At 35.0% G+C, this 72,089-nt stretch overlaps 4 protein-coding genes across 10 annotated transcripts in view; 3 read left to right on the forward strand and 1 right to left on the reverse strand.

The window, feature by feature from the left end:
* The first annotated feature begins 14,405 nt into the window (after positions 1–14,405).
* Positions 14,406–15,200, forward strand: LOC113704433 (probable disease resistance protein RXW24L). Its single transcript, XM_027226337.1, has one exon. The coding sequence runs from the start codon at positions 14,406–14,408 to the stop codon at positions 15,198–15,200; it is 795 nt and encodes a 264-aa protein (XP_027082138.1).
* A 5,914-nt stretch (positions 15,201–21,114) lies between these two features.
* LOC113702958 (pentatricopeptide repeat-containing protein At2g22410, mitochondrial-like) lies at positions 21,115–27,572 on the forward strand. Of its 6 annotated transcripts, none has more exons than XR_011820020.1 (5): positions 21,115–21,247; positions 21,767–24,187; positions 24,264–24,833; positions 24,928–25,022; positions 25,955–27,572. XR_011820020.1 is itself a non-coding variant. In XM_027224146.2 (2 exons), exons 1-2 carry the CDS (start codon positions 22,185–22,187, stop codon positions 24,277–24,279), a joined length of 2,019 nt encoding a protein of 672 aa, XP_027079947.1. In that variant the 5' UTR covers positions 21,207–22,184; the 3' UTR covers positions 24,280–25,913. The 6 variants fall into 6 exon arrangements, 1 of the variants encoding a protein (XP_027079947.1); XR_011820021.1 differs by having other exon boundaries at positions 21,142–21,247; positions 21,739–24,187; XR_011820022.1 differs by having other exon boundaries at positions 21,207–24,187; positions 24,925–25,022.
* Positions 26,190–30,260, reverse strand: LOC113702959 (uncharacterized). Its single transcript, XM_027224147.2, has 4 exons — positions 29,925–30,260; positions 28,805–29,001; positions 28,102–28,353; positions 26,190–27,454 (listed from the first exon to the last, which is right to left on the reverse strand). Exons 1-4 carry the CDS (start codon positions 30,086–30,088, stop codon positions 26,520–26,522), a joined length of 1,548 nt encoding a protein of 515 aa, XP_027079948.1. The 5' UTR covers positions 30,089–30,260; the 3' UTR covers positions 26,190–26,519.
* A 28,318-nt stretch (positions 30,261–58,578) lies between these two features.
* Positions 58,579–72,089, forward strand: part of LOC113704434 (putative DNA (cytosine-5)-methyltransferase CMT1) — a 14,717-nt gene continuing 1,206 nt past the window's right edge. The window contains exons 1-20 of one of the 2 annotated variants that reach the window (XM_027226338.2): positions 58,610–60,154; positions 61,396–61,430; positions 61,549–61,651; positions 64,049–64,153; positions 64,238–64,357; positions 64,543–64,636; positions 65,019–65,224; positions 65,325–65,390; positions 65,486–65,734; positions 66,697–66,755; positions 66,997–67,063; positions 67,149–67,478; positions 67,717–67,785; positions 67,897–67,983; positions 68,063–68,150; positions 70,436–70,557; positions 70,628–70,732; positions 71,619–71,662; positions 71,752–71,821; positions 71,942–72,045. In XM_027226338.2, coding sequence (XP_027082139.1) covers positions 58,664–60,154; positions 61,396–61,430; positions 61,549–61,651; positions 64,049–64,153; positions 64,238–64,357; positions 64,543–64,636; positions 65,019–65,224; positions 65,325–65,390; positions 65,486–65,734; positions 66,697–66,755; positions 66,997–67,063; positions 67,149–67,478; positions 67,717–67,785; positions 67,897–67,983; positions 68,063–68,150; positions 70,436–70,557; positions 70,628–70,732; positions 71,619–71,662; positions 71,752–71,821; positions 71,942–72,045 — 3,614 coding nt within the window. In that variant the 5' untranslated portion in view covers positions 58,610–58,663. Of the gene's footprint in view, positions 60,155–61,395; positions 61,431–61,548; positions 61,652–64,048; positions 64,154–64,237; positions 64,358–64,542; positions 64,637–65,018; positions 65,225–65,324; positions 65,391–65,485; positions 65,735–66,696; positions 66,756–66,996; positions 67,064–67,148; positions 67,479–67,716; positions 67,786–67,896; positions 67,984–68,062; positions 68,151–68,345; positions 68,392–70,435; positions 70,558–70,627; positions 70,733–71,618; positions 71,663–71,751; positions 71,822–71,941; positions 72,046–72,089 lie in introns of those variants that run through there. The other variant, XM_072062063.1, reaches the window with a different exon arrangement.

A 72,089-nucleotide genomic window follows, 5' to 3' on the forward strand; every position in this document is an offset into this window, starting at 1 on the left:
GTTATTCCATCTTTGATTTGGCATGTATATGATTAGTAGAAGCTATTTTAGTGTGAAGGTGGAATTTCTAGCTTTTAATCGCAATTAGTGATGGTTATATGCAAATTTTAGCTTAAGAAGTGTAATTTCAGTTCTGCCCTGTTTTTGGAACTGATCTGACTTGCACATTCGTCCATGATAACGTTCGAATCAGTCTTTGCTCAAAACATAAAAGTTGTAGGAAATGGAGTTAACTATTTTCCTGTAAAATTTCAGCTCAATCGGAGCACTGTATCTTGTTAAATGACTAAAATACCCCTGACTGCCCAAATACCCAATTTAACCGACAGTTTTGTGTTTTCTCTGAGATTTCAAATTTTGACCTTGAAAATGCACGAACTGGGTGTCGATGTCTTCATAGGAAATGTAGGTCTCTGTCTTAGCTTCGAAACACCATAAAACTTACTCCAATCTGATAAGCGTAGCTTCAAATGTGACCAAAACGCCAAAAGATGTCAAACCTGCTACTTAGCCATTCGTCTTTAACACTGGTTTCCAACTTTGATTTTGATTGTTACATTGCTAGAATTGCCTTGTATTTGTGTTAAGATTGTTTATGTGTGAATTTGGGCTGAGTTGAGGAAAATAATGAAGCTTTAAGTGGCTGAAAAATAGCTAAAAACAAAAGGCATGCCGCACAAATTTCTATTACTTGCTCTTATGAATATTAGTAAGATGTAAGGTTTGATTTTAGGGTTAGTTGGATCTTAAATTACATATGTTTCCTTGAATGCACTTCAATAGTAATATATGAGTTGTTTTGACCAATATTTGATATCAACTAAGATGAAAAGTGTTAGTTTTATTTCAAAAATTTTGAATTACATTTGCTCACTTCAATTTGGGATTGGTTATTCTTAGGGTTTGTCGGTGAGCAAGGGCATAATCCAGAAGGAAACTTTTGACGTTATTTTGGCTTAGACTGATGAGTGTTCCTTGTGTGTTTGTACAATAAGTGACTATGTGACTATTTGTGAATGTTTGCTTGAATGTTAAATGCTTTCTAAGGATTGCTAAATGGATTTTTGATGGGCGAGTGTGTACTTTATCACACTCGACCCAAGTCAAAGTGAATTTTCAATGATTGAATGCTACTTGTGCATGAATGTAAACCTTTTGGCTGAATTAGGCCCTTGCCCTTCGTTGCCAGGTGACTCGAGTCAGAAGCTGATTCGGTCGGGCAGCTGGTGACCCTGGGACATTGTTTTGGTATACTCGAGTATGACCACGAAGATTGGTAGAAACTGGCCAGTGAATTGGCTAGTGGCGGGAAATGAAATGAATGAATGAATGTGAAGAACATTGGAGGAGTTTACACTTGCCCAAGCAAATAAAAAATATGGCCCGATGGCCCAATTCCTTAAGTGATCTAGTGACAAATTTGCAGAACAGTCCCTATACTTTTGAGTAATTATATTGTGGCTCTAAATACTTTATGTTTCTTTCAATTAGATTCTTGATTTAATTACAAATAGGTCCCTAAACTTTACTTTTCTTTAATTTGGACCCTGTATTTTTATGATAATTATTATTTGACCCTAAAACTTTGTTAATCTTTGCAATTAGGTCCTTGGCAGATTTTATTTCTCAAATAGAAGTTGTTTTTCCTCTTTATTTATGAATTATATTCCATTTGAATGATTCAATTGATTGATTTCATGTTTATTTCTATTTTTATAATTTATTTGTTAAATAAATTGGTGTCTTGATGGTTTTTGTTAATTTTGGAATTAAATAGGCAAATCCAAACCCAATTAGCTACTATTTCGAGGGAGGTATCTTCTTGTTTTATTTTAAATTTTCTTATGTGCTTTTATGTGTTTTCATGTGTGAATTTGCATGTTTTGAGTGATTTTCTTTTAGTTATTTGGTTTTATTTGCTTTAAGTTTCATATATTTGATTTAATTTTGATGATTGTTTGAGAGGCAATTGAATGCGAAATTATAATAGTTAGATTATTATTTATTTCATTCTTTACCCCTTTAGATTGTAGTTAGGGTTCTCAAATGTAATAGTTAGGTCTCTATTTGTTTTTATTCGCTTATGTGCTTACATGCTTATGTGTTTACTCGTTTTTCTTAGGATCTTTGCATCTAGATATCATGCTTATGTGTTATGTATTATAAGTGATTTATGTGTTTATCTGATTTTATTATGCTTCATATAATTTATTTGATTATAATAAATGCATGACGTCACCACACTAGTCCAACGCTAGTTGTGGCTCTTTTTCCGTTTCTCACTAGTCCAACGCTAGTGGGAACTTATAGAAATGGACTAGTCCAATGCTAGACCCTTAGATTATTAGTGCGTTAGATTCATTTTGTGTGATATTTATATATTTCATGCATATTTTTATTCTAGGATCTTTTTCTCATTTGCATGATATTTCATATTGTATTATCCTCTATCCCCTATCCTCTATATGTGTTAATCATATCATTTAGAATTACATATCATTTAAGAAATTGTGGAATAAGTTAGTTCATTTGCTTGTTCATATTAGGAGAATTATTCTTTGAACATGGGAAATGGGTGATTATAACTTTTTAGTTTAAATACCCCATTAATCCATGTATAAGAAATTATATCACGAATTTTTGCCTTTCATACCCATTATGTTGCATTCCCTATTCTTTGGTCACTTATACCTATGTATATAATTTAATTTTCTTTTCTTTTGATTTCATCATTTGCATACTCGTGACCCTTTCAAGGAATTATTTTGGCATTCGCAACTAATGCGATTGGTATCAATTAAACCCTTGAATGGACATTTTGCCCCTCTCAATATTTTTATTTGCATCCTTATAGGAAACATTCAAATGTGATAAATTTAAGGGTTAGATTAAGAAAATTTTGACTAAAGCACGCAACTAGTTTAGACTAGGTTGAAAGGGTGCCTTAGGTTTGAGTCAATTGAACCTTTGTCTTCCCTTCCTCAACCGTGACTCTCGAACTCATTTTCTCTTGTTTTCAAAGATCTGGAGTTGTCTAAAAGGGTTTTATTTTATTTTATTTTTGTTAAAAAATATTTTTGGGTGACTTGGTACATCAAAACTCAATACCAAGTGGTGTCTCCTAATTTTTCTTAAAAACCTTTTTTAGACTAAATTTTGGACCTAAATTGTCGCATTTTTTTAAAGTCCCATTTTAGGTCCTCTTTTATTTTAAAATAAAATCACATCTTTTTATAAATACATTATATTTTATTTCCATCGCGAAAAATGGGGCGTGACACTTTCAATGAGTGTGTTTTCATTGCTTTTATCTGGTGAATATTTTCTCAATTAATTGTTCTTCAATGAATAATATTCTTGTTGAAATTGTTTGATTACTTGTTTGGGAACCTCACTGGATTTTTAACTCATTTCTTTAGTTTTGTTTTCCTTACAGAGGATACAAGCGATGGCGTGAGACTGGTACAGGCAAGCATAGTCTAGTTTTTGAAATTTTGCGATTGTACTCGCGCTAGTGCTCGGTTAGGGTTGAATGTATTTGGAATTCATAACTTTTGTTATATTTGGAATTGTATGAATGTTTGGGATAGATATGAATGTAAGTACACGTTCCAAGTTTGGAAACTGTTATTTCTTTTACTCTCGTGGGTGCAACCTATATTTTTTAAGTGAGTGAGTGAGTCCTGACGAGAGTTGGGTAGATGGTCCGCTAAACCTTGAGGTAAGCTCTAGGGGTAGGTGGGGTTGTCACAGTGAAACTTTAAAAAGATCTGGCGAAACTTTTTTTTTTTTTAATGTAAGTGGAAAGTCTCTAACTTGGGATCTCTCAATTACATTCCTTTCCCTACATATCACCCAACCCTGCGTGCAATTATTCCCACAATTTTTGTCCCTAAAAAAATGACAGTGGTTCAAATTTTAAATGATTGAAATATTGCAATGTAAGGATCCAAAATAATTGCTATTTCATCATTTAATGGTAAATTTAATTTGAGGGTGTGACGAAATGGACCCTTAAAATCTACCAAAAGATAACCAATTAATAATAGCTTCATCAAGTTTAAATGGACGCTAGATTTCAAGTCCAACAAAGACTCCTCCATAGCACCTGTATGGGTCTGCTTCCCGGGCCTTCTCTTACCACTCTTCACTATGAAGTACCTGATGAAACTGGGGTCGTTGTTGGGTCGCCCCTTGCAAGCAGATTCCGCGACTTCCTCCTTCAAACGGCCGTCGGTGGCTCGGGTTCTGGTTGAAGTAGATTTGGCCATGGAACCTGTCAAGCGTATATGGATAGGAGACGACACCTATGGGCACTGGCAGCAGGTCGACTACGAGAGCTGGCCTGCATTCTGTTCCTTTTGCCAGCGCGCCGGCCACACGGAAGCGGAATGCTTTAGGAAGAACCCTGCGCTCAAACCAGCAAAGGGGGCCGGAACTCATGGGCTGAAACCCACTGCTACGAGCAACAAGGAGGGTACGACAGCAGCTATCGAGGAGACAAACGGCAGTGAGGAGTCGGACAAGATAACTATGGGAGATGCGGTGACTCCCACGGAGAGGCCTGGGGCTCTTACTCTGACGCCGGAGGTGCAGCGACCTGGGGGTAATGCCTTAGAGGAAGCTCTGGAAAGCGCGCAGGAAGAGGGCGAGTTACGGGTTGAGCATACATCGGCAGGGACTGTCCCATCGCCTAGGGTGCAGCAGGTGATGGATGGTGGATACTCTCCAGCGGCGCCCCCCTCGCCCCAACCCCAGCAGCCTGGGTTGTCTGTCGCTGCGTTAGTAGAGGAGACCATTGTTTCTACCGCAGGTGAAATCATTCATAAGTTGGCTGATCAAGTGTTTCGGGAAACTGAAGAGATGCGTTCGGTAAAGCCCCAAGCTACGAACCAACTTGATGAGGGGGATTTCACTGATTCGGAGTCTGAGGATGGCCATTCACCAGCTAATAAAACATTCACAAAGGCTGCATCGAAAGAGAAGGCGATGGATACTAGCGACGCTTCACAGCAACGTAAGCAATTTACGTCTAAAGTGGGAAACGATGCACTTGAGAAGGTAGACAAAAGTCATAATCCACATAATGTGGTATTAGTTGGAGACACACCCCTTGTGGGTACAAGTACAAGAACAGAAACGGAAAAGCCCCGATTTGAAGATGTGCCACAGTTTAAAGATGTGTTCGAAGAGTTGCAATGGGAGAAATTACATGGTAAGATTCCTCTCGTTCATCTAAAACCTTTTCTTCATTCAAATGATAACAAAAATGAAGAGAGAAAGGATGATTCACAACGTGATAACGACAAATATCACGACCAGAAACTAGTTCTCGAGCAATTTACCCAAGTGATATCAAAGAAAACGAGGAAGCAACTCTCAAAAAAAGGTAAAACAATGCAAACACGTCAAGATGTTAAACCAAATTTCCATGCTCGCTCACAATCCCACAAATGTGGGGCACCCTCATGTGGATGATTTCGTTCGATTGATCTGTTATGTGTTTTAATCATATTGGTTCTTTTATATGTTTGATCCATAACTGTCTTTCTTTTTTACTTCAACAGAGGTCAGGTTTGGTCCCCCTCTATTTCGCTGTATTTCTTTTTTCGATATAAATAAATTAGGGGATGGCATCCCTACCCCAATTTGGGGCTTTGCCCAAAAAAAAAAAAAAAAAAAAAAAAGTTTAAATATTTTACCCTTCTTATTTATTCATGTACAAAGCACATGCTTCCAAACCAGTGTACTAAAACATGAATAAGCCAAATTGCAGCCCTAAAGGTTATTTGGCAGCAAATAAGAATATACCCGCAGAAGAAATGTTAAAAACAAATAGCAGAAGCTATATTTCAACCAAAAGATATGTCTGATGAAGAGAAAAGAAATTCAGCGCTTACTTTTGAATGAATGAGTACTCTGGCAAGAGCTGATCTGTAGAATTTGCAAAACAAATCCCTTCATATGGTGAATCACTCATAATTTTGTATAAGAAGAAGAGAACATTCAGAGAAAGATGATTAATTTCAACCAAAATACAAACCATAAGTTCAAGACTTTTTGCAAGGGAGACGGTCCATTATAACGGACAAAGTAGTCGTTGCAGGTAAGGGGTCACTATTTTTTTTTTTTTTGTCAAAGGTCAACTTCTATATATAAGGGGTCACTATTTGTTGTTGAATAAAAAAACGTAGAGTGAAATTGCTTATGAGTCTCCTGGCCGTGTTGCAGTATAATAATTGAACTTGTTGACTTATAGATTAGAATTTTGGGATAATTTCATAAATCTCCCCTGAGGTTTTTGATAATTTCACTGAACTCCCCTCAAGTTTGAAAAATTACGTTTACCTCCTTTAAAATTGATAGTTTAAGTAACAAAACTTTAAAATAATATTGATTTGGTCAAATTTTTAAATGAATACCCAAAATGCCCTTGTGTAATGAGTTTTAATTTATTTTTCTATACAATTATAGGATTATCTAGTATAACTATAAGGAAAAGATACCAAATTTTTCATTTCCATACCTACTATTTAATAAACAACTACAATGATAATTTTATCACTATGATAGGATACTTTTGATGGTATTTTATTATGGATTTAGATTTATAAGATAGAAAAGAAAATATTGAAATAATTCATTTAGAGTTTATGAATTTTTTGAATAGTAGGATTATTATAATTTAGTAGTGGTTTTGGGCCATTTTATTGATTTATTATTAATTTTAATACCAAAAAATAGAAAACAAAGATCAGCAATTGCATGTAAGTTAACTCATAAAAACAAATCATTAGTTCGACATTTGGTTATAATAAAAACTAGAGGCAATAGTGCAAGTTCTACAGTTTTATTAGCAAAAAATTAAAAAAAGGAATAAGAAGAAAAATAATAATAAATAATTTTAAAAGTCATTCTAAATATAAGCATATCAAACAAGGAAATTTCAATAAAATATTTAAGGGTAGTATTATCATTTTAAATGATAAGAAAGATACGTATAAATTTTAAAACCTCGAGGCAACAAAATGAAATTGTTAAAAACCTCAGGAGAGGTTTTTGAAGTTTTCCCTAGAATTTTTCCAAGCAATGGAATAAGAAAGTAGATCGAAATTACTACATGGCTACAAGATACTTAAAGTAAATTTTACTTTGAACCCTTAAATAGTAGATACATTCCACTCAATTTTTAAATTTATTTTTAGATGCTTTACATCCTAAAGTTTAAAATACATTGCACTCCAGTTTTGGACACTTTACTTTCTTAGATATGAAACCTACGGAAGTATCAAAACTAATGAAATAGTAAGCAAGTAATACTCAAAATTTATGAATTAAAACTACTAGATAAATTTCACACTTTAGACAGTTAAAATTTAAGAACTAAAAGTAGGGTGGATTTTATATTTTGAGGGTAAAGTATTCACAACTAAATTTTAATGAATAAAGTGAGAGTGAATCTATAACTTAAGGTCCAAAATGTAATTTGGCGAGTTAAAAATTCAAGGGTAAATAGTAATGAATATGTGATATTTCCTATTCTTTTTTTTTTTAAGGAAATATGTGATATTTCATATTCGCCACGTTGAATATAGAAAGTACTACAGTTGTTAGATGATAGACCAAGACTTTCTAGTTCCATATTTGTTTATAGCGGGTTTAATAACACTTTGGCCCTTAGAACTAAGAGGGTAGTCACACTCTACCCTTCAATCTCAAAAATATATATTTTACCCCCCACGAAGACTAGTCAAAATTAGATATACAAAAAAAAAAGTGAGTGCAATGATATCTTTATTCATGAACTTATCTATAACTAACAATCATTTCCTTTCATTGCTAAAGGATTTACATCTTCTCTATCGTATCAATTATACAAAAAAATATCAACTAAAAAGAGTTAAAAAATAGTTAATATTTAGTTTATGTCCTTTGAAATTATTTTTTTTTGCATTAGATTAATGTTCAGTTTTATATATGTTTTATTCAATTTATTAGATTTTGAGTCAAATAAAATGGATAAATAACACAATACTAAAAATAAAGGGTAATGTTATTTGCACTCTATTTACCCATTTTTATCTTGATGAGACTATATTACCCCTACTCTAATTTCTTTTCCTGCCCTATCTCGTGTTCACATGCAATGAAGTTAGGTACAATTGTCGTACGTGCTCAGAAGGTAAAGAAATTTAACTTTTGCTTTTCTTTTACCAAATCTACATAAATGTTTTTTAATTTATTTTTCATAGTATTATTTCTATTTCAATTTTGTAAATTTGAGGTTCCATTGCACCATCAAGATACTAGATGCTGTTATGCTTTTGTTGGAATATACTATAAAGCTTCACTCCCTCTATGGTGGCTATATGAGTTACTCTTAGTAGACTTTTTGAAATATTAGTATTTGATTTACGAGACATGTAGTTATAAACTTTTTTTTAGCTTTTTTTAGAAATTATTATATAGTTTATATGATAGAGAAGATGCATATTTTTTTAACAATAAAAGGAAATAACATTAAGTTATGGATAATTTCATGAATAAATAGACAATAATGTCATTGCACTCAACTTTTTTTTTATTTTTTGAGTAATTCTAACTTTGACTAATCCTTATAATGGGTGAAGTGTATATATTTAAGACTGAAGGGGGTAAAGTATAACTACTTACTAAGCTCTAGGGGGCAATGTTGTATTGACAGTCTATTTTGTGTAACATACTAACATGTCCCCAGGTGGACGCAGGTATACACGTTGCAGTCCACAAATCATGACACGGAGTCCTTCCAGATAGAGGGACAAAAAGAATGTCGTCAAGGCATGAAAATCACTAGCGTTTGCTTTCGGTGGGCTTATTCTGCAACGGCGATGGAGCAATGATTACATTTTCGGACTCGTTAACCAAAATTTAAATCTTAATCTAGCTAAATATGTGGTAAACATCAGATTTTCCTCTGATTCACTGTGCTATAGTTTTAGTCTGGTACTAAACTCTTGACTGTCCCATAGTTGACATTAGCTCTGATCCCACTGCTACTATCTTGATTCCCTCTATCTTCCGTTGCACCTATTTAACAGTTCAAATGAGAAAAGTGCCCTCATCAAAACCTATCTTTACACGGACTTGAGGATAATCCATCTTGTGTTAAAACGTATTTTGCTTTGAACTTTGAAGATGTACATCAGGGCATATCCAGATAGTCCCACAAAGCAAAATGTTAGAGGCATTGTTGCTCATGTTCAGTGGCAGTTTAAGTAGTACCATTCCCCTAGCCATTGTTTTTCTGCATGAATTGATACTTAAAAATCCATGGTGCCCCGCGGCATGGATTCCCTAGAGTATTATTAGAATATATATATATATATATATATATATATGAACCCCTCTCAACAATTCAAAGCAAATGAGAAAACTCTTCCATGCTACAAATATTTGCATAATTCTGTTCCATATTATGGCATATATCCCAATGCAGTGTTCTTCTAGTAATATTATCTCTTACTCTGCAGATGTATGAATTTTCCATTGTTAGCAGCGAGCTTAGAATCTTCTTCTGCAATTTGAAACTGATTTGCAGTCCACATTTATTAGCATGAAGAAATGGTTCCTGCACTATTTATCAGTTGTTGAGCTCGCTCACACCAAACTATACGTTTTCCAGAGTAATTTCCTCAGTTAAATGTTAAATCCAAACTTCCATTTTCCTTCATTCCCTCCCTTTTAACGGATCCAAGCTAAAAACTTTTGTAATTAGTTCTGCCAGCCAATAGAAAGTGTGGATGCATGACAAGCTGCATTGCATCAGGATGCACGAGATCTTGAGCCTTTAATTTTTAAGTGTATATATGCTCTTTTCTTTTAGTAATGTATAGCTTAAATCGGCTAAAAGACACTAGACCAGCGAAAGCTCCACCGTTCAAGGGAAGTTTTCACAGCCTAGTGACTGATTGTTCACTACATGCCCAACTCCAGTTCCCACATAGATTGTTTCTCAGAATCCTTCCTCAGACAAGTTAATTCTTCGACTGTGCGACTTTTGAAAGCTGTAACTCTGAAGTAAGGAACACCTGAATAGTGCTTAACGCATTAAACTAAGCTAAAGACAAACATATGAAGGCATAAAGCAAGCAGTGGCAGTGCGGGACAGCAACTAAAGTTTAAGGGTATAGATTAGACATAATGCATGTAAAGAGAGCTAGGGATAAACGCATAAAGAAGATAGCATCTACCTGCATCAACGTTCATTAGCCATCATTAAATTGATAGCTTTCTTTCAGTAATTTCATACGAATATGTTATTTGTTTAACATTTGATACAGTTGTATGGACAAATATAATACTGGATGCAAAATTGGAGAAGTAACTCCATTGTTAAAGCAGAGAAAGGAATGAAATCCATGAGAAAAATATTCGAAACCTAGTCTAGAAGAAGAATAGACATCCAAGAAAAAAAGGCTGTTGGTAATTTCATAAGCAAGGGATAAAGTCATGTTTTGTGATGATCACAAGACCAAGTATACGTAACCAGCCAAAACACAGATGGGCAGAGCAAATTCTTGCTATATCATATTACTCTCACATACTATATAGTAGTTCTTAATACTATTTTACACATATCTGATTTAAATGGCAGATGCAATTCTATCTTTTGCTGTGGAAAGCATTGGCAAACTATTGATTGAAGAAGCAAATTTTCTTCAAGGTGTCAGTGAGCAAGTTAGGTTACTCCATGAAGATCTGAAACAGATGGAATGGTTCTTAAAGTATGCAGATACAAAGCAGAGTGTAAGGGAGAGATTCCAACCATGGGTTGCTGAAGTTAACGCTATTGATTATGAAGCCAATGATTTGGTTGAAGATTATGCATTCAGAGTTTCATCCCAAGATTCGAAAAGTTTCCTTGAAAGGTATGCTTGCATCTTCAAAGAATGCTATACGCGTCATAATCTGGGCTCAGAAATTCAATGTCTCAGAAATAGGATCTCTAGTCTTACCCACCGTTTTGCTGAGTATGGTATAACTACTATTATAGAACAAGAAGCATCAAGTTCCATGCAACAAAAGTTAAGGCGGATGTACTTCTTTGTGGCTGACGATGATTTCATTGGATTGCAGACTGATGTGGAGATTTTAGTCAAGCGTTTGCTCGATGAAGGTCAAGTTGGCTCCCAGAAAGTCATTTCAATTTTTGGAATGGCAGGTTAGGGTAAGACGACTCTGGCTAGAACACTATATCACGATCCTAGGTTGAGGAAGTACTTCAGTGGTTTTGCATGGATTTGTGTGTCACAACATGGCAAGCAAGAGATCTTTTGCAAGAAATGCTTGTTAAACTTATCCCTGACTCTGAGCAAAGAACACTAACAATGAATAACACAGAGCAGGAGTTGGGAACAAAGCTTCGCCAGGTCTTGCAGCAGAGAAGATGCTTGATTGTTCTTGATGACATTTGGTCAATAGAGGCTTGGGATTCCATAAAACACGCTTTCCCGATGACAGAGGAAGGAAGCAAAATACTGCTAACAACTCGTAAAAGGGACGTGGCACTACACGTTGACTCGGTTACCTGACTAATATCCTTATCAGTTTTAAGTAACTCTCCATACACAATCTCAAATGTTAGTTATTCTAAATAATATGCACTTTTAGATATTTTTAGTGAGCTCTTAACGTGTTAATAAAGGTGGAGTGGAATTGAAACTATTTATAACTGTTATAACAGATGCAACGGAACAGAAGAACAAATAAGAGCAGACAAGAATAACTTGGGGGAAATCAGATTTTATTAGGGTTGTAATCGAAATAATTTACAAACTAAAATAAGGTGTATATATATACAACCAAACAAATTGGACCCAAAAATAGACCCAAAACAAGACTCGAAATAAAACAGACACAGTAACTAATATATACCGTAAGTTCAGCGAGACCCCCGTACAGCTCAGCGAAGGTCGAAGATTTAATTCAAGGCATCTCAACAATAACTATACTCAAATGTTATCTTCTGCAGTTGGTTCTATTAGTTTAGGTAACGTATCTAATTTGCTAGAAGTAGTCGCCACACCATGTTTTTTGGGTAGAGGCAAAGTTATAACCTATGTTTTGAAACTCAAATTGGTTAGTAACTTCAAACTTGGCTGAAGTCAGACGTCAAGAGTTAATGGGTTTGACTGATTAGACCAATATCCAATGCCTAGATAATATCATTCCGATCACATAAATATGCATCAATTTTTTATATATAAATAATATAGAAAATTGACTATAAATACATTAGTTATATTCATTTTCACCCTTATACTCCTTCTCTATCAAATTCATTTAAATTAGTTATATTCCTTATCCATCAAATTTGTAAAAGATCACTAAATTGCTAATTCAACAAGTGTCCAATCAACAACAATTACTTAATAAGAATTTTCAACAAAAATAATCAAGTTTTGAATTAATTTGTTAATGTTTCCAAAGTTCAAATACACATTGATAAGCCTAAATTGTTTAAAGGGGATAATAAGTCTTCAACAAATGAAGGCTTATTTGCAAAGAATACAAAAGCTAAAGTTGCACAATGAAATTATGAGAAAAGTTTGGGAACGTACTTATAATTATTCAAAACATCAGGGTCAGAACAAAGTACTAAAATATTTTTACACTTAAGAGGCAATATCTTGCTCAACTTCGTCTTCTTCAACATTCATCATCACCAACGTGACGCGAAGTTCCAGGCTTGCTCTGCATCTTTCCCTTTTTTTTTTTTTTTTTGACGATTTTCCCTTTCTTGTTGTTTCCTTCCTTCAAATTGGCACCCTTCAACCTTTCTTTTATTTCATTCTTTTTTACTTTTTTTTTATTTTCCCTACTTTTTATTTAGATCTATAGATCTTAGAAAAAGACATTCATAGATATAAAGTTCCATTATTTTTCTTCCTCTCTTGCTATTTGTTTGGAAGTTTTTCCTTGTGGTTTCAAATGTGTCATTGATTGTTGGGGAAATAAAATTAGGGCTTTAGAGATGAAGGGAATTTGGGATAAAATAAGAGAAATCAGTCACTTAAAAAAAAGAATGGTAACAAAAAAATGAATAAAACACGACTTTTTGCCAATTTTCACGGTTTTCGGTTAAATCCAATTTTTTATGGAGTTTTTGCTATGTATTTTTTTGAGTAGACTTAGACCAAATGCCTAAGTGATTCCCAATTCAACTATTTGAAATTGCCGATCTAGTTCGAATTTTAAAACACAGGTTACAAGTAATAGTGAAAAGTTATTTTACGACTATAAGTTTAAAAACTATGAACTATATATCATTTTTCTCTTTTCTTTTTTGTTTCTTTTTCTTAATGATTTAATCTTGATATTGAATTACAATTCAAAGCAAAATATTTTAAATCAAATATCTATATGAACAAGTTTTTTGGGACCTCATGATGACGTGAAAGATAGCAATAGTAAAAATTAAGTCATTATAAAATAATAACGAAGTTATATCCCAATTGATCAAAGATTCAAAATATGCTTTAATATATAAAATTAACATAACTACTTGTATCTCTGTCTTTTCTTTTTTTACCATCTTTCATGCAAAAATATATGTACATATATACCTACATGCATACATTCATGTATATATACAAACTTCCACACACTTTAATACCAAATTTTAGAGAATAAAAAAATTCCAAAATTTAAATTTTTTTGGTTAAAAAGGGAATTCCAAAGTTTAAGTTCAAAGTATACAAATGAATTATCCAATTAGCTATGAACTTTGACCTATACGTTCATAAAGAGATCTTTTTAGAGACCGTACATAAGATTTTGAGAAAACGATACTAAAGCTTTTAATAAAAAGCTAATTTTGCATATCAACTAACTAAGGCTGTCTAAAAATTTTAAAAAGCTAAAAGTTAATTTTTTCACGTGACAAAAGTCAGGTGGAAGGGTCAATGGAATTTTCCTAGTATTCTAGGGGTCAAACAGTGGTTCTCAATGAAAATTAGATAATTCTTAACATTTTTCAAGGGTCAAAGCCCCAAAAAGGTTTTGTGAAAACTTTTACTTTTTTCGGGGTGGAGTGCTGCTCCCACCGGCCGCCCTTGTGGATCCGCTCCTCCAAAATATAGTCAAACTCTTTTTGTTGTTCATGTTAATTCTATTAGAGTTACAAGTTTCCTGTTATTTTACTTTTTAAAGACAAATCATTTCTTTGTGGGATAAGAAGCTTTTAAAGTCATGTGAATAACCAACACTAAAAGTTATTCGCCATTTTTGTAGCTGTTGAAGATTACCATAAGTTGGAAAAGCAATGGTAAAATATTGTGGGGGTCTTCATTTCGCTGTGGTTGTTCTTGGAGGAATCCTTAAGACAAGGAAGAGCCTAAGTGAGTGGATGGTTGCGCATGAAAATGTTAAGTCCTATCTTGAAAAGGGTGGAGGCATTGGACAGGGTGAAGGAGCTGTCAAATATTTTAGCTTTTAGTTACTACAACTTGCCTTATCAACTAAAGCCCTGCTTCCTTTACTTGGGAAAATTCAAAGAAGATACTGCTATAGATGCAGAGACGCTATATGAGCTGTGGCTCGCTGAAGGCATGGTACTTGCAAATGATAGGGTAGGGCAAGAATCAATGATGGATGTTGCTGAGCGTTACTTAGAAGAATTAGCAAAACGGTGCATGGTTCGGGTAGAAATACATGAGGTGCTGCCCGTAGTCACAAAGTTCAAGTCATGTCGTGTGCATGATCTCATGAGAGATCTATGCTTGCTCAAGGCAAAAGAGGAGAAATTGTACAAGGTTATTGAGCTTGATCAAAATGCTGCTGTCAAGTTAGCACAATCTCCACCTCAAATAGGAGGACATTACATATTTTGCCTTCGTTTCCATGCAGTGGAATCCTTATACCCGAAAGTATATATTCCCCTGCACAAAGATCAAACAAAGCATCTTCATTCATTTGTGTGTGAACCAATGAATGGAGACAACAAAAACAAATTTCCAGGGAGGGGAATAATGTCCCAAGTTAACAATTTGAAGATGCTTAGAATTGTGGCAATTGAAAACTCCAATATGGCTTCCCAAAGCTTTTATTCAAGATCACTCATGCAATTTATAGGCAATCTTATCCACTTGAGATGCTTGAGTTTGAAAGGTTGTACTGATTTGACCTTGCCATATTCCTTGGGCAATCTAAAGTACTGATTGGAAAGGTTGTACCGATTTTACCAACTATCCCACTTGCTCCCTCCCCCTTGCCTCACTAAGTTAGAGCTGCATTGGTCTGGAATTGAGGAGGATCCGATGAGAACGCTTACCCTCCAACTTGCAAACACTAGGTTTGCATGAAGCCTCTTTTGAGGGGAAAGAAATGACATGCCACGCAATGGGATTTCCGCGACTCAAAGTTCTTGAACTTAATTCTTTGAGGAACTTAGAGAAGTGGAAGGTGGATGAAGGGGCCATGCCGAAGTTCTCAAGTTTACAGATTAGGCGTTGTGAGAAATTGGAATCTTTGACTACCCTAAAAGAATTAAAACTTCTCACCATGCCCAGAGAATTCATAAACAGAGTTGAAGTGGTTAATGGTGAACAAGTACCAGATTAATTATGATAAAATAAGTCATGTGCATTCAGTTGAAATCCGCTGAGTCATCCAACCTTCCACCGTGAATATAATCTGATTCTAATTCCAGAATTCAGGTACTCATTGCTCAACTTTTGCTTCTTCCTCCTCTAATTTTTGTTCTCTTGTAATTATTCAGCTGACCCTTCTCACATGTCCTTGTTTTTTCCACCATAATCTCAAATTGATCAATATGTTGGTTTGTTATTTGAAAATTTTCTCTTTCCGAAGCATAAACAGGTCATATATATAAATTCAACTAAAAGTGCACTTTTAAATCTTAGTTACATATTTAGGTGTGTAACCTTGTTTATGATGCCATCTGATGTATTGCATTTAATTCGTGAACACGACTCAAAAGGGCGTTTCTTTCCTCGACTAGCTAAATATTATTTATCAATGCAATTTCCATTTGTACCCGGATAAAAATTTTATTTAGGTAAGCTTGTTACAACAATTGCCTGGCACCTTCTCACAAGAGGGGAAAAAAGGGCAGAAAAAACGTCCCTCCTGCCTGGCATGTTGGTTAATGGTAAATTGGTAATAGTAAGAATCAAGCACTATGTTTCAGCACACTATTCCTAGTTCCTAGCCCTTAAACAACAAAGCTATTGTGTTAAAATTGAATGAATGGTTATCTATTCTTGTAAAACCTATTCCTGAATTTTATAGGATAAATATTTAAATAATTTGGGCAGAAGAGACATAGGATATTCTTGCTCTAGTCTCGCTGAAGTACTCTTTTTTTTTTTCGCTGAAGTACTTCCTTAGCCCTTTTAGAGTATTAGTTTTTCTATTTAATCATTATTTTTTTCTACTTAGCATGGTTTTAATAGTCACCTCTAATCAAATTAGTGTTCATAATTGTTTTGTGCAAAGTTCAGTGCTCTCATGAAAGAAGGTCCATCCGCAATAAAAGACAGATGGCTTGCCGGATTGCAACGCTGAAGTAATTGAGAACAGTTACATTCAAGAGAATGCTCTTGTTGCCTTGCCTACTCAAAACTGGTGTTCCTATTATTGTAATTTGCAGAGTTGCCACGTTTCAATTGAGTGTTTTTTTTTTTTGTTCTGTCCTTTCGTGTGGTTTGATGTGTGACAATACTTGTGTCGTTTTGTTGTTGCGTTGAACTCTTACATCTTTGATGTCTGACAAGATTTGTGCTGTTTTGTTGTTGTATTTTTACTTAGTGTCAGGACTGTTGTGACAGTAGGGAAATATACCGTAATATGCTTTTTCCTTCTTCTGTTCCCAAATTATTGATGTCACTGGTCAAGACAAATGTTTCCCTAAACTTCCCTCGGCCGCATACCACAGAAAAACAAGGATGATGAAATTTATGAAGAGAGAGAGAGAGAGAGAAAATTTCTAGCAATTTTGGAATTATCTTTTTCTTTTAGAGGAATGCATAAATTTTTAACTTGTAAGTTGTAACGTACCACTCAATGCATGAATCAGGTTTTACTTCAGCCTACAGCTCCAATTGCACCATTTTGTGAAACTTAATGACGGACCATTAATTCATGCCTTTGGAAGCAAAATAAGCTACTCTAATCCGTCCAATCCTTCACAGAGTAGCTACTTTCATCAGTCATGCTTCCCTTGGCTGGGCCAAAAATTAAATTGAATTAAATTAAATAGAAAACAGAAATCACCATCCACAAATATCGGGGGGATAAAAATATTGAGTTGTACCATGTTAGACTCGAGTACCAGAGTCCTGTGGATATGGGTGAAATGAAGACTGAAGAGTGGCGGGAGTACGGTAAGACAAAATGAAGAGTCGGAATGGCAGTAAAATTTGCAAAAGTCTTGCTTTGCCTATCAAATTTTCATTTCCGGAAAAGTGGAAGCCCAGAGAAGGAAGAAAGGCATTCCATTGTCTTCTACTCGTTCACCAGTTCTCTGATTCACTGCAAGTGCAAGGATAGGCTCAAGTAGCAAAACTTCTTGGCAATTTCTTGGAATCAAACAATCAGTCGCAAGTTCAATTGGTGTATAAGAAGTTGCCCCCAAAAAAGGGATAATTTTAGAAACCTCCCGTAGAGTTTCTAATAATTGTAGAAAGCTCCCTTCAAGTTTATTAAATTAACACTTACCGCCCTTACTTTTAGTGTTCATGTAACAATATGAACCCAAAATTCTATTAATCAAGTTTAAGAGAAACCTTAGGGAAGATTTAGACATGGACGGGATTAATCAAGTTTAAGAGAAGGAAAGGTATCATTATGACTATAGAAATTATCAAAATATTCATCTGGTCAAAAATCAAAATTCTATTCACAACTAAACATGCCTCAAACTTCAAACCCAATGCCGTCACCATCTCAAATCAAAATAATCTAACATACCATTAAATCCCCAAACATGTTAATATCTTAAATACAAAGAAGAAGCTCTACCTCCATCAACCAACAATTGCTAAGCATAAAAAGAAACCTAAATGCAGTTATGCAATTATTAATATCTTACAAAAGTTTTATGAATAGCTGTAGACAAATTAGCAAATTCACCAACTTTAGTCCCTCTTCCTCTTTTGGCCAATGATTGCATTATATGTTCCAATATTATTGTGAGTCTTTTCATCTCCTTTTAATTTGACAATGAAATCAGATTTTACTTTAACAATGAAATCTAATCCATCAATTGAACTTGTGATTTGGCAATTTCAAAGAGAAGACAAAAAAGATGGGAATATACAGCAAAGTTTGGAAGGATCACTTGTGGTGTATTTGGTAATAGTTCTAAGTAATGGTTGGTGGGGAATTTGAGTGTGTATTATGAGAGGAAGAGGTTAATAGATGAGAACACAATAACGATAAGTGAAAGAGAATTGTCATTGTTGGTTGTGATTTGTGAGTAAGAGAGCCGAAGAGGTAGGGTTTCTTTTTTATTTTTTTAATCTCATTTTATTAGACTATGAATTATCTATTAAGTGAAGATTATTAGAGTTATTTTACTATGACAAAGGGGGTCAATATAATTTGTAAAATTTAAGAGAGCTAAGTCAAATTGTCATAAACCTCTAGAGAGATTTGTGAAAGTATCACCAAATAAAAATGTTGGATAGAGAAAAAGCAAAACCGGAATTAATTGGTGTATGATTCTCATTCTCCCAGAGTCAAAATTCTTACTTAAAATCAAATAGAAAAAGACCTTTCAAGTTTTCTACTTTTGGACGTCTTGAAACTATTTCAAAATTTTCATTTCTTTTTTTTTAAAATATTGTCACTTCATTATCATTCTTCTACTGCATCATTTTACTTTTTTTTTTAAAGGTTTCATTGATGGACCATTTTATGGTAATTTGAATATAGTTGTTTACTTGACAGCCCATTGGGTAGACATTTAAAAATGACTTTGTTGATAGGTGATCTAAAACTCCACGGAATTGAGTATGCCTAACTAGGCCTTGAAGTTCAAAATTTTAAACGCAATTGTATACTCTGCTTTGCGAACTTTTATTTTCCTTTTAAAGTTTGCTGAGGTTATCAGTTCGTAAGTATATGATTTGGATGGCACACTTACTCATTTGGGAACTTTAATCGAATCAATTGCTTTACCAATAGATTGGCAGCATTAATAGCCACATTTTACTTGAAGAAACCAAAAAAGCTTCAATTTTTAAAGGTAAACCACGTAATCATGTTTCAATATGTTAATTTTAATATGTTAATTGTCCTTTTGTTCTTGGTTGAGCCAAGCTATGAAAAATGAAACAAAATCATGCAACAAAGGACATTAAAGTTAAGCAGGATTCTCAACTATCAAATTTAGGGAGTGAGCAATTTAATTTAGTATTTTAAGGGTCCGTTTGTTTCGGGTGAAAATGTTTTCCAGGAAAATATTTTCCTAATTTCCCGTGTTTGGTTGCACAAAAGTTACTGAAAACATTTTCCTATGTAAAATATTTTCACTCATCTTATGGAAAACAACTTCCCTTCCCAACTTCCTGAAGTTGTTTTCCGAAATGCACGCATCTTGCCTGTAGTATGTTCCAAACTTACTGAAATTATCTTGCAGTATGTTCTTTTTTTTTTTTTTTAGTGTAAACAGAAAGACTCGAACCCAAGATCTCTTCCTTACACTCCCTCCCCCGTACCACCCAACCCTCCCCCTAGTATATTCAAAATAAAAAAAAACCTCATCCTGCTCATCCTATGCTAGTAATTAATTATGTATAATAGGGACATTCTTTTCTAGAGAAACTTTCAGCAGTGAGAGTGCAAGATATATGTCACAATAAGCATTGCATGTGATTGATATTTGACACTAAATGGCCAGCAATTTATTTATTTGCTTAAGGAGATATTTTTTATTCATATATACATTTCTCCAAGATTTTTTAAAGTTAAACAATGAGATAAATTTTATTATTTTGCATGGGAAGAAGTATGTAGTTATAATGTGTAGAAAGTAAAGATAGAGATAAAAGTGAAAATATTTCAAAAGTTAAACAAACACCAGAAAAATGAAGTAAGAAAATATTTTTAATAAGCTAACCAAACACCTGAAAATGATGAAAGGGAAATGATTTTCATGGAAAATTACTTCCACGGAAAATATTTTCCCAAGGAAAACATTTTACTTCCAACCAAACAGACCCTAAATATTCATCTGATTCTTGCCTTTTCATTTTCTAATGAATTACAAATCCAGGTACAAAAAGAGTTTCACCGAAGAAGACAATACTATTTAGAGAACTAATTTCCCTAATCCATGCTTTCAAACAAGGGATAATTTTGGAAACTTCCCTTGAGGTTTTTAACTATTTCATCTAGTTTTCTTAAGATTTCAAAAGTTATACATACCTCCCTTCAAGATCAAGTTACCATTTTGGTAACAAAAACTATTCAATGGTCAAAATTTTGAATAAATAACCCAAAATGCCCTCAAAAAATTTTGAAGTTCATTTTATTTCTCCATAAAATTCTTTAAAAATGTTGGAACATATATAACATCACAAATCTACTTTTAACCCTCATCTCTACTATTTAAACCTTCTATATGCCCACATCCCAAACCAGTACCACTATCTTCATGACTACCACTACCATGTCCTTAAATTTTAGAAACTCAATCCTAAAAAAAAAAAAAATCAATACTATTTGAAAATTTTTTACCAATTGCATTAATATAACACCTTATCTCTCAAATATTGGACTACTAACACTAGCCTCGTTTTACTTAAACCTTTAACTTCGTATCTTCTTCTATTTATCTCTAAATCCTTCATGTAAAACTAAAATTAATTTGCAACATGTTAAAACATCATTTAGGACATAATTAGTTATTTCATAAGTGAACCTTGTTTTTGTTTATGTTTAATGTCTAATTAGGTGAAACGCATTCGTATGCGCAAAATTAGGGGTGGATTGTTTGATTGCATGAAAAATATTGATATGTTAAGGTTATTAGAGTCATTTTATAAGACTAAGGGAGATAAATGTTATATTGAGAAGTTTAAGGGTACGAAGTACATTGTTAGAAACCTTGAGGAAAGTTACAGAAATTATCCATTGAAATTATCATTTTCACTTGGGCCCTGTTTGATTTCATTATGCATATTGGCCTAATCTCCAAAGTCCAAACACCAGCGGAATAAACTACTTCAGCAGAAAGCAGGTATCCGGTTAATAAATGCTACGCCCTCTCTAACGTCAGTCAGTCGGTAGTATTCGTGACCCACCACACGTTTGATAAATTGACTCAACGAGTTTTTCATGGCTTGCCAAATGAGTTTGCTCTCTAGTTTACTCCATTCTTCCAAGCAGAACGCCCGCTAGTTTTTTGCCAACGCTCTGCCTTCTTTTCTTGAAACCAGTTTAATAAACTGATCTTGAGTTGAATGGAGTTATGTTTCTCTCTGGATGTTTTTGTTTGAACATGCATTTTGTGTTTGAGGTATTTAGCTATTTTTGTCTCAGACCGTTGCCTGATGGAGCAGTGGCTTGGCAACTCTTTGTTATGTCATATTATCGTCTGTTCACCAAGTATTTATGCGGACTGAAGACAAAATATGATTTTTTTTTTAAAGTTGTTTCTTGCCTTTTAAAAGTCTGGAAACTCTCAGTCTCACTTCACTTAGGAAACCCCATTGTCTGCTTTTAATTCAGATGCTGATCAAAGATTTGGATATTACAGTTTCAAGAATGAGGACAAAAAGATGTTGCTTTTAGAAAAGCACAAACAAGCTTCTACTGTTTGGTGTCGAGCTGATGCTTTAAGAAGTCAAAGACGTATTTTGTCGGACAGCAATTTGGGTGTGCAAAGAAGATGATCAAATGTTGATTCATATTTGATCGGAGGATGTCTTAGCACTGTACTTCCGTGATTATTGCTCTCGGTCAGCTATCCCCTTGGTCGGAAAAACACAATAAGTGGCAGGTATAGAAAATTAAGCTGGAGCAACACAGGTGGATAGAAATCTGTAGAGCATGGCCATATCTGCTTAAAATCCTGATTTTGGCAGGTTTTACCTTGTCTCCATGTTCCTGAATCTGAAAAGGGTATCACTACCAATATATTTACACTCGGCCAAACTGAGTTAACTTCCTCTCACATGAAATTGCATCCCTTTCCCTTGAAATATATTTTATCCCCCCAAGTACTTTTAAAATCCATTCGCTATGTCTCTTCGAAACCCCAGTGGAATTCAAACCCGAACCCCAACCTCATCATCAGCCACCCAACTCTAGTCCTCATTGAGTCATGCAACTCAATGCCTGAACTGAAGCAACTTCAAGCCCACATGACCCGTACTGGTCTCATATTCCACCTCTTCCCCATCAGCAGACTTCTATCCTTTTGTGCCTTAGATCCCAATGGAAACATCCATTATGCCAATCTGTTATTTTCCCAAATTTTGCATCCCAATACATATATTTGGAACACTATGATAAGGGGTTATGCGAATTCCCCATTTCCTGAAATGGCTTTGTTCTTTTTTAACAGAATGATTAGTGAAGATGTCGAAATGGATAATAAAAGTTATGTTTTTTCGCTGAAAGGATGTGGGTTTTTGAGTGGGATTGAAAGGGGACTATTGGTGCATTGTAGGATTTGGAAAGTGGGTTTTGTGGATGATTTGATTGTGAGGAACGCTCTGGTACATTTTTATAGTGAGAAACGGCAATTGTGCAATGCAAAAACAGTTTTCCATGAGAGTACTGTGAGAGATGTGGTGTCTTGGACCTCGATGATTGATGGCTTTCTCAGAAAGAGTATGGCTGATGAGGCCTTGAATTTCTTCCAGAAAATGTGCTCAAGTGGTTTTGAGCCTAATGAGGTTACAATGATAGCAGTGTGTTCTGCATGTTCCCTTAAGGGGGATTTGACTTTGGCAAGATCAGTTCATGAGCTTGTGGCAAGGAAAGGTGTGAAATGTAGTCTTAATCTGATGAACTCTATTCTAGATATGCACGTTAAATGTGGTGATTTGGATAAAGCTGAGAAGATTTTTCAGGAAATGGACGTAAAGGATGTGTTTTCATGGACAAGCATGATCAATGGCTATGCCAAAAATGGAGACATTGAGTTGGCAAGGAAGTGCTTCAATGAGATGCCCCAGAGGAATGCAGTTTCTTGGACTGCAATGGTTGCATGTTATTCCCAAAACAACAGGCCAAGAGAGGCCCTGGAGATTTTCTCTAAAATGGAAATGGAAGGATTTATTGCTACAGAGAGTAGTTTGGTCTGTGTGCTCTGTGCTTGTTCTCAATTGAGTTGTCTGCACACAGGAAAACGGATTCATGATTATTATGTCAAGCAAGAGCGTGTAACTCTTAGTCTGATCCTAGCTAATGCGTTAATAGACATGTACGCTAAATGTGGTTGCATTGATGCTGCTGCAGACATCTTTAATAAGATGCCAGAGAAAGATTTGGTTTCTTGGAATTCACTCATTGCAGGAAATGCTTCTCATGGGCATGCTGAAGAGGCTCTTGTCCTCTTTGAACAGATGATAAGTATCGGCTTCAAGCCTGATAGTATCACATTTGTTGGCATCCTTTCAGCTTGTGCTCATGGTGGATTAGTCAATCAAGGTTGGAATTATTTTAGAAACATGAAAGTCCATGGGTTAATACCAACAGTGGAACACTATGCGTGCTTGGTTGATTTGCTTAGTAGAGTTGGGCACCTTGAAGAAGCCCATGGGTTGATAAAACAAATGCCAATGCAACCAGATGCTGCTGTCTGGGGTGCCTTGCTAAATGGTTGCAAAATGCATGGAAATCTCAAGCTGGGTAACCTTGCAGCTGACAAACTCATCTTTTTGGATCCTAAAGATAGTGGCATTTACACACTTCTTGCTAGTTTATGTGCTAAGGAAAGGAAGTGGAGTGATGTAAAGATGGTTAGAAGCATGATGAAAGCGAAAGGCACCAAAAAGAATCCAGGATGTAGCTTTATAGAAGTGGATGGCAAGTTTCACGAATTTTTGGTTGCTGATGAAACACATCCTGAATCAAAAGCAATCTACCTACTGTTAGATGAGATTTTCCTGCTATCAGAACTGGAATTGTATAGTTCAGGTCACGAGTACACTTGTGATTTCTCTCCCGTGTAAGGAGTCCAACAAAATCTAGATAAGTTTTTACAAGCTTGTGTACCATAATATTCACTTAAAACATTTGTGCAGAAAATTCCATGAATAGAACTGGTCCTGCATCCTACCAAGGAGGATGTCACCGTTGTGTTAACAAAAGAGCTGACTATTTCAGAGCATGGTGTCTTGGTAAAGTTTGTGAAAGTGCATGAATTCTAAACAGGGTGTGATAGCAAGTGCTCAAGGTTTCACCAAGTTCTGTATCAAGGATTATTTGCAAAATGCCTCAGAATGGGAGAACACAGAAGCCAAACCATGGAAGCTTAAGTTATTTGACTAATCCCCAATGTATAGCAGAAATCAATGTGGAGTATATGAAGCTGCACTCTGCTCTGTAACATGTGCCAACCATGTCAATGCAATTCCAACTAGAAAATGTGGTTCACAAACAAAATGTCCTTATTTCAAGCGTCTGCTATTTCATCTGCCAGTTTCTTTAATAGTTTATGGTGGAAACTACAATTCACTGGTTCTTAGAAAAGTCACTGCTGATGCTAAACCTTTTTGTCCAGAGCTCACTGAGGCATTTCATGTGGAGTTTGACACTCTTGAGTCTTCACTACACAGGCTGCTGGCAACCGGTTCCTACTTTTAGTTTGATTGGTAAGTAAAGATTACTTGAGGGGAAGTAACTGATGTTGTGGTTGCTGCATCTTCCTGTAAATATGTGTTCTAATGTGTATCTAATGTGTAGCAGTGGCACTTCAGATGTATATTGGAACACAGCTATGTTGCGGTTGCTGCATCTTCCTTAAAATATGTGGCCTAGTGTGTAGCAGTGGCACTTAAAAGGTATACTAGAATACAGCTGCCTTAAGCATGTTTGTGTTTTAGAGCTTGAATCAGCTCCAGTGAAAAGATTATTCACATAGCAGCATTCTGTGATTTCAAGTAGTAGCAGTTTCGCTGCTAAGAGCATGTTATGCTCTGGTTACCGTCTTGCTTGTACCACATAGCTTTACAACCCCCCCCCCCCCCCCCCCCCAACACCCACACCCACACCCACAAAGCCATAAGGGAATGTGGGAGAAATTTTACTCACCTGGTTTAAACTTTGCCCATGTCCTTCTGACAAATAAACTGTAACTACATTCAGGGGAATACCTGTAGAAATGACAAAGACACTCTCATACACATTTTTGTATTAGAATATCCAATTTGATGCAATTTTGTGAGACGCATTTTTTTATGAGAATTTTGCTAGTATGCAGTAAGGTTTCTGGAGATTGAATCTTCATCAAGGAACAATGGTTTATTATTTTCAGAATAGACATATATATACAAACATTCAGGTAGCTGCAGTTAAGTGCGACTTTTCTAAGACGGCTACAACTGCAAACATTTTGCCACCCAGTCGAGCAATGGAACCAAAACAAGCAGCTCATTGAGGTCACAGACGGAATTTCTTGGTGCAAAATTTAATTTTTGAACTCCTAGAATTCCAATCAATCTGGCTCAAACTGAGCTGTAATGAAGGCTCTTATCCTTGTTTTTTTTTGGTTGAAATTTGTTATTGAAGAGTAGAGGTCTTTGGTGTTATACTCTGTGAAGAAGCTTCATCACTTAATTGGTTCATGAGATTATATGTTCCAAGAACTCACATGCAGGAAGCTGATTGTTAAGTACTTCATGCATTAACTGTTGCTCCTAAATAAAGGACCCTCTTCAAGGCTTCTGGACATATATCTGTTTTCCGTGCTTGATGAATTGAAACATTTTGTCAGGAATAATCTGGGATCTTAGGCAAGAGTGAAGAGTATCCTGATGCAACAAGAAGACAAACAGGAGCTAAGAGGCCTGGAAAACCTTAGGATTTAAACATCCCATGACTAAAGTGAAACGCAATGGTCTCCTTGTCGAGATCAATCACCAACGGCAAATTAACCAGCAATGGAACAACATGCCAATGACGTACTTTTCAATGTATAGCGAATGGTAAAAGAAGTTTCAGGACCCAAGTGGGACAATTCATGTTACCTTCCTATAAGTCAAATTTAAGAAGATAAGTCTATAGTAGTTACAAGAAGTTACTGTGTTCAAAATGCCTAACAGAATTTGGATCCCTAGGGATGGACATTACAAAGGATCAGTCTTGAGCTCCTTTCCACTTCCAAAATAGACAAAACACTTCTTGTAAGCAAAGATAATTACATCTGAAAAATGAGTAAATAGCCTATCGCTAAAGAGTGCAAATCCATTAGCCTACCATCTGTAGTTAAAAGGCTTTTGAGTTAGTCATAAAGATTTTCTGTTACCAACTGGAAAAGTCTACTAGGAAAAACTGTGATGTTATGTACCAACTGCAGAAAGCAACTTGGTAAATATGAATTCGACAGGAATGCATGTTGCTTCTCGCAGTAGACTGCCTCCTTGCTTGCCTAGGCTTACTTTTTCAGAATTTTGACGAGTAATTTGGAGATTGTCCCCATTCTGCTCCGACAAGTTACTCCTTTTTGGTGGATACAAAAAGAACTCCTCTGCCTGGGGAAAATTGGTTGTCTTTGCTTCAAGACCTGAGTCACCAAAAGTTTTGCTGGCTTGTTCACCTTTCTCATCTCTAGCAGGAGGGTGGGGGGTGGTGATGTAGCACACAGGAGTTCTAAACCTCCAAACTAGTTGATGGGCACTACTATCAGCATTACCATCCATCTGACTGGAACTATTCTTCCTAACAAGAAAAATTGCAGGAATGTCCTCCAATACTTCTACTTCAATAGGGTACCCTATGATGGCCTTCTTGTTTGATTTGCTCATTAGAGAAACAAGAGGGACATGCTCTTTCCGGTAGCTAGCTTGAACAGTTATATTGACATCGATCAACATTGTTTCCATCATAGCATGGACTGGCCTAAAGCAGAGGCTATCAGAGTCTTCCAAGTACTTGCCTCCAGTAAGAGAACAAAAGAGAGTTTTGTCCTCCAAAGCCAAGTGTTCAGCAGATTTGCTGTCAACTCTGTAATTTCTTTCTTCCTTACATGGAGTATCCAGCAGCACTATATCCTGTATGTTGCGTGATCGTTTTCTGGACACTGCAAAACTTGTTCCATTAGTTACAGTGCTTGGAGTTCCACCTGAATTGTGCGTGCAAGGCTGTTCATTTGAGTTCAAGTTCTGAGAACCTGCACCACTGGCAATCTTGGCGTCAGGAGAAGATTCGGATGTGTAACTCAGATGCTCCTCCAGCAAATTAATGCTTCGCTTTTTGCTTCTATTCTGAAAGCTGCCTGAATTCCTCAGTAAAGATGTATCAATTTGATATATACAAGAGTTGTTATGTCTAAGATGTCTCAAAATATTCAACTACTTCTGGAACTAAATGAAACAAAAATACTTTGAACATCATCATTTTTTTCAGGTGCTTTGCTCGCTGTTATTGTAAGACAGTTTCTTTAAAAACCATTTGCTCTATTTGGATCCTTGAGTTTTTCAAAAATTAGTTTTTCAGATACTATAAAATTTTTTAAAAAGTACCCTAAAAGATACTCTAAAAAGTAGTTTAAATTTTTTTTAATGTATAAAAAATATCCCAAAATATATTCTAAAAACTCTACTACTCTTGAATATTCCAAAATATATTCTAAAAATATTCCAAAATATACTCTAAAATCCTGCTAGAGTAAAATTTTTCAAAAAATCTCCAAAAACAGCTAATCCAAAAGGAAAGCACCGCACAAGGATCTAGGGGAAGTAGAAAATGATTCGTGAATGCATTAGGTGATCTTGGTGAATTAAAACCACCATGTACATGTGTCACTGGCGCCCGTGCAAGCAATGGCATTTCTTACTATGTTAAAGTGCCTTTCTTTGTTCATAGTTATATCCTCATTTTGTACATAAAGTAACAAGAGCACATTAAAGGTATTTTGTCAACCTGTGATTTGTTTGACTCTGCGTCCATTATCCTTGAAACAGCTCTCAGAGAAACCAGATACCCGTGACTCAGCAGAATCTTTTTCCTCTGCTAAACTGGACACTTGGTAATGGTCTTCTGTTACACATGCAGAGGGAATAACCTTGGATGACTGACAATGAAGAACTGAGTTCTCAGAAGAAGCTTTTTCAACTGGCAAGTAAACACATTTGCTTCTCTTAGCCCGGCAAAGAGGTCCTTGCTTCACATTATCTGTTGCAAAAGCAAAAACGATGGTTTTGGTTTAAACCAAATAGACAATTTGTGGACTTCATTAATGCATTAGCATAATTAGAAGATTATCTGATGCAAACAAAGTCTAAAACGATTTTCTGCACGTCAGACTTAAATAAATTGGGCATCTATTACAGACTCTTGAAAGGTTGGAAGAGAATCCTGTTCTAAAAGAAGCTCTATGAGCCTTAGATTTGGTAAGACTGTCATTTGAGGCTGTGCACTAGGACATCACCTCTCTATGTTGCTTCCATTGATCTTTCTACTTGTCTGAAACATTATTATTCTTACATCCTTAATTTGTGAATACGTATTCCAAAAGTTCATGCATGCAACATTCCGAGTATAACTCATCAGCCACTTTGAAGAAAGCAATCGTTCATATCTGGCTCTGATATGAAGGATTTCATCAACTAAGCAGTTCAAGTACCTGGAGTTTTATGACTTTTTTCCTGCTCTTGTTTTTCAAGTTGAAGGGCATGAAGAACAGCATCTTCTCGATGAGCATATTTTCCATTCTTTATAGCAAGAGAAGACTGGACTGATTCAGCATCCTTGATAAAACCATCAAACTCAGCAGACCGGAATGCTTTTATGCGCTTGGATGTTTCCAAATTGTGCCACTCCCTATAAATTCATCATTACCAGAAATGAGTACAACCAAGCCCCGCCTAAATTGGAATTTGTTGGAATGATAATTGGATTATTAAATCTTATTAGGATTGGCACAAGACATATTCCCAACATAGATATTAACAATCTCATTAACAAGAAGGACTAAAAGGGATCCATAATTTCTGATGCGACATCAACAAAATGAGGCAGGGAACCAAATATATCGATCTCAAGGTGGTGAGGACCAGCTATCACAGCTTTGCCCTTCTATTCAATCGCTGAAAACACTTAATATTCAACAATTCCAAATAGTAATTAATCACAAGAAAGATTGTTCCTAGCGTAATTGAGCCATAAACACTTGCAACACTTCAAAATCAAAGGCAAAGCCATAGGTGGTCTGCCCTTGGGGAAAATGTCATCTTCACCTTGTGTTTAATTAGTGTCATATGCAACATCTTCATAAACTACTGGACAAAGACCGTACAGGTACATTCCTAATTCAAGTAACACAAGAATGAAAAATACAACACTACTGTCCAGAAGAGCTATCTATGTAGTTTGATCCAAGAAACAAAAGCAACTTGACACAAACTTCGCATTGTCAAGGATTTCATGATGTTATGGAAATTATCGCAAATAAATACCCAAACAATAAAGTAAAACAAAAGACTGCAAAATATCCAACAAAAAGTTTCATTCTACTAATTGTTATCTGGTCTTTCTTTTTGTTTTTTTTCTCTCTTTCTTCTTGTTTCTTGAATAAGCCTACTTTGATAAGAATTCAAACCCCCCAGGGCCCCCACCCCCCACCCCCAAAAAAAAATAATAATAATGGAACCACAGAAAACGGTTCACAAAATAAAAAGAAGGGGGGAAAGCCTGATCAAACGAAGAGGAAGAAATATATCGGGGAAATGCAAAACAGAGCTTACACAGAACCATTTTCTTTGCCGAGAAGTTTGATTGGTGTTTTAACAGCCGAAGGAGATAAATGCTTAAGAGGGCAAGCGGCTTCATCAAGCCCCACAACTTTTCCAGGCCACCATGACCCATTTTTCCTCTGCACCCAAACTAAGCTTCCCACAGCTAACCCCATGGTTTCTCTCCCTTTCTCTCGCTCTTTCTAGCTCAAGAAAACATGAAAAGGAAAAACAAGAGCATAATTGAGGTGGGTTTTTTTCTCATTCTTAAATGGGTTTTAGCTTTCTTGGGGTTTAAGATGAATTGGAAGGGGTCGTCTTTGCTCCCAACCGAACACCTGTAGCCTGTACTGAACTCTGAAGATGTTAGTGGTACAGAGTGTTGTACTGTGTCCAACGGCGGTTGGCTACCCGTAATTTGAATGTACGGACCGTTGTCTTTTTCTTTTTTATTTTAATATTTGAGAGTAAAAATACATTTGCTTTTCACTTTTCACCCCTAGGGATCCTGCCGGTTGATTTGATGGCATTTCCATTTTATCTTATTTTAACTTCCAGCACCTCATTTTGAATTTTTTTTTTGTTTTTGGAATTAAACGAATAGACTAAAAGGCCTTTCTAATTCTTTGGGTTTATAATGTTTAAAATTCAATTTCTGCACATGATTATTGTAAAATTCAATTTGTGGGGAAATAATTGGATTATTATGGGAGACTTGAATGATATTATCAAAAATGGAGAGGGAACAAAAGACTTGAAAGCAGTTTCAAAGATTTCAAAAATTTTTATAAATCAAAATAAGCTAATGGATTTAACCTAACAACGATAGTATGTTTGACAAGCATTTTGTAATACTCAGTTGTATTAGTAAAATTGAATTTTTGAAGAAAATATCATTTAAAATTCAATTTTTATATATATATTATAGATCTAACAGTAATAATATATTACATTGTTAATGTATATAAAATTTACTCATATTTTTATTTTATTTATCTATTGAACTTCTAAATATGCATTACTTTTGTTATTCTAATACTTTTTCTTCTGTATCTCTTAAAAAGAAGTTGTTTCACGTGAAATGTACACCATCGCCCCAGGTGCATTTTCTGCATTTTAGGAAAAAATTATAGCTGTCGAAGTATTTTAAAAATTCTTTCGAACTTGTTAAATTTTTTTTTTTTTTTGTATGTTGAAACTACTGCATTAAGTTTATCAAGAATGAATTTAAATGTTAAATGCAAAGACTTTAATTCAAATTGAAAATCATTTTTTGGTCCTATATTACTTTTCTCATTTTCCATTCTTTCAACTTTTTCCCTGTGCACACAAATTAGAAATCCATCTTGCCACAAATACTTATATGCAATCCCACGATGTTGGTCGGATTTTTTTTTTTTTTTTTTTTGGATAAAGTGTCAAAAGTGAATTTTGAGAACTAGAGTCCAAGTGAAATTTGTTTGGGGCAAATTAGAAACAATTTTATTGATCTCAACTGTAAAGTTTGTACACATGGGTAATCACCCTTCAATCATACTACCATTTACGTATCATATACACTAGTATTTCTACTCTATTTTGACAGACACTTCCCAATCCAACCCCCATTCCATCACAAACTCCCAAATTTGCTGCGTACGAAGAAAACCTGACCAACTACTAGTTACATAATAACATATTGCTTCGACGATAGTTTTTAGAAGTCCAGAACGTCGACAAGCTTTGATTGAAAAATTGCCACATTTCTAAACCTCCAGATTTGGTACATAGTGGCAACTAGAGCCAGCCTCCTCAATTGATCATCAAAGGAATTAGATCTCCAATGATTTGCAAGCCAATTAAGCTCCTCTTCCCATGTATTGGACCCTTGAAATACCAGATACATATGCTGTACTCTATCCCATACTGGTTTGGTTACACAACAATTGAAAAACAAATGATTCACGCTCTCTTCCTCCTAGTTGCGAAACCCACACAAATTGGATAGAATAGGCACTCCCATGTACAATTATTGAGAAAAATAATAAGAAAAGTAAAGGACAAGAGTTTATTTCTTTGTAAAAACTGACTTAACTCATAACATGAAATTATTCTATTTATAAAGTTCAAAACAACTCTACTAATTATCTCAATAACTCCACTAGTTACTCCACTAATTCCACTAGCTACTCCACTAACTCCACTAATTCGGTAGAATAAAATAAACAAACATAATTAACTAACAATAGTAAATATTTCTAATAATCTCTCCCTTAAACTGAAAGTTTTTCAAACATTTAGTTTAATAGAACTTATCAATTGCACAGACTCTAAGCAGATTCCTTAATTTTTGAAACGTTGATAACTTCAATGGCTTGGTCATTATATCAGCAATTTGATCTTCACTTTTGCACTAGAGAAAATCAATTATTCCATTCTTTATGAGCTCCCTTAGAAAGTGAAACCTCATGTCTATGTACTTGGTTCTTCCATGTAGAACTGAATTTTTAGAGAGGTTGATTGCAAAACTATTGTCACAGTAAATTGTGGTAACTCCTTCTTGATGACAACGCAACTCTTCAAGAATATTTTTTAGCCACATTACTTGACAGACACAGGTCGCTGCAGCTACATATTCTACTTCAACTGTTGATAAAATAACAATTGGTTACTTTTTTAAACACCATGAAATAGTTGCTAAATCCAACATGAATATACAACCAGACATACTATTTCTATCATTAGAATAACCTGCATAGTCACTGTCAGTAAAACCAAACAAATCTAATTTTTCGTCATTTTTGTAGAACAACCCATATTCAGTGGTTCTCTAAAAGTATCGAAAAACCCTCTTGGTAGCTAAAAGATGTGTCTCCCTTAGACTTTCCATGTATCTACTAATCTTATTAGACCCTGTGGCTATCAAATACATAAGACTTTTCACAATTTGCTTATAAAAGGGTGCTATCAACCCTTTTTCCTTCAAGTTCTTTGATGAGTTTTAAACTCACTTCAACTGGGGTACTAACAGAATTACAATTCTTCATTTGAAACCTATTTAGAATTTCTTGCACACATTTTCTTTGAGAGACAAAATTTTCAGTAGCAGATTGCACCACTTCAATGCCCAAAAAATAATGCATCGTTTCAAGATTAGACATATCAAACTCAATCATCATAAATTTTTTGAATTTCTCAAACATGGCACTATCATTTTCAATAAAAATAAGATCGTCAACATGTAAGCAAACAATGTTCAATTTACCTCAATTTTCAATCTTTATAAAAGGTATATGCTCATATGGATATTTTTTAAATCCCTCTTTAAAAAAATAAGCATCTATACAACTATATCAAATACGTGGGACTTGTTTTAATCCGTATAATGCTTTCTTAAGTTTGTATACCTTATGTTCACTTCCAATCTTCACATAATCAGGAAGTTGAACAATAAATATCTATTCCTGTAGATCACTATATAAAAATGACGATTTTCATATCCAATTAGAAGATAGGCTATGAATTTTGTGCTACCAATGCAATCTGATGGAATTTGTTCTGTCAGCTGCTGTCTGTTCTCTTCATCAATTCCATCAAAATCAACATGTATTTGTCGTTTGATAATATTGCTGCTCCATGGTCAAAAAAATTTTTCATCGAAAATTACATCTCGATTGATGACAATTTTCTTAGTGATGGGATTATAAAATTTATATGCCTTTGATTGATCACTAACACCAAGAAAAATACATTTCTCTCCCTTATTATCTAGTTTTGTCCTTTTTTGGTTTGGAATACGAACACAGGCAGTGCATCCAAAAATTTTGAAGTGATCCATTGTTGATTTTTGTCCGCTCTATACTTCCTTAGGCATCATATTTTTAACAGTAAGTGTGGGACTTCTATTCAGTCTATAATACTCCAATTGACAGTTTCAGGCCAAAAATTTTTTGAAACACCACTTTTTGTTAAAATAGTTCTCATCGTGTTCAAGATTATACAATTCTTTCTCTTTGAAACACCATTCTGTTGTGGTATATAGGTTGCTGTAAATTGCTTCTGAATTTCATACTCCTCATAAAATTTTATAAATTCTTGTGAGTTATATTCTTCATCATGATCACTATGAAAACTTTTTTATAGATTTGCCTGCTTCCTTTTCGACAAGAGTAATGAAATTTTTGAATGTTGAAAATGTTTCAAATTTTTCCTGCAAAAAATAGACCCAAGTTTTTTTGACTATAATCATCAATAAATGTCATAAAATAATGTTTTTGACTATTAGATGGCAAATTTATGGGTCCGCATAAATTAGAGTGAACCAACTCCAACACGTTCTTTGCTCTCCACGAATTTTCTTTTGGAAAGCTATCCCAATGTTGTTTGCCAACGACACACTCTTTGAATTGTGATTTGAGGTAGATCAACCACTATATATTTTTGCTGTAAAGTCTTTAATCCACCAAAGTTTAGGTATCCATAACAAAAATGCCAGAATCATGCCATATCTTTCGATTTTGTTGAGAAATATGAATGAGTCAAGTTCTGCAAATAAAGTGGAAATATACGATTTGCCGTCATCTTAAGTTGAGCAATTGAACCCAACTTTGCATCTCGAACCCGACATACTCCATCTTTCATAAAAATTTTGTACCCCTTTCTAATAACTGACCCACATTAAATAAGTTTGTCTTTAAATTTGGAATAAAAAAGACATCAGTGATAGTGTGAGTAGAAGAATTTTTTTTAGTTTGGATGGTTACCCTTCCTTTTCCCATAACAAAAATTATAGAGTTATCACCAAATTTGACAGTATTATGGAATAACTTGTCTAACTCAGATAATGCCTTCTTATCTCCACACATGTGGTTGCTACAACTGATGTCTAAATATCACATGTCTTGTTAAGTTTTTCTTCAATCATGTGACACACCATCAAAAGAGATACTTCTTTTTTTTCTGCAAAATTAGTCATTTTTCCATTTTATCTATTCAAATTATTTCGACATTCTGATTGATAATGACTATACCTATATCATTTGTGGCATTCAACATTAGACTTGTCTGCTGACTTTAGCCTTTGAGTTGTTGATGGATGGCCTCCTTGCCCTCTTCTTCTTCTTTGAAATTGATTTTCTTGGTGCTGATATTGTTGTTGTTGGTTGTTACGATCATTGCTTCCTCTACCTCTGCCTCTGTCTCATCTCCATGTTGGGTGACTTTCTGTTGAAACCTTTGCTCTTCTCTCTCTTGCTGATTAATTTTTTGCTCATGAACCAATAAAGAGTTATGCAATTTATCAATTGAAAATGCATTAATAACTTTCGATTCCTCTATAGAGCATACAATAAAATTAAATTTTGCTGTCATCGATCGAAGAATCTTCTCGACAATAGTGACGTCCTCCAAATTCTCTCCATAGATCCTCATCTTGTTAGCAATTGCTATCGTTCTTGCCAAATAATCTGTGACTGATTCGCTTGACTTCATGCATAAAGTCTCAAATTCGATTTGAAGAGTTTGAAACTGCATCCGCTTTACCTTCGTATTTTCTTGATATTTCTTTTTCATGGAGTTCCAAATTTGTTTGGAGGTATTTTTGCTAAGAATTGTCTCCAAAATGATCTCGATCAATAGCTTGAAAAAGATAATTCTTAGCTTTAAGATCTTTTAGTTTCAATGCTTCCAACTCCGTTTTCTGTACCTCTGACAATACTACTTTGGCTGTTGGTTCTGATACTCCAAATTCGACAACCTGCCAATACTCCTTAGATATCAAGAAGTTCCCTATTAGCATGCTTAATGATCATAATGACCATCAAAATGAGGAATTACTGGCTGCACAAAGTTGTGAGTGACCATCGTAATTTATCAATACAATTCTCACAATTCACTTTCGTTTTCACTCACGAACCTAATTCTGATGCCACTGTTACAATTATTGAGAAAAATAATAAGAGAAGCAAAGGACAAAATTTTATTTCTTTGTAAAAATTAACTTAATTCATAACATAAAATTATTCTATTTATAGAGTTCAAAACAACTCCACTAATTCCACTAACTATCTCAATAACTCCACTAACTCCACTAACTACTCCATTAATTCCACTAGTTACTCAATTAACTCCACTAATTCCCTAACTCCACTAATTAAGTAAAACAAAACAAACAAACATGATTAACTAGCAATAGTAAATATTTCTAATACTTCCCACTTTTGCAATCTATCTCTTGTAGATAGTTTCCTTTTACACAGCATCCACAAACATGGGAACATATCCTTTTCCCCAAACCAACTTTGCCCACACCACCTTCTCTCTTGAACGTCCACATAACACCTTCATGACAGATTTTGTATTGAACTCACCAGATGTACTTCTTTTCCATACAACCTGATCCTCAAATTCCATCAAGGGGATAAAACAATCAGGTGTAGCTTCCTTTAATCTCCTCACTTCTGTCGTTTGTTTGCTTTTTACTAGCCATCGCCACCTTCCATCCACTATGGTTTCTGATACCAGAGCAGATGGTTTACAACACAAATTATAGAGAAGCTTACCTGTAAAATTTTTGTACAATGGCCTAATAGGGTGCCGTGTGTCAAACCAGAAATTTGTTCCAGTTCCATTCCTCACAATGTGCCTAATGTAAGGTTGGGCCAACTCTCTAATCTTCAAATTTTTCTCCATACCCAGGATGCACCATATGGTATTTTAACTGCCCAGAAAGACAGTCTCTTCAGCAGAATACTATGCACCTATTTCACCCATAACGTATCCTTCTTACTGCTCAAATTTCAGATTAATTTCATAATCAGGCACTTATTCCATACTTCTATATTGTATAAACCCAGGCCCCCTTCTTGTTTGGTTGTACATACATCATTCCAAATAACTTTAGCCATATACATTTGTTTCACCTCTTCTGCCCATAGAAAGGAAGCCAATAAACTGTTGATTTTCTTTGTCCTGGCTTTTGGTAGAATGAACACACTACACCAATGCATGTATATACCAGATAGTACGGATTGAATCAGCTGTAGTCTTCCACCATAACTCAATTTTTTGTTTGCCCAACTCTTAATTCTCTAATTTAGCTTAATAAAAATCGGCCGGCAATCTTTAATGGACAATGTAGAATTGATTAAAAATAACCTTAGATATTTAAAAAGTAAGAAACCTCTAGGCATTCTCATCATGTCACACAACTCAGTAGCACCCTATGTATCCAACCCTGCTATGAAATTTGGCATTCTTTGCAAATTTGGGAGAAGCCCAGACATAACTCCAAACTTAGTTATGGTTTGTCTCGTTACCTCAAAAGACTTTACTGCGACAGCAGATATCAAAAAATGGTCATCAGCAAAAATAAGACGGGATAATTGCAATCCTTTACACTGTGGATGAAAATCAAACCCCAAATTTTTAATATTCCATTCAAAAAGTGCAGAAAACATTTCCATACTAACTAGGAAAAGATAGGAATATATTGTGTCCTGCCCCCGTGCCCGGAACGTAACACCGCCACACCCTAAACAACACTAAAGGTGTATGGCAACAAATTTCCAAAACAACTACATTCACCTTTATATAAGTTTTTAAAATCCTCAAATACAAGATCATCCATAATAGCAAACTCTGTGTCTTCCAAAATAAAAGCAAGATCAAACTTTCTACAATATATACAATATTCAAATCCTATCATAAGGTATCTTATATAGAAGTACTAATAGGTTGCATTTTTGTCATAAAAATTCATTATTGTTTTCCCTTTAATTTTGATCAAATATTGCATTAATTGATGGATACAATTTATATTTGGTAATTCTGTTGGTTACAGGGATTCGAAGCAAAAAGGGATTAAAAGAATCTCTATTTGGATCCTTAAGTTTTTCAAAAACTAGTTTTTCATATATTATAAAAATTTTTAAAAAGTACTCTAAAAAGTGCCCTAAAAAGTAGCCAAAATTTTTTTTTATGTTTAAAAAAATCTCAAAATATAATTTAAAAACTCTACTGCTCTTAAATATTTTAAAATATTTTCTAAAAATATTCCAAAATATACTCTAAAAATTCTGCTACAGTAAAATTTTTTAAAAACATTCCCAAAAACAGATAATCCAAATAGGATTTTACTAGATTTCTGCGCAATTCAACATAGGCATGTCAAGGTCTAACTCTATATGTCCGAGAAACTTAGGATTTGGCACGTGATTTCCAAAATTCGAATTGAAATTGCAAGAATCGGATGCTCCACTAGATAAATAGTATTTGATTTCTTCTAGAACGCTAGCTACTTTGTCTATTGAGACGTATTCTTCCTTATCGGTTAGGATGAGATTTGTTATACTTTGATTCGGCTAAGCAACAGAAGTTTACTAATAGTAGGAAGAACCAACAGAACGGACTTCTTTCTCTTTTCCTCAAGAATTCATCTCAATTGGAGAATGCCCGCGGCAATAAACTCCAATATTTCGCGCTTGACTTTTTCCATGGAGATGAGCTAAACACTTATTTTCTAGTCAAGGAACAACGGAGGATTTAGTTCATTTAAAATTGTGAAATTGAATTGATTATTTTTATTTCTTTTATTTACTGTATTCGTATGTTCTTTGATTTAATTTCTTATGGTTATTATTTTATTTGAATATCAAGAGCCCGATATTTGATTAATCTAATATCTAAAACCAGTTAGAGCAATTAAATCCGTAATTGTTTAATTATTTTAAATTAGTGGTGACTAACATGATTGGATTTGTGTTAGACGAACGTAAGAACTAATCTAAAATAACTCTCGTAGTGTGTTATTTGGTTAGAACAGGGTTTTTCTAATTCTTAAGGCAATTGGAAAATTGAACTCTGATGGTCGTACCTAGAGTTATTTCTTGATTAGGAAAGTAATTAACGGTCGTATCTTGATCACCGATACAGTAAGGAGAAGTTAATTGTCATCACGTATTTGGTAGTTATAACTTGTTTATCATTGAGTGAATGAAATTATTATTGCATCCATGATCAATTGAGTGAACCATCTCCGAAATTATTTCTTGACTAGAGATTATTAACTATTGATTTAATTTTGTTAATTGTCATTTAGTTTTTATTTTATTTATTTTATTTGAGTTGTTTAATTATTACCATTTTACTAAAAATTCCCCGTATTCTTGCACTCTAGAAGAAATAAATTATCCCCAATCCCTATGAATTCAACCCTACTAACCGTTATATACAAAAATTATATATCTTTCTTGAGTAAGTATTTATTATTGTACAGGGTCGACACCTGTCAAGTACAAAAGTCATCCTTTGGCCAAAAGACATCTCCATCTCCATTACCACCCCAAAAGTTATCAAGGTCCACTTCAATGGAACCTATCATTAATTGCATAATAATAATAAAGGGGTGAGCAAAATTTTACTCAATAAATAGTGCACGTATCTCATTATTGGTCTGAACATGTTACGTACATAATATATTTTAAATGTTATTATAAGATCATAGTCATTATAAATATTTCAATGATATATCATACATCAAAAACGTAAAGGAGCTGAAACCATAAGACAAAAATTAACCCCGGATGTCCAGTTGTTAACTTAACTGGTTAACATAGTTCATAGTGCTAACTACCACACAGTTAACTCGTTTCATATTGCTAACAACAATACGGTTAGCTTGTTTCATATACCAACTACTTGTGAGGAACTAGTCCCGTCAAAAGTCGCTTATACAAGAGCTCAACAAACATAACATTTCATTTCACAAATGACCATTACAAGAGTACTAACAAATAACTAACAAATGACCATAACATAGGTCCTGTTTTTTAGGATGACAGAATAATTCATCTTCAATAACTGTCCAACACTTAATAGATTTTGATTAATTTCAAGTACATACAAAACATAAGAAATAATTTTGGTACTTGAACCATGATCAACAGAAAATTACTTAACTGTGTATATTTGTTTGACAAGAATAATTTCGAAAGCAAACCGGTAGTTAGCAGCATTTTTTGAAAATATTGTAACTAGCCAACAATTTTCTTCCAAAATCCTGCAGATTTTACAGGGCACAAAATACACGAAAGTGCAAGAAATATTTCATGCTTTCCTTGTAAACAAAGATAGACAAAAGAAAAAAGATATCCAATTTTCTTTCACTTTCCCATGATTTTTTGGAAAACAAACACTATCTAAATTGAACCATAAACACTTGTTACACTACAAAAAATGTGTAGTTTGCACATTAGGTTAAAGTAATATGTTCTTTGGAAGTTAAATGCCTCGTAGCCAACTAGAAGATACAGCACAAGAACATTTTTAATCGAACTAATATGATCGTGAATATTGCTTATCAGCAGCCAAACAGCATCATTTTATACTTTGATTGAAGCGAAACATAACAAATTAAATTAATGGCGCATTAAGCTCTATAAAGATTACATAATATTAAAATTGCCAAGTCTCAACACATCAGTCTGGTAGATCACAATAGACCCAATACAAATCACAATATCTCTGTTTTGCCATTGCCAATCATTTTTCTAGAACAAGCCTTAATGAACCAAACAGAGGTATGGTCAGGATTGATTTGAAGATTAAAAAAAATATTTGAACTTAGCTTGTGTTTGATAATTTTTTGAAAGAAATTGATCGAGTTTGGCTTGAAATTTCTTATGTATGTTCACGAGAAGGTTGACTTGACTTGTCGTGGTAACGAACTCAATCACATATAATCAAAATTTGGCTTGGCTTGGCTTGGCTTCAAATTTCATGTTGTACTATATAGAGATTTTCACCCTAATTTGTTCCTTTTTTCTCTTAATTTTTACTCTCTGACATTCAAGAAATTTATTACAATAAATTAAAGATATGATTAAAGTCAATTATGCCTATTCAAGAAATCTATTACGGTGAATTACGGATGTGATTAAAATCAGTTATGCTTATCAAGAGATAAGAATATTGTATGCTTGCTATTTAATAAGATAAGCAATATATAGGAAGGAAATAAATGGAGTTATGGAAGGGAACTTTAGATATATTTTTGTAAAATTTATTTGCCTTATATATTCCTAAACATATTGAGTCGAATAATGTGAAGATCGTTATTGGTTTGTTAATATTTTTCAAGACTGAAATTATGTTCTGACTTGAATTGATACCTAAACAAACAAGTTTGAACGAATCTAATTCAAGTCAAGTTCAAGTAAAATACCAAACTGTTTGGTTTGATTTACAGCCCTAAAAATTTTAGGGCAAATTATCCATTTGGCTCTTGAACTTTTAGTTTGGGTAAAACTTAACCCTCCAACTATTAATAGTCAACTTTTAGCCTTCCAACTTGTAAAATAGGAAACCCGTGGCCCTTTTGGCTAGTTTATCCTGTTTTGCAACCGAAAAGACAAATCGCGTGAATAGCAATATGCTTTGTAAAAGGGCTTTTTTGTCCACACAAAAACAAGCAAAACCAAAAAAAGTACATTATCTTCCCTTTTCGTAACCCATCTAAACCAAGCTCTTGAACTAACCCATTCTCCTTACCCCTCTTTATCTTCCCTTGAAGATCTTTGTGGACGGAGAAGAGCAAGACCTCTTCCTCTCATAATTTGCACTCAAATTCCCACAAACTATTGCTTAGAACTATTGCCAAAAACACCACAAGTGATACCTCCAAACTCTGTTGTATATTCCCATTCTTTTTGTCTTTTCTTTGGAATTGCTAAATCACAAGTTCAGTTGATGGATTAGATTTTATTGTTAAACTAAAATCTGATTTCATGGTCAAACTAAAAGGAAATGAAGAGACTTACAATAATAGTGGAAAATATAATGCAATCATTGGCTAAAAGAGAAAGAGGGACCGAAGTTCGTGAATTTGCTAATTTGTTTATCAGCTATTCAGAAAACTTTTGTAAGATATTAATAACTGCATTTAGGTTTCTTTTTATGCTTAGCAATTGTTGGTTGATGGAGGTAGAGCTTCTTCTTTGTATTTAAGATGTTAACATGTGTTGGGGATTTAGTGGTGTGTTAGATTATTTTGATTTGAGATGGTGTTGGCATTGGGTTTGAAGTTTGAGGTGTGTTTAGTTGTGAATAGAATTTTGATTTTTGACAAAATGAATTTCTTAAAGATTTCTATAGTCATAATGATGCATTTCCTTCTCTTAAACTTGATTAATCCCGTCCATGTCTAAATCTTCCCTAAGGTTTCTCTTAAACTTGATTAATAGAATTTTGGGTTCATATTGTTACATGAACACTAAAAGTAACGAAGGTAAGTGTTAAGTTAATAAACTTGAGGGGAGCTTTCTACTATTATTAGAAACTCTAGGGGAGGTTTCTAAAATTACCTCTTTTTTTTGGGGCAACTTCTTATACACCAATTAAACTTGCGACTGATTGTTTGATTCCAAGAAATTGCCTTGAAGTTTTGCTACTTGAGCTTATCCTTGCACTTGCAGTGATTCAGAGAACTGCTGCACGAGTAGAAGACAATGGAATGCTTTTCTTCCTTCTCTGGGCTTTCACTTTTCTGGAAATGGAAATTTGATAGGCAAAGCAAGACTTTTGCAAATTTTACTGCCATTCCGACTCTTCGTTTTGTCTTACCGTACTGGTGCCACTCTTCATTTCACCCATATCCACGGGACTTTGGTACTTGAGTGTAAGTAACATAGTACAACTCAATATTTTTATCTCCCCCCCGCCCAAAAACCAAAAATAAAACTTGAAACTTCGTGATATTTGTGGATGGTGATTTCTATTTTCTATTTAATTCAATTCAATTTAATTTTTGGCCCAGCCAAGGTAAGCATGACTGATGAAAGGAGCTACTCTGTGAAGGATTGGAAGGATTAGAGTAGCCTATTTTGCTTCCAAAGGCAACCATTAATGGTCCGTCAATAAGTTTCACAAAATGGTGCAATTGGAGCTGTAGGCTGAAGTAAAACCTGATTCATGCATTGAGTGGTACGTTACAAGTTAAAAATTTATGCATTCCTCTAAAAGAAAAAGATAATTCCAAAATTGCTAGAAATTTTATTTCTCTCTTTCTCTCTCTCTCTCTCTCTAAATTTCATCATCCTTGTTTTTCTGTGGTATGCGGCCGAGGGAAGTTTAGGGAAACATTTGTCTTGACCAGTGATGTCAATAATTTGGGAACAGAAGAAGAAAAAAACATATTATGGTATATTTTCCTGCTGTCACAATAGTCCTGACACTAAGTAAAAATATAGGATCGGGCTGGAACTGTTGCAGAAGCAACCGTTTCTGACGGTTATGTGTATTTTACACACGGCGTAACTCTATTTGTACACGATGTAACTTATTTTCAACAATATGTAACTTTAAAATAAAATTTTGTGGATCCCACACATATTGTTAAAAACAAGGTATAAGATGAAATCTGAACCTTACAAATTTTTTTTGGCAAATCTTAGCGATAAACTGTTAGGGATGGTCATCCAAAAATATAACAACAACAAAACGGCACAAATCTTGTCAGACATCAAAGAAGTAAGAATTCAACACGACAACAAAATGACACAAGTATTGTCACACATCAAACCACACGAAAGGACAGAAGAAAAAAAAACACTCAATTGAAACGTAGCGACTCCTCAAATTACACTAGTAGGCAAGGTAACAAGAGCATTCTCTTGAATGTAATTGTTCTCAATTACTTCAGCATTGCAATCCGGCAAGCCATCTGTCTTTTATTGCGGATGGATCTTCTTTCATGAGAGCACTGAACTTTGCACAAAACAATTATGAACACTAATTTAATTAGAGGTGACTATTAAAACCAGTCTAAGTAGAAAAAAAATAATGATTAAATAGAAAAACTAATACTTTAAAAGGGCTAAGGAAGTACTTCAATGAGACTAGAGCAAGAATATTCTATGTCTCTTCTGCCCAAATTATTTAAATATTAATCCTATAAAATTCAGGAATAGGTTTTACAAGAATATATAACCATTCATTCAATTTTAACACAATAGCTTTGTTGTTTAAGGGCTAGGAACTAGGAATAGTGTGCTGAAACATAGTGCTTGATTCTTACAATTACCAATTTACCACTAGCGAACATGCCAGGCAGGAGGGACCTTTTTCCTGCCCTTTTTTTTCCCTCTTGTGGGAAAGTGCCAGGCAATTGTTGTAACAAGCTTACCTAAATAAAAATTTTTTCGGGGTACAAATGGAAATTGCATTGATAAATAATATTTAGCTAGTTGAGGAAAAAAAATTATGTTCTGACTTGAATTGATACCTAAACAAACAAGTTTGAACGAGTCTAATTCGAGTCAAGTTCAAGTAAAATACCAAACTGTTTGGTTTGATTTACAGCCCTAAAAAATTTTAGGGCAAATTATCCGTTTGGCTCTTGAACTTTTAGTTTGGGTAAAACTTAACCCTCCAACTATTAATAGTCAACTTTTAGCCTTCCAACTTGTAAAATAGGAAACCCGTGGCCCTTTTGGCTAGTTTATCCTATTTTACAACCGAAAAGACAAATCACATGAATGGCAATATGCTTTGTAAAAGGGCCTTTTTGCCCACACAAAAACAAGCAAAACCAAAAAAAGTACATTATCTTCCCTTTTTGTAACCCATCTAAACCAAGCTCTTGAACTAACCTATTCTCCTTACCCCTCTTTATCTTCCCTTGAGCATCTTTGTGGACGGAGAAGAGCAAGAGACGATCTATACTCTTGGGCTTTAGAATAGCTAGGTATCATCGACATTGAAACAACAATGGAGTGGCAAATCAGGCCGCAAAATGAATACTTCGATCCGGTCCTCGTTTATGGTATGTAACTTTTAAAACTTTAAATATGAAATAGCTATCTTACTTAGTGGTTGGATGGGTAGAAAAATCTATGATGAATACGGACAGGTTATTGTGGGGTTTGATATTTTGGTGGTAGGGGTACTGAAAATGAGATGGTAGTGATCCTAGATGTGGGGTATGGTGGTAGGGGCCAAACTTTCTTATTTGGTTGTTCAAAAAGTTTAGGGTTTTATGAATATTTCTAGAGTATTTGATTAAAAGCTGGAACTTATTTAGTGTTTAACTTGGATTTTGGTATTAGATTAGGGTTATTTTTTAAAAAACATGTGAAGTAGAAATTGAAAAATAATTAATTATAGTTTAATCTTGAATAGCATATTTATTTGCAATTCTTGTAAGCCGAACTTGTATTGAAACGAAAAATCCACATATTGGTTAATTTGCAGCTCCAAAATCTTAAATATGTAGCATAAGGTTACACCATAGGAGAAGAATAAACTGGAGAAATTATGTAAGCTACAAGAATAAAGAAGTGAACTACATAGATATGTGTGATGTTGAGCGCATATCAATCCATGAGTTGAATAAAATGGTTGAGAAAGTTGGCTAACCTAATACAGCCATTTTGTACTATTACCTCGAACCAGTTACAAACATGGGAACTTGATTGAGAGAATTGTCCACTAATACTCATGTTAGGGCCTTCTGTGATTGGGCATATAATTTCAAGGTGATGGAAGTGTATTTTCATCATCTAACAGTAGTGGAAATTGAAGAACTGAATAATAATCTAATAATGGAGTCACCAAATGAGGGAAAAATAAATCTGGAGTTGTCATAGAGGAATTAGATGAGCAGGAATGCATAACTAAAGAGCCTTATCCTAATTTGAGAAACACTAGAACTAATTCTATAGTTGGGCCAGTAGGTGGTCAAAAGGGAGCAGAATGCAGTCATTAAGCTACTAATGTTGGGGCAGCAACGGGTCCAAATGGAGCAGACTATAGTCATGTAACAACTAATTATAGGGCTGATGAATCAATAGGTATAGAAAACATTGAAGATGAATTTGAATCAGAATCAGATGAAGAAAATGATAGATTTAGTGGTGCTAATGGCTATAGTGGTGATGAGGAAATGTTGGACATGTTCTTTTCCAATGTTGATGGCAGTGGTGAAACCTCACAGCAGCACCAAGAAGATGACACCATAGCTAAACAAACCTAGTCTTCACAATATGCAAAGGTTTTAGACACGCAAATAGAAATTAACCTGGAATCAAAGTAGCAAGGTGTGAGAAAGAAACAAATAAGGAGAAGAAAAACTAGACCAGCAAACCAATCTAGCTAGGGACTAGAGCATACAGATTCACTCTAGCAAGATTACATCCCTAATCACCTAAGTAGTGACAATTGCTCATTAGATGAAGAAATTGATGAATTCAAAGGGAAATACAAGGACTTTGTCCTTGAGAAATTCCTCAAAGATCCCAAATTTGAGATTGGTATGAGGTTTGATTCAAGAGCACAATTCAAATCTGTTGTTACTAAGTATGGGATTAGAATAGGTAAATCTGTTTGGACCTGCAAAATGAACCCACCAGGGTGAGGACCAAGTGTAGGAAGCCATGTAAATGGTTTGTATTTGCTTCAATAGAGAAGGCTCTCAGCACAAAGGACTTAGTAGTAAAAACCATGCATGATGTCTATGAAACATGTAACCATGCATGAAAAAATAAGAATATTACTGTCAAGTGGCTATCTAACAGGTAGAGAGAATAAGATCAAACAACAATCTGCCAACCAAAACTAAGGCAAACAGTCCACGAAGACTACAAGGAAGAAATCTCTAAGCATGTTGCAGCTAAAGCGAAGACACTAGCCACTAAGAAGATCATAGTACAAGAAAATATAGCAATATTGTGAAGAGATTAAGAGGACTCATCCTGACAGTACAATAGGGGTTATGTTCACTCCATTTAAAGAACTTGGATATAATCCAAGGTTCATGAGGATGTATTGCTATCTTGGCCCACTAAAGAAAGGCTTTAAAGATGTATTCAGACCTATTTTGTGTTTGGTTGGGTGTCATATTAAAGGTAGATATCCAAGCCAACTGCCAACTGTCAATTGCTATTGTAGTGGAACGCAACAATGACTATTAGCCAGTTGCATGGGCAGCTGTTAAAAGGGAGGCTATGGAGCAATGGAGCTGATTCTTAACCCTCTTGAGTGGCGACTTGAAGATAGAAAATCAAGGACATTACACCTTCATGTCAGACCAATAAATTGTAAAAGTACAAAACAACTAAAATGTTATAAAATTTCTTATTTATTTAATGTATACCAACTTTTGATAGCTGTGTAGGGACTGGATAGGGCACTTGCTAAAGTTCTCTCAAATTTTGAGCACAAATACAGTGTTCAACACATGTATAGAAATTTCAAAAAGAAATATCTAGGATTAGACTTGAAGGACAGATTGTGAAATATAGCAAGCTGCACAACAATTGAACATTTCAACAAAGCCATGGATGAGCTTCAAGAATATGACAAAAAAATATATGCATGGCTGAAGAAGGCACCACATCTTAGTCATTAGTGTAAGGCCTTTTTTCCAGACATACACAATGTGATATGCTAGTTAATAACTTGTGTGAATCATTTATTGGTCATATTTTAGAGGCTATGGACTAACCTATTATTTCTATGATGGACGCCATCAGAGAATATTTGATGGAAAGGATCCAAAAGAGAATGCCAGCAATGAAAAAATACAAGTTAGATGGTGGACCACTCATAAGAGATATTGTGAAAGAAATGGTCAAATGTGCAGCACAATGGAAGATAACATGGAATGCAAAAACAAGTTATCAGGCAAGAGGGCCATAGGGAGACCAATTTGCTATTGATCTTGAAAAGAATGAGTGCACATGCAATTTGTGGGCCTTGAGTAGTATTCCATGTTGCCATACAATTGTTGGTCTACATAGAGCTAATAAGGACCCGCACAAGATGTTGGTTGACTGCTTTCACAGGTAGCTTTTCTTTACCATCTATGATAATGCGTTACAACCTATTAATGGAGACATTCAATGGCCACAATCAGATATGCTAGAGTTGGACCCATCAGCAAGTGTCACTCAACCTGGCAGGCCAAAGAAAGCTAGGAGGAAAGATGTTATAGAAGAAAAAGATCATGGAAAAAGATTGCGAAGGAGGATTGTTATCCATTGTAAAAAGTGTGGAGGGATTGGACATAATGCTACGACTTACAAGAATCCTCCTAAATCAGCTGGTATACAACAAACTTCTTAATAACCAGCAACTACTGAACAACCATGTAATCAGCAGCAGCAAGCTCCAACAAAAAAGACAACATGTAAGTTTGCATTTCATGCTAACTTCCATTTTTTTGAAAATTTTCTATGATATGAAATTCTTTCTTTAATATGTAGGCAAGCAACAACCAGGGACAAAGAAAGCAGCAAAAAACTCAGCAGCAGCCTATCTTGCAGCAACCAACACATTAGCTTCAGTCCTAACAATCCACCACAAGGCTACCAGTTCATAAGCAAAAGAGGCCATTGACTGATGTAGATAAAGGTTTTATTAATCTCAACTATGCTTACTTCGGTAAAGATCCACCCTTCAATATTGAAAATTGATAGGGAAGAGCTGGAGCAAGAGGCAGGGGAAGGGGAAAATCTGCTAGATTTGGAACAAGTTATGAACAGATTCCATCATCTTAGTCACCAGGTCTGGGGAAGAGGAAGAGCTGCTCTTTTGGTGATGACTTTGTTGACTGTAAATAGATGTAACTAAAAACTTTGCTAGATTCCAAGTTTTTTTGGTTGATCTTTTGTGGGGTTATCAAAGCATGTCAATGTGCTTGGTATCTAAGAATGCGGATAAAGGTCACTACTTTTTGGGCATTTGTCTATTTCCTATAAGTGATTCTTCTATGTATTTAGAAACAATGTGCACTGTCATTTTCTTTTGCTAATTATATTCTAATGTTATGCAGTTGTTAACTTATATTTGTATGATTTGGTATAGCAGTTTTTGTTGACTACTCAAATCAAATGCATCCAACAAAGCCTATGTGATGGGAATTGGGATAAATAATTTTTATCACATTACTTGGAGAAAAATACAGTTATCATTGACTGGGTTCCACCACACTTTTAGTCTTATCCAACATGCTACAAATACTACAACAAAAGAATACAATACACTTCTCCCTAACCCTATACATCATACACCATATATCCATTTGCTCCATCCATTTTCCTCAAAACTAGTAGTACCAATGCCTGCAAATCATAGTTACACACAACCCTTTACGTATCACCTCCAATTTGCATCATGCCATTATATTTAGCCCAAATTTGCAGCATCTCGACAGAGACTCCACCTCTTTTTTTCTCTATAAGCATCATTATTACAGCAAGCAACCAACTCACTACAAGTAATCTTATAAGAAACTTATTCAACTATTTCTGCCACCATAGGTGCTCTTTTATTTCTCTTAATTCAGCCTTCAACTTAGCACTTTTGCCTCAAATCTTGATGCTACAGTTTCAAATTCCCCTCTTTTCTTTTCTATTGCATTGATCCTCCTTAGAAGGCCGGATATCAACTCAACAGAATGGTGGCATATCTCCTCGTCGATCTAATCCCAATACCGACAACCACCAACGTCTTGTGAGCAAATGGCATACCTTTTCCGTAGGTTTCTATTAGTCCACGAAGTAATCATCTTTGTAACTTTATTTCAGGGACAAATAGGAAGCGGAGGGCTACGATATATATTTGGCATTTTTGCTTGCTCTCGACAAACATTCTCTCCCTTTCCTCTTCAATTTGTGTGTTGAGATCTATTAAGGATTTGGGTTGATTAGGAACATAATATATTTCATTCACTTTTTGCTTATTTTTGTGCGGCAAAAAGGCCTTTTTATAAAACACATACTGCCATTAATGTGATTTGTCTTTTCAGTTGCAAAATCGGATAAACTAGCCAAAAGGGCTACGATTCCCTATTTTACAAGTTGGAGGGTTAAAAGTTGACTACTAATAGTTGGAAGGTTAAATTTTACCTAACCTAAAAGTTCAAGGGCCAAATGGAACATTTGCCCAAAATTTTATGCTTTCTTGGTAAACAAACATAGACAAAAGAAAAAAAAAACTAATTTTCTTTCACATTCCCACGTTTCTTTGGTAAACAAGCACTATCTAAATTGAACCATTAACACTTGTTACACTACAGAAAATGTGTAGTTTGCACCTTGGGTAAAGTAATATGTTCTTTGGAAGTTAAATGCCTCGACTTCACAGCCAATTAGACAGATGCTGCACAAGAAGATTATTAATCGAACTAATACGACCATGAATATTGCTTATTAGCAGCCAAACAGCATCATTTTATACTTTGATTAAAGTATAAGTAAATTAATGGCACATTAAGCACTACAAAGACTATATAACATTAAAATTTTCAAGTCTCATAATTGAGACTGCAACTCTCCGCTCTCGGCTACATAGTTAGGAATCTGCACTCCAGGAAGTTCGGCTGTTGGATTAACAACAAGACATTCCCACTTCATAGGTAACCTTCCCTGTAATTTTTTAAGTATTTCAAAGGAAATTTTGCAAGTTTATTGAAAATGTCGTGATTCAATTTTTTATTAGAATGCTCCGCTAGAAGTAAGTTATAGTGAAAAAAGATTACAACTTTGCTTAAGTAAAGAAAAAAAGATGACAACTTTTTTAAGTATTTCAATGGAAAATTTGCAAATTTATTCGAAAATGATATTAGAATGCTCAGAAGTTATAGTGAAAAAAGATAACAACTTTGCTAAGTAAAGAAAAAAGAGACAACTTTTTTTAAGTATTTCAATGGAAAGTTTGCAATTTTATTCGAAAATAATTAGCATGCTCAAGGTCGTTCACATGATGATAATGGACCATAGACAATTTGATGTGTTTTTACAGTAGTTTCTGTGTAGACTTGAGACATGGTTTTGGTGTGTTTTTACCATAGTAGTTTCCATATAGACCTGAGACGTGGTATTGGTTTGACGTGGTTTTACAAGTTGAATTATTTTGTGAATGCTTTGATACTCCATCAGTAAAGCGAAACAAAGTGTGGTTGGGAAATTTATAATACTAAAATTCACCAAGAAGTATGGTTGGAGATAATGATCTTGAGACGTGTTTGCACTATGCTTAAGGTGTTATTTGGCCACGCTACACAAAATATTTGATACAAGGTTGTGCCAAAATTATCTCTAGTATATTAGTTAGTTAATTTATGAAGAGACATGTTAATTTATAGGAAACCTATGTTTCTACAAGAAGCATACACATTCACTCATGCTCAAATCTTAAGACACCAATTCAGATCAAAGTTACCACTTTGACACCTGAATTGATGTCAAACAAAGTCCAAAATATTTTGAAAGCTTCTAGGATCCAACCTACATGAATTAAAATAATAAAAACCTTTTTTAAAAAATCAAGTTTAGTATTACCTTTTTATAAAAAAAATTTTGATGATTCTGTTTTTTTTTTTGTTATTTGTTATTTATCCTTTTTGTTTGACTAAAAATTTAATAAATTGAACACAACATATATAAAAGTAAATATTAATCTAACAAGAAAAATTTCAAAGGTATAGACTAAATGTAACTTTTTTTAGCTTTTTTAATTTGATATTTTTGTACAGTTGATATGATAAAGAAGATGTATATCTTTTAGCAATAAAAGGAAATAATACTTAAGTTATTCTAAGTGCACAAATAAAAGGGCAATAATGTCATTGCACTCACCTTTTTTTTAATCTAACTTTGACTAGTTTTCATGGGGTTAAAGCGTATATATTTAAGGTTGAAGGGGATAAAGCATGACTACCCCATAAGTTGAGGGAGATAATGTGTTATTAATCTTGATTTAATCATGAAAAAGAGAACCAGAGAAAAGGGTTAGAAACGCATTTGATTACTTGTTCTTTTTGTTGAGAATATTTAACCAAGAGGGGGCATTTTAATGCAATTGTTAAATAAGTTGGACTTCTATCTCAAAACCAATTGATAATGAGTGGAGTTGTTCGACACCTTATATACATGGTTGGAAATCCTTAGAATATCAATGTGGAATATTCAACTAACACTCCCTCGCAAAGGTGACTTGGCAAATGGGCTTAAACCAACAGAGAAACACGTGACAAATTAACATTCCCTCGCAAAGGTAACTTGGCAAATGGGCTTAAATTAGTAGAGAAAGACGTGACAAACTAACACTCCCTCGCCACACTTCCTCGGGAAATGAGCTTAAACCAGTAGTAAAAGAACTAAGTCACGGGTGAAATAAATGGGGTACCGAATAAAACCACGAAATAACAAACCAACTTAAGTCCCAACTCTGATACCATGTTAAATAACTTGGATCTTCATCTCAAAACTAATTGGCAATGAGTGAGTGGCCCAACACTTTACATACATGGCTGGAAATTCTTGAAATATTAATGTGGGATATTCAACTAACAATGACGATCTAGAGCTTGAGCTTGTAATGCGAGATTACGGAAGCATCAAATACTGTGACGCATTCTATTAGAAAAATTGGACTTATAGCAAAAGAGTTGAATCAAGAAATTGTTTGGTAAGATATTTTCAAACACTAGTCAATAGCGAACAGAACAGGTAAACGAGCATGCAGGAGAAGTAGTAATAAAAAAAAATGCAATCTTGACATTTGGTTGCATCGAAGGCTGTAGGGGAAAGATCCAGCAAAAGTTTTCCATATCCTTCATCCTGTTATAACAAAATAGACAGTTGACCTGAAGTCAAGAGATGAATCATGGACAAATGTCTTGTTGCAATTCATTGTTGGTTACTATATTTAAAGAGTTGTTCTGATTGTCATAAGATTCATTTAACCTCGTTGAGGAAAAGTTCAAAACTGTAGAACCCAACCAAGGTAGCAGTTCAAATTGTTCAATTAAGACTTCCGCTTGTTCAGGGGATGTCTTTTCACACTAGCACGTGACTCCTTGATTTGTAATAAAATTTATCTTGTTTCAAACTCAGATTCCAACAAACTCTTTAGAGTCCTCTGTGGTCTATAAGCATTAATATGTTTTGTTAGAGAAATAAAAAAAATGTTTAGAGATACAACATAATTCAACTGCAGATCTTTAATTCAATATTGTCCAAATTTATTAGTATTGATTACCTTCATTTGGATGCTAATTTTAACCGGAATGACTGAGCCCAATATGTATGCACTAAAAGTTGCATCAGTCCAATCTCCCTTTTCTTGTCTCAGCTTCAAAGACATATTTATTCTCTTGGCCTGTTTTTAAGTATATATCTATCTGATAGGGAGAAACACTTCGAAAGAATCTACCAAAGAGTTCAATATGTAATTTAGGAATCCAACTCTAATCCAAAAGTTTAAGTCATTAGGTTTCGGACCCTTACTTACATATTAACCGCTCTTTCTCTATCTTTCGGATCAATGTGGGACATAATTCTTTACTCATGAATCTAACAAATCTCCTCCTTTATGAGTAACTCCTCCCATTAAACCCAAATTTACATGCCCTTTTTCGAATCCACTTTAATACTCAACGCAAATTCACCTTATCATCTAAGGTCACCTCTTTTGTCAAATATGGACCCACTCTTCTTCAACATTCAAACTGCATTTTGGACCCCTGCCAACCCACCATTGGATCTTTAATCTAACACCAACTGGACCCCCTGCCAAAGTCATGGCGCGTTTGATCCAATACTAGCCAAAATCTTTAGCACTTTTGGCACTTCGGTCCATTATCAAGAAGAGAATTTTCATCGTCCAACTCCTAGAAGAATCCACTTGCCCATGAGTAGTCCGGTCTCGTAACTTGAAACTCTGATACCAATTTGATGGGGAGAAACACCTCGAGAGAGCCCACCAAAGAGCCCAATATATAATTCAGGAACCCAACTCTGACAAAAAAGCTTAAGCCATTAGGTCTCGGACCTTTACTTACGTATTAACCGCTCTTTCTTTATTTTTCGGACCAATGTGGGACATAATCCTTTACTCGTGAATCTAACACTATCCTACCTTGTTTCTTTCCTACTTGCTCCATTTCAAATTCTCAAATTGGACTTTAGACTCTTTATTGTGTTTCTGATCTTGGGTAATCAGCAAAGCTTTATTGTATCTCAGCTAATGCCTTAAGGTTCAGATTAAATAGAGGTCCTTCAAGTTTTACAGAGTTTCATTTCTCCCATCTGCTATGTTCCTAGGAGATAGAACATATATGGTACCTAAACACACACTCACTTGTGGTTGTAGAGGAAATGTGAGGGTTAATACTCAAAAGGGTTAGTACTCAAAGCATCTTAAACTGGGCTGAATGAAGTGGGACTTTCTTTTATAGGAAAACATGGAAAAGGTTCACACTGAAATTAATTCAAGTTCGGAGAGCTTAATGAAGCAAAGCAAATCAAAGTGTATTCAGATTGAGGACACCCTTTTTGGTTTATAACTCATTATAACTCAAGCTCATATGGAAGTCCTTGTCCGAGAACAGATAAGTTCAATGGGGTTGAAGACTTCCACCCCTTCATATCCTGTACATGCTTGCTTTCTATTTTTATATTCCTTAATTTCCCCTGCAAACCTAAGCGAATAGGCAGAAAAATGTTAATTTTTTTGGAAGTGTGAAAACATGTTTGCAAGTGGCTGATGCTTTGTTTCTTTGACTTGTTTATGCGCACATCCTGAAGCACAGAGGTACGGAAACAAACCATTGTCCGACTATAATGATTCTTGTCTGATATATGGGAATCCTAGTGCAGGTGGAAAATGTAGCCCTTCAGGTCTTGAGATCACTAAAATTGCCAACTCTAGAAATGAAGGTGCCTTAATGGAAGATCGCTCGCACTATACGTGTAACAGAATCATCATCCTTTTTTCTGGAAGTCAAGATGCTAACAAAAGTCTTCCGATGAAACGCCAAGACATGAAACCTCAGAACTCAAATCCTTGTGATTGTTTTGAGGATGAACATAAAGCTAAGATGTTTATGGCGTTAGACAATAGACATTAGAATGTAGAAGTAGTGTTTATTGAGGAAACTATGATCCTAGTAGGATCATTCATCAACCATTATTAGAAGTTTACATATGGTCCTCGGATGTGTGGTACAGGATTGTACTGGATATTTGCTGAGCAATGTTGATTGGTGATCAATGAAGAGGGTGCATATTCCTTCTCATATCCATTCTGAAATTGTGGGTATCTCTTTTATCCGATTGTTATTGTTAATTTAGCTATCCTGTATGATCATGTAAGGCCAGGAAAAAATTCTTAAAACTTTTCAGAGACTTTCTTATGGACTCTTTTAATCGCATCTAGCTAGATTCAGCTGTGCAATTGTTTTCGCTTTCTTTCTACTACTAGGAGAAGATCAATGGAAGGAAGAGGTTAGTCAAAGCTAGATATTTATCTTACAGAGAATTAGCAGTAATGGAATCCTAGCGTCCAGATTCTATTTGTAAACGTGAGCTCAAATGTAGGCTTTTGGTAGGAGAGAATTATTTGTGCTGCAAGATTTTGGTTGGCAGTTTCTTGGTTCTTGAAAGAAAGATAAAATAACAGAGGTTCTCTGTACAGATTTTTAACAAGCTTTCTCTAATGTTTCCTTTGGTAAGTACAAGAACGGGTCAAAAATTAATTTTTTAGATAAAACAACATAGAAATAGGTAGGAATTGCATAGTATAACGAATTGGATATCTAATAATTTATGGGTCTGGGTATGGGCATCCGTTAAATATGTTTCAGGTTTCAAATTTTGAAATAGGGATAATTTCAAAAACCTACCTTGAGATTTTTCCTAATCACACCTAGCATTCCTAAAGTTTCTGAAATCACACTTAGCATCTTTAGAATGACAACTTTTGTAACATATCAACCCCTTTAGGGAAAACTAGTATTAAAAAATGTATTTAGGAGAGAAACTATAATATTCTTCCACGTTTGCCCTTTTGAAAGTTGATTTTTGAAAACTAGAAGATGAAAATAAAAACAAGTTGATTCTTTTTTTGCCTTTTTCATATTTCTTATGCAAGAAAAGGTAAGAAAAAAGAAAAAACATTTATGTTCGATTATGTAAAAATAAAGTAACAAAAATGCCATAAAATTTGGGCATATTTTGGGCATTATTTTTTTTGGCATATGCAAGCTAAGATAGGTTTTGAGGTACTTAGACAATCTAAACATAGAAAATCTATCTTTTTTAACTACGCTTTTATCTTGTTATGTAGTTTAATTAGTAAGAGGTGAGGGAAAAATAGATTAAAATCATTCATTTGGTTGAAAAAAAGGCTGGGATGCAATTGAAATCATGAAAAAAATGCATATTAAACATACCTATAATGGTGTTCGATTATCAAAAACGGTATTCAAAAAATTTTATTTCCTTTCTATCCAAAACTTTGGCACAGATCTTATAACAGTCATATGAATCAACAAAAATTATACAATTCAGTAGTTATTGCACTTACACCCCCTCAATTTTTATGTAAATATTGCAGTCCTATTTGTTTTTATTTTTATCTTCTAAAATTCAAAAATCAACTAACAAAAGGGCAAAATTGAAAGAACACTATAGTCCCTCTACTAAACATATTTTTTCATATTATTTTTACATAAAAGGGCTTGCATCTTACAAAGGTTATCATTCTAAGGGTGTTAAGTGTGATTTTAGAAACTTGAGGGGTGTTAGGTGTGATTACAAAAAACTTCAAGGGAGGTTTTTGAAATTATCTCTTTAAAAAATGTAAAATTAATTAACAAAAGTAAATAACTATAAAAGATGGTAGGTAAGATTAAAGATGAAAAGTATATAAATGCAAGAAATGATAACAATTATTTTTTTTTTTCAACGCTGTGGGTATTTGGGCCCATGGACTGGTTACCGTACGGCCCAACTAATCCCACAGCGTGGCTGGGAGCGGCCTGCCCAAGTTTCACCAATCAAAAGTAGTACCGGGAGTTGAAACCGTGACGATGATACTCACTCAACTGAGCTACTACCACCAGCTCCAACCCCGGAGGGCAGAAATAATAACAATTATTAGTATACAAGAAATGTTTTCTTTACTATGCCATAATTTTTTTTTTTTTTTTTTTTTGCGAAACGAAAGTAATCCATCTTCCCTAATAATTTTGCTTTCAACAAAGCGACAAAAACATAACACTTGTAACGGCTAAATTGACTTGTGTGGTGTCAGTCTCACCCACCTGTTGTTTTGAATTCAAAAATGGCAAAATTTAGGAACAAAAGGAGCTGCTTAAATCCGAAGTCCTGCTCCTGCAAAGTGCAAATTCTACCATCAGAGGTACCTCTGCTTTCTACATCATCGATACATCCTGGTTCCTTTTCTCGGGGACGACAGGACAATCCTTCCTGAATGATGTAACACGTCTTCGACATGATGTATATTACTTGTAGAATATTTAATAATAAAGATAATATATTTAATTAATGTTCATATAACAACACTATCCTTATTAGTTTTTTTTATCCGAGATACATATTTGGATTGAAATGATTTGAAAAAAAATAATTTGTTTCTCAAATCCCTATCACTTTTTTATTTTTCCAATCAATTTTTTATCTCACATACATCACATTATAAAAAGTGTTACAGTAATTATCTCAAATAAACTCCTATCCAAACAAACTGCGTGTTTTTCAAACTTTATATTTTGATGTGTCATATGTGCCATGATTAGTCCAAAATGGCAGTATATGACAACTCCTTGTGCCTTTAATTCCCTCCTTGTCCCTTTAATTCCCTCCTTGTCCGTCAATCAACCCATAATCTCTAATCCAATTAGTTTTATTTGTATCATAAATGTATTTTTTAACTTTTTTTTAATATATTTTTAATCACACTTTTATTTAATATCTATCATATAATAAAATTTACCATAGTGTATTATTTCAAATAATTTTTATCAAATAATCTCTTGTCCACACAGATGAGATCCATATTGGCTATAGTCTTAGGATAAATAATTTTCTCCATATTAACGTCTTCTCCATGATTCACCATTCTCATTTGTCAGCCCCAGCCACACGCCCACAGTAAATTTGGAACACCTTGCTTACTGTGGGGTGCTTCTCTTTCTATGGACGGTAAACAGTAAACACGCAGTGAAAAAGCAATTCTGGTTTTTCCCAAAATCTAAACAACTTTGGCATGAATAAGTCCTGCAGTTCTTGAAAGTTGAAAATCAAATCCAGGCAAACCCAATCACATTATCCATCCACTGGACTAAAAGTCTGAAACTGACTGAACCCCACCACCTCAAACGGCACGCTCCACTAGTAATTCCACTTCCTTTTCAGTTTTCAGATTTTCCCATCTATATATTGATTTTCCTTACATTCACAGAATATTCATATCTGGATTGCAAATTTTCGTTAAAAAAAAAAAAACTTTGATGCATTTTTAAATATCTTTTTTTTTTATCTTACATTAAATTCCAAAATCTGAACGGCATATTATCAAGAAAGCACATGAAGAAACTAAATTAAATGCTTAGTTTATATAGAAAATGAATACCAAAATTAAATACTTAGTCTATATAGAAGAAAAAGCATATTGACTAATTTGACTTGCAACATAGCCTTATTTTCTAGTATTGTTTTTAATTTGCAAGCAAATTTGACTTAATTAATGCTTTAATAGGAAAGCAAATTTGATATTTTGATAGGTTTCCTTAAACTCATCTCCTGTTCAAATCACATTGGTTGTGTATTATCTCCATTCTAACCCTGAAAACTTCACATTATTACCTGTTTGCCACTCCACCAACTATTGAAAAAACTAGTCATTTATAGGCTATAGCCAGCCTTTTCCCTTTCAACTACTGGCAAAACCAAAGAATCCAAGAATCAATAATGGCGACTGGAAAACAACCAAAGGATTGTAATCAATTAACTTCCATAATCAGAAGAAAATCCCCAAGACTTCTTTCTTCTTCTCGAGCTTCATCAACTCCTGAAGCCAAGCCAATTTTGAATAAGAAGGAAAAGAGCAGAGCAGCATCGGTGAATTCAGAAAAGTCAATAGTTCTTTCCATGCATTTGGAGAATGAAGAAGCAGAGGCCATCCCTTTACAAATCTACGACCCTAATTTGGAAGTAAAGTGCTTAAGAAGATCGCCAAGGTACACTACTAATAAGTACAGAAGTAGCTCTGAAAGTAAACTTCTTGCATTGCCTTCATCTGCTTCAACAACTCCTGAAATTCAGAGAAGGAGCTCTCCAAGATTCCTTTCAAAGGGAAAGAGTGCAAATTTGACAGAAATGGGAGGTGGGTTTTTTGGAGGGTCCAAGAAAAGGCTGCGTTTTGAGGAAAATCGAAGTGCATTGCATGGATCGGCAAATGGGTCGGGTTCAAAAAAGGTTAAGGTCGATTTTGAGCGTTTGAGGAAGTCTCCGAGGTCGAATAAGAGTTTGGATGAGGATGGAAATGGGAATTTGAACAGGGGATTTCTTGCTCTTCCTAAGCCAGGTTCATCAGGGAAAAGTGATTTGAGGAAATGCAAGTTGAGTGGGAAGTCCTTGAGGAAATCCCCAAGGTTGAATCCGGACATGTGTGGGGAATTGCTGGCATTGCCTGAGCCAGGTTCGTCAGTTGAAAAGCTTGTTTCGCATGAGAAGCGGTTGAGGAATAGAATCATAACAATGCATGTTGGAAAGGAGAAAGAAAAAGCACAGAAAAGTGGTTCTGAGAGAATGGACTCTGCAGAGGGAAATGAATCGAGTAATGTGAGTGAAAAGTTGTTAAGGTCTAGAAAAATTAGGTTCAAATTGCCTGAAGCTTCGCCTAAAAGTGAGCTAAAAGCTGGTAGTTTTGGGGGCAGTGATAAAAATAATGTGAGTCAAAAGCGGCTGAGGTCTAGGAAAATAGAGTTCAAATTAACCCAAATTTCTCCAAATAGTGATTTGGCAGAAAGCTCTTCTGGGGGAAGTGATTTCGGTGACATGGGCAAAAAGCGGTTGAGGAATATTGGGATAGAATTTGAATTGCCTGAAGCTTTAGAGAATAACAATTCTAAAGATGACGATGTAGATGTGAGTGATGATTCTGAGAAAATTGAGACTGAATTGGTGGACGTAAGTGCTGTAGAAAATTGTGAGGTAGCTGTCTTGAGTGAAAAGTTCTTGAGGTCTAGAAAAATTGCGTATCAGATAGTTGGAAATGAAAAAGTTCAAGAAAAGTCCTCTTTAAAGAAAAGGGGCATTACAAGAAATAAAGAGCCACCAGTGGAAAATAAGATTCCTCAGAAAAGAGAGAGTGAGCGGAAGAGTGTTGCTTTCTTTGTGGGGGAGCCAATTCCGGAAGAAGAAGCTCGAGAGCGATGGGGTTGGCGTTATGATTTGAAGGTCTGATTTATTTTACTCGTAAATTTTATTTTGATTCAAGTTTTTTATTGCATTTTTATCATGGAGTTGTCTATAGTATTGAATTCCTCTTTTTGGGTGGTTTATGTCCTTTGGTTAATACCTCTATTACACCCTTTGATCAGTCTCTCTTTTGATTTTGGCCCTCGGCAGATAAATCAAATAAGGTAGTTGACTCGTGATTTTGCATCTTTTTTGATTGTGTACAGCTATGTATCAAACTGTACAGAATGCTCACTTACAGCAAAAAGAAAAAAAATTGTACAAATTGCTCCATTAACATCTATAAAAGATATACTCTTCAACAGTCAAGACTGTGAACATGTTATATGGACACAGTTTTGCAATTAAAACATATCAGGGTGTTTAGCTTTAAGCAATTTGTCAAGACTGTACAACACATCAGTGACCAAATATGTGCTTGTTTGCTGTCGTAGTTCTTTTATACGTTGACATTTTGAAGATCAAAGCATCTTAATCTCAAACATAACTGAGTGTAAGGTCAAGGTCTCCCAATGGGGAAGGGGTTCTCTGACAAGTAATTGTCTATTTCATTTATAAGGTTGGCAAAATACCAACATCCTCTCATGCACTGGTGATGTTGATGAGAGGGTGTCTGGTTCGGGTACAGAGGGATAAAAAGCTGGTGAAATCAAGCACGTCTTTGCACTACTTGCTTGCCTGCTTGTGTCAAGATTTCTTTATGGTTTCTGATTCCTTATTCTTTCATCCATGTGTAATTTCTGGGTTAAGTGTCAAACTTTAGAATCTTGAGGCAATAAGTATAATTACCATAACTTTGTTGATATTAGTATACTGAAAAGTAAGATATTCTTAGAAGTTGTGCAAAACAACCCATAATGTGGCCTTGGAAGGGGAGCTTTGTTGCAGGTGTGACTTCAGGTGAAGTATGAAAATAAAGAGTTGTTTCCTTTTCCTCTGAAAATGAAAGAAAAGTTCATCGGGTACTGAATTCTGTTACCGAATGCAGGCATTGCTTGCCATAGAATGCACAAGGAATTGCAATTAATAAAAACTTTGGAGTAGGTTTTGATTCCAGAGGCAATGATATAGATGTTAGTTTTCATTCAGTATTTGTTTTGAGCATATTATCATTGTTCTAAAACTCTTCAATAGTTATGATTTAGTCATGTGGTCTCATATGCATCATAGGCAACATTTATTACATGAACTAACTTCCTGATTGTGGTTGGAGTTTGCAGAGCCATAGATCTAAGAATGAGGGCTGGATCCTAAAGTAAGTGGTAACTCTGAATCTGTTTCCTTCATCGTAACAAAATATTCCCTGTTTTCCCTTTCTGTTACATATCCAGCATATTGTTTCCGCTATGAACTTCTTTATGTGCATATTGCAGTGCTGGTGAAGAAGACGAAACAATATTGAATGTAGACTTTCATTATGCACAGGCTAATGTTGATGGTTGTGTGTTAAGTATTGGAGATTGCGCATACATAAAGGTACTTATGATAGTTTTTTTTTTTTAATTTTGACTCTCAAAATCTCTGGCAAGTACCTATCTCTGCTAATGTATCAATATTTGTGCAATGATATTGCTGTTTTTGGGTAAAACAGGTCGTATGGTTTGAAACAGTAACTTCAGTTAGGCTTGATTACTTTGCATTATTTATTTTTCTGTCATGATTCCATGCTGTGTCTTTCAGATTACTTGTCAATTATCTTAATACCAGAGCATGTAGTCTCTTATTTTAATGTGATACATTCAGGACATGGTGACAGCCAAATCCACCAGTGCATGTCAGTCAATCAATTTAAGAAATGGTCACTAGCAGTCATCTTTTTCGTAAACAATGAAGGAAAAGCCTTGAAATGAAAGATGACTGCTTCAAAACAGTCAAAAGAAAAAAGACAAATTATAAGCTTTCCGAGCTTAAAATCATGGTTTTTTCCTCTTTGATGGACCATTTTTTTTGTAATTCAGAACATTCACAAAAATCATGAGAGAGTGAAGTGTAAAGTACACCTTTCATGTAGTAGAGAAGCATGCCCCTCGAATCTCAGTTTCTTGTGCATTGGTTTGGCGCAGCTGGTAAGAGTTCTTCAATGCGCCCCTCTTTCTCTTTTAACCATGGCTGGTTCAACATAAATTTCATTGTCTGGTTTAATCTGGAATAAGAGGCTATAGGTGGAAGAAATTTGAGTAATTTCTGCTGTAGTTTCTATTGCAAAGTAAGACAATCAAATTAGGCAGTCAGAGAGAAGGAGTGCAGAGGAAGAAAATAAGGAATAAAAAAAGTAGATTTTGAAGAAATATATTCATGAAATTAAAGCATGAGAAACTTATATGAATCCCAGTAACAAGAATATTCTCCCAAAGTATATAGGAAACAAAGCTTAGAAGGAAGACTCTTAAGGAGTAAGGACATGCAGCACTAACACTCTATTGGGACCTTTTTGCTTCATTTAATGGAATTACAAAGGTACCCTCAAAGGTACGAGGCTTGAGAAAATTCCCAACACCAGGATTTAGCTTAATAAATGGAAGTAGAGAATATATGGCTGAATTAGACACCATTGACCCTTTCCTTTGAACCAAAATTTCTTCCATAAGCCGTTCTCTATGTAGGCTTCTGAAATGCTTGTCAATTCGCACCATAGAATGGGTGCTGGATCATTAGCTAATCTAAAAGGCACAACTTAGTGTTACTCTGTTTCCTGTTCTTGGATTTCAGTACTCTGGACACACTAATTCTACCTTTTATGGCTCTTAAGAACCAGAAACTAGACTCCCAAGATTAGTATCTTAAGAGGCAAAAGTTGAAGAAGTCTGCCTTTTAGGTGCTTTGCGGGAGTTCCACTTCATATGGACTTGCCTGTTTTGCATTAAGTGGTAAGATCTGAAAAGTGACTTGCGAACGAAGTGGATAATGCCTCTTACAGACAATGAAGACACTATTTTGTGCAAATAAAGCACTAAGAAAAAATGCATTAATATGGGAGCAATAATTACTTTTTTTATTAGTAAACCTTAATTTATCAATTGTTGCTGATTATCTGCACAATATTTGATGACTATAACATTCTAATCCGTTCATGTAAGTTAACAATAATTTACTTGATGCATGACTATAATATTCTAATCCATTCATGTTAGTTGTTCCTGCCACCAGGTTATTTCTTTTGGACAAGCTTTGAAATACTGTTCTTTCAACTCTCTTCCTCTTTCATGTATATCTTGTTTGGACTTTTCACTTTCTGGTTAGTTCATCGTCCCACTGTTTAGGTTTACTTTGGTTTCTTATTAAAATTGCATGACAAGACCAAAGAAAAAAAACCCTTGTCAAGTGATAAATTAACATCATATGCCTGGAATGGCTTCATGTAGAAGCTCCAAAAATGGAATGGGATTCCAAACTTGGATGTGAGGAGTTAAAAAATTAGCTGTTATAGATATCAGAAAAAGGTTTTTTGCATAAATGAAGAGCTGGAATTGTATATTATATAGTGTAAGTACCCAAACCTTCAGATTAGCTGTGTATGATGGTATTATGCATCTGATTGCCCATGTCGATTCAGCTTGTGGATGTGTTGGAAGCCTTGGATTCTAGGGAATGTCCCATACATGTGATGGACTCTATAATCCCTGTTATGCTTTGTGCAAAACCTGATGTTTTGAACTTCTTCTTAATATTATCATGCTGGTTGACAGGGGATCCATATACAGAGGTGAATATGGGTAAAGTTCTAAAATTATGCCTCTCCTTGTGGGGATATATATGGCTTCACCTGATGCATCATATTGAAATTCCTGTGCTACAAATGTGATATTCATGAATCATTCATTTGGCTATGTCTTGAAAACAAGGTATAATTTATGCATTGAGCAATTCCTTCAGGGTGAAGGAAGGAAGAAGCATATTGGTAGGATTCTGGAATTTTTTAGAACTACACAAGGAGAGGATTACTTCAGGGTTCAATGGTATTTCAGAGTTGAAGATACAGTGAGTGTGCTTCACCGATCTCCTGCTTTTACCAAAACTCAGTGTTCACTCTTTTCAGCTTATGGATGTTTTGGATTGCTTCAGGTTATCAAAGAAGCTGCTACTTTTCATGACGAGAAGCGGATATTCTACTCGACTATGATGAATGATAATTTGCTTGATTGCATTCTCTCCAAGGTCCACGTAGCAGAAATACCACTCGCAGTATGCTCCAATTTTGAAAGTTTCCATTTGCAAGTTTTCTTGAGTTATATTACCTCATACACATTTTCTTAATTCATGCATTATCAGTTTTATTGTTGTGTTTTCTCTTCCCCTTCTAAGTTGTTCATCTTGTTCCTGTTGTGCACAGTTTCCTTCTTTTTGTTGTAATTTTGTTCATATATCAGGTAGGCCTCGAATCAGACACTATTCCACTGGCTGACTTTTATTATGATATGGAGTACAGTGTGGAATATTCAACATTCCACAACCTGCAGACAGGTAAGTAGTACTGATAAGATGTTACATTTGTATGGTGACTCCATCCTTGCTTGATTTTGAAAATAAAAGAACAAAAATCTGTGCCAAACCCATTGGTATTTATTGTGTAGAAAGCTTTTTTCGATAATTGATGGTGTCACTTGCTCATCCTGCCCCCACTACTGGCAATAAGAGATGACGCACAAATATGCATACAAACACGTAACTTGCTATATACATAATACGCTCATTAAATGATCCTTTTCCTTTTATTTCTTTCTGCAATATTTGCTCTTCTATCAAATCTGCACAGGAAGTACAGATACCATTGATGACTGAAGCCTATGACTGCTAAGAATGTAACACGGTTCTTATGGTCTTCTATTCTCTTTAACTGTCACAGATAACTCCTACAAGATTGATGATTCACATTCACTTCAACCTGTTGAAGGTTTCCATGCTCCAATTACCGCAACACATTTGGAGGTTTTCTCTGGTTCTGGGCCTCTCAAATCAGAGTTGGCCCTATTGGACTTATACTCTGGTTGTGGCGGGATGTCCACTGGATTGGGGATTGGTGCCAAGGTCTCTAGTATAGATGTTGTGACGGTAATATTTGGCCCTATATACTGCCAAATCTAAAGTACTATATTGATGTCATTTATGGGTCCACGATCGAATTCTTTAGTATGTTCTTCCTTTGTTTTAGAGATGGGCAGTTGATCTTGAAAAATCTGCATGCGACAGCTTGAAGCTAAATCATCCAGAAACTCAAGTTAGTAATTTCTGTCCGCTGTTGGATAATATACTCTTAGTTTGAGTCTGCAGCCTTCATAGGAGAATGAACTAGAACTATCTTTTCATGTATAGGTTAGAAATGAGTCTGCCGAAGATTTTCTTGAGCTGCTGAAAAGATGGAAACAATTATGTGAATCTTACATTTTCAATGACTTAAAGAACCCCCCTGAAGATGGCACAGATAACCAGATAGAAGGGGAAAGCAATGAAACCTCAAAGTTGGCTAACAAGGACCCTGATGGAGAATATGAAGTTTCATGTCTAGTTGACATTTGTTATGGTGATCCCAACGAAACAGGAAAGCACGGGCTCCACTTTAAGGTACTTATCCGATGTTTAGGATTTTGTGGTACTGTAAGTAACATTTATCTTGGATATGGAGTACTACAATGCGTGGCCACTGACTTAAGTACTTTTGCCGGTCTGTGAGTGATCCAGCATGACTGTTGGTCAAGGAATTACTGATAGGAATGCCTTTATAACTCTTTTGTTTCCTGGTCAGTAACTTCGTATGTTATTTTCGATGTTCATATGAGTGAATGCCAATGGAAAGCTTTTGATCCTGTAAGTCAGACTGTTGTAGAGTGTAAAATAAGGGCATATGATTCTAAACCATTAGCATTGTGCTGATTCTACAAGCTTAAAACACCTGCACATAAGATTCAACATCTAAGATGATATATTTGGTTATCTCATGTTCACATGCTAAATGCAGCTATTACAAATTTCTTTCAAGGTCGAAGAGCTGAAAATTGTTTAAAAAAATTTGTTTTTGTTAATCTCAATGTGGATTAAACCATGATGTGGTCAAATTAACAAATTGATCAACTAATTGTAAATATACAAGTCTGTAAAATTTTGTCTGTTGCATGCTACTGTATAAAGCACCTATTCATCTGTTCGGCATAGTGTTAAAGGAGCAGACTCAGTGACTCTTGAGGAGAAGCAGCCAGTTCATCTATACTTCATCAAGAATTATATGAAGCCTTCCGTTCTATCTATCATTAAGTGTTAAGCTGACTTGTTTATCTTTGCCAGTTCATCTATGCCTTCTGTTCGGCATAGTGGTAAAGGAGCAGACTCAGTGATTCTTGAGGAGAAGCAGCCAGTTCATCTATACTTCATCAAGAATTTTATGATGCCTTCCGTTCTATCTATCATTAAGTGTTAAGCTGACTTGTTTAGTATTCTACCATTCTTATTATACTCTCTTGAAATTAATTTGATTTTGAGGAGCAAGTTTTCTTGGTTATGACATTTGCTGCACATGGCTGATTTAACAGGTTCGCTGGAAAGGATATGGTCCTGATGAAGATACATGGGAGCCATTTGAAGGGTTAAGGTATCCTGCCTATATATAGTGGCCTTGTTTTACTTCAATTAAAATAAATAATTACATTGACATTTTTTACTATAAATATGTTTAAACTTGTTACTCCTGTGACTCACTGATTTCCATTTCTGGTATTGTCTTAATTCTTTCCGTCTTTTGAAACTTCATTATTGGTCTAAGCCAATATGGGTGATGAGAGCAGTTACTACCCTAGATATGAGATAAATGCTTACTGATGCGAATTTTTCAGCAATTGTCAAGAACGGATACAGGATTTTGTCAGAAATGGATTAAGATCTAAAATCTTACCTCTTCCAGTAAGTTACTTAAGCCAATTGTCTGATTTGAGTTGGTCCATTCATACTAGTGATATCAATATACTGTTACCTTTATATGTTTTAGGGTCATGTTGATGTCATTTGTGGGGGACCTCCTTGCCAAGGCATTAGTGGCTATAATCGCTATCGCAATGTCGAGGATCCTTTGACTGATGAAAGGAATCAGCAGATTGTGGTTTTTATGGACATAGTGGAATTCTTGAAGCCCAAGTTTGTCCTTATGGAAAATGTGGTTGACATTTTGAGGCTTGATGGAGCTTCTCTAGGAAGATATGCATTAAGTCGTTTAGTGCATATGAAATACCAAGCAAGGCTAGGAACTATTGCCGCTGGTTGTTACGGCCTTCCACAATTCCGCTTACGCGTTTTTATATGGGGTGCACTTCCAAGTGAGGTGGATATATTACCCCATTTATATTACAATACGTGAAGCCAAACTTGATTCTTGCAGATATGCTACTAGTGATAAAATAGCCCTTCCTATTCTTTTTTTTATCCTCCATGACTTCTTTCAGTTAAATTATGGTGTTAATTAGAATTGAAATGTCAAAAAAATTTTAAAAAAATGAAAAGCTTAATTGCACTCCAGATAAGAGAAGGGCAGTCTCATTAGTTGTCTTTTGCCTGTGCAGAGATTACCTCCATTTCCACTTCCTACACATGATGTAGTTGTAAGATATTGGCCTCCACCAGAATTTGAGGTATTCATATATCTAGCGTTTCTACTGCTGTGCATTTATCCATGCAGATGTTATCTCTATTTCCACTTCCTACACCTAATATTGCATTCTAATTTGCCCCCATCATCGCAGAGGAACACTGTTGCTTATGACGAAGGCCAACCTCGCAAACTTGAGGAAGCTGTTTTTCTTCAGGACGCAATCTCCGACCTTCCAGCTGTATGCTTATGGACTTTGGACGTGGCATATTTCATTTTTTAAATTTCCAAAATTTATTCTCATTCAATCTTATTTGTAGGTCACAAACCATGAATCTCGTGAGAAGATGGCATATGACAAGCCTCCAGGGACTGATTTCCAAAGATACATAAGATTGAGTAAAGAAGGTAATGCTTTTGCATCTTAGGCCAAAGTATGTGCTGTTTAAATTATTACTGGCTGTTCTCTCTATGCACTTTCAATCATTGCATGTATTTAGTGTGGAACTATGTAATTTTCTCAGTGCTTTTGAGTTTGTCCATTCTGGTTTGCTGAATCTGATTCATTTCCTGACTTTGTCTATTGTGTTACATGAAACTTAGGTTCTATCAGTTGCTAACAGTTGGATATGAAATACCAAAAGCCATGGTAAAGATATCCTGTATGCTTTCTGAGTGACTACAACCATGATATGATTGTGCCATATTACGTCATGCCACCTTCTTATAGAAGTAGTTGGAGCCCTCAATATGCTTACTTGGTCTCATGTGATTAATTATTGTTAGAATAAGCTGTCAGAGCTCCAGCTTTCAGTTTAATGCTAATGTTGTCAATGCACTTCAACTTTGAGTATCTTCTTCTTTTAATACTTAAAATGCCATTGTGCTTAACACTTTGCAGAGGGCACAAGCCACAGAAAAGGTAATTACTTTATAGCTAAATGTGAGGCCAGCAGATTAGGATTTAGGAGCAGTGATAGTTGACTTATTTGAAATGTGAGGAGAAGCATGTATGAGATTAAATTGTTTCAAAGTCCCTTACTCCCTTCTTCGTCCTTCCATTCCTAGTTTGACCAAAAAGCTTACAGATGATTTTGCCATCGTAGTCTACTATAAATGGGGACCACATTTGGTACCCTTGACATCTTATCAAAGGAAAGTTTGTACGCAACTTATTTCTCTTGCAGAACTGTTGCTTCCAACCCCCAAAAGAAAATGAATCACTGGATGACTTAAATCAACCACATAAACTAATAAAAGATTGAGGAAGAAATGCTCAACTAACTTAATTGTTAGCCAATAAGGCAATCATATAGCAAATTGTTGAAATGGTGTAGAGTATTGTCCGGATATCTGTATTGCAGAACAGAATTCATTTCTTATTTGCTTTTAGGTTAATAATGCTGTAACAGATTCTAAGTGCAAATGGCCAATTTTGATACTGAAGAATAGTTTTAACTGTTTCGAGAGTTTAGAAGTACATTGAATTCTACTTGAGAGATAACCAGGCAATTTTCTTGGTGAAGGTGGCTAGTGAATATTGTCCCATGACATGTACTTGGATGTCCCTAAGATGACATGACAATTTAAAAAAAAAATACAAAAGAAAGAAAGAAATTAGAGACCAGAGCAGGTCTTTTTGTCTTTCTTGATGATCAGATGTATATAAAAAGAAATTAGAAACCAGAGCAGATGTATATAAAAAAGAAAGAAAGAAATTAGAAACCAGAGCAGTTCTTTTTGTCTTTCTTGATGATCAGATGTATATAAAAATAAAATGTATTCCAATACTATCCCTCTCATCTTGGTTGAGAACATGTCCAGTGGTTTCTCTGCGACTTAGAAATATTTGCATTGATCTTGTTTCAGATTTGGAATTACATTGATAAAGAGACATGAGCTCTTGTTATTCGTTCAAGAATGCTAATGTGAGCATATCAAAAATCTTTTTGGCACTTATAATTTCCGACTCTTCTTTCTTTGTATCTCTAGATTTCTAAGTACATACACACTGTTTGTACAAAAACCTTTTGCATTCTTCTAGTTTTGATAACACATTTGTTGCACTAGTTTGAGGCTTGAGGATTTCCATGTAGATGTGCAATTTTGTGTATAAGGCTGTCAGCAGCCTGATAGAGCACGTTACTCTGTTTACCTTGACAATTTTGCACTTAATTCCATCCTCTTGTTGCTTTATTAATGGTTTAGCCGTTGATATATGTGTCACTATGGTAAATATCTTGGATGATTGCGTTGCTTGCAGATATTTGAAAAGTGGAAGTTGGCTAAATTTATCTAGTATCATAAGTTTAGGTGTTAGCATTAGCTACACTAAAATGTCCTTGGACCAAGCTGGTTAACTTAAGATCACATGCATGGACGATATACCTTTGCTGTAAACAAATGCCTACAGCTAGTTACTAAGCGTATTTATAGATTTTCTTGTCTTTAAATCTCCTTTCTTTCATGTATTATTGTTCATTTACCTGATGCATGTAAAATCGTGTGCATTAAATTCCTATTGGTGCACAACTTGTTCACATATTTATTTGCAGCACAAAATTTTCCAATTGTAAGTTTGACAGAAGGCATGAGGAATCCTTCTGTTCTGGTTTATGCACTTGATATGTGTGGGCAGATGCACGAGGCCAAAAATTGACCATCTTAATTCTATTAATCACATCTGTCAGCAGAGATGATGGGTTCCACGCCTATTCAAGTTACAGAAGCAAAAGAGCAGATGCTATATGATCACAGGCCCTATCGTTTGAACGAGGATAACTACCTACGAGTCTGTCAAATCCCTCACAGAAAGGTAAATTGAAATGTTTCTTTCTTCGCTTCACTTTAAGCCTCTTGTGGTGTCTAATTCCTTATTCTTGCAGGGTGCTAATTTTAGAGACCTCCCTGGGGTGATTGTAGGAGATGACAATGTTGTTCATCGAGATACAACCAAAGATACTTTTGTTCTACCTTCTGGGGGGCCAATTGTAAGTCCCTTTATTTTAACTTGTAAAACATTTTGCTGTTCACATTAAAGTTGATTTTCTATATCAAAAGCTGTCAATCAATGGTGTCAGTTGCATTTGGTTATCTTTGGGATGATAAACTGTCTAACTCTCTCTCTCTCTCTCTCTCTCTCTTCGATTGTGCATAGTTACTCATCATTTGTCCAGTACATGCTGAAGCATATTTATGCACTGTTTTCATTTCTTGGCTCTTGAAGATACACATCTTCCTTTGCTTGAATCAGAAAATGAACTCTATTTGCTGAACCTCCACTAGTGACTTCTTACTGATGGCTTCAAGTGCTTAAGATGTGTAAAAAAAATGTTCATGAAACTCTTCAAGTTGTCTATACTGAAGGAAAGTCATCTGTTTATCCATATAAATGTATATTGCACAACCTTAGTCGCATAAATGCATAATTAACCCAAGAATCTCTAAAACATTCTGGTCAGTTGTTTCTGGTCGCTTACTCCTTCGTGCAATAACAGCTCTGCCACCTTGTATTACCTGAACTAATAAGAAGTATATTAGACCCATATCATGCTGTCTTCTAAACATCTTCATCATTTCTTATGACCGTATTGCTAACAAACTGCACTTTCTTCCAGATTTATTGTGAAATATGTTCTCAATCTATCAAAAAGACAGATCTCATTTTATAGAACTTGAAATTGAAAATTTTGACTTTGATGTTCCATATGTCCGCACTCCTTCTAGATGCTGGACTGGATATTCAGATCTTCCCGAGTGAAATACCACAGAAACAGTCTGGAGAAAAGCTATAAACTCTTTTCTTTGTAATTTTATAAAGCAAATCCTGATAGCTCTGAAGATCAGTGACCATCAACTGTTTTTATTGACTTGCAGGTTCCAGATTGTGTCTTTACCTTTGAGAAAGGGAAGTCTAAAAGGTTTGCAATGCTCTACATCAACATCCAACTTCTAATACTTGAATTTTTCTTGCTTTCTGATGTATTTCTGAATCTTTGATTGTGGTTAGGCCTTTTGCAAGATTATGGTGGGATGAAACTGTGCCTACTGTATTAACTTTCCCCCACCACCGGTCCCAGGTAATGTTAAAAGCGTTGTTTGCTGATCATCTTTCTTTTGAAAAATGAAAGAAAGCCTGAGAAAGGTCTAAGAGCACACCATCTATCTGCAAATGTCTAAAGTCTGTTACAACAATGCAGGCTATTCTACATCCTGAGCAAGACCGAGTACTCACTGTACGCGAGTGTGCAAGGCTACAAGGGTTCCCAGACTTTTACAGGTTCTGTGGGACTATTAAAGAAAGGTATTCATAGCTCAACAAGAATTTTCTATTGACAGATTTATCCT

The sequence above is a fragment of the Coffea arabica genome, chromosome 8e, assembly GCF_036785885.1.
Source record: "Coffea arabica cultivar ET-39 chromosome 8e, Coffea Arabica ET-39 HiFi, whole genome shotgun sequence".
In the NCBI taxonomy this organism is placed as follows: domain Eukaryota; kingdom Viridiplantae; phylum Streptophyta; class Magnoliopsida; order Gentianales; family Rubiaceae; genus Coffea; species Coffea arabica.

Coding starts and splice junctions, on each gene's coding strand:
- LOC113704433 (XM_027226337.1), top strand. CDS start 14,406: ATGTTAAGTCCTATCTTGAAAAGGGTGGAGGCATTGGACAGGGTGAAG.
- LOC113702958 (XM_027224146.2), top strand. CDS start 22,185: ATGAAATTGCATCCCTTTCCCTTGAAATATATTTTATCCCCCCAAGTA.
- LOC113702959 (XM_027224147.2), bottom strand. CDS start 30,088: ATGGGGTTAGCTGTGGGAAGCTTAGTTTGGGTGCAGAGGAAAAATGGG. Junction 28,354..28,804: donor AAAAAGTCATAAAACTCCAG/GTACTTGAACTG, acceptor CTTTTGCAACAG/ATAATGTGAAGCAAGGACCT. Junction 27,455..28,101: donor CAGAGTCAAACAAATCACAG/GTTGACAAAATA, acceptor TGAGGAATTCAG/GCAGCTTTCAGAATAGAAGC.